We start from the raw sequence: 72,089 nt of genomic DNA, 5'->3' as shown, positions 1-72,089 counted from the left end.
GCTTAAGACTCCAGAGGTCGAGCAGCGGAGTGCGAATGTAACTGTTCAACTAAAAAACACAAAAACAAACAAAAACTAAAGAGCCGAACTACGGCGCTCTGATTCCTGAAAAGGATACGTAGGCATTGGGTCGCGGGGCCTAAGCGAGCACAACTATTTAAAAACCTTATTTTCCCCGTGTTTCTTTTCTTTCATTTGCATGCATTCCCTTAGTAATTAAGCTTTAGATTTATACACCCTTAGAATAGAACAAACATAAGTGGATCCTGTGGAGTACCACAGACGTGAGGGGTGCTAATACCTTCCCCTCGCGTAACCGACTCCCGTACCCTATCTCTGGTCGAAGGACCTCGTCCTTTCTTTATTCTAGGTTTTCTGATATTCCTTTCCCTCTTTGGGATAAATATATTGGTGGCGACTCTGTTCATTTTCGCGAGCGTGCGACAGCTGGCGACTCTGCTGGGGATGTGATAGACCTGTGCTGGTCCATTCTTAGCGAGTCGATCCTAGCTTGTGTTTGCTTTCTTTTCTTTGGGTGTTCATTTATTGATTTATTGCTTTATTGCTTTACTGCTTTATTGCTCTATTTCTTTATGCCTTGCATATCATGACTATTTATTGCTCGCATATCATGTTTATTTTCTCGCATTCTGGACTATATTATGGGTCCCCGTGGGGGCCGCATATTCTCTCTGTTTGCAGGTTGGGTGGGTTGTTTCTATGAGGTAAAAGGCCCAATACCCAGGCCAGAGTGACACATAGGATACCTAGGATAGAGTGGATAGTCATGACGCCGATGAGATGTCAGGTCTTGTCTAGTGCGATCATGAGACCCACGCCCAGTCGAGGTTCAAATGGGGTATCATCGTTGGCATGTAGATGCAACAATGGTGGTATCTCAGGAGAACTGATAACGCTGGTTGCCATTTTGACCTACCCTGACCTAGACTACACCCGTGAGTGGGGAGGGATATACATGACAGGTACCGTTGGTGACTCGGTTTTGTTGGTGACTATTCATGTCCTGTTGGTGACTATTGGTTCTCCTGGTATTTAAAAAGGCGTCGAACCTTTGATCCTGGGACATTTGACTTATACAGAAGCTATACATCAGTTATCTATCATAATCAACGTCGAACCTCTGAATCTGGAGGTTTGACCTTATGTGACTTACGCAAGGGTTATCTATCAGAATCAACGTCGAACCTCTGAATCTGGAGGGTTCGACCACCTTGGACTTATGCACAAGCTGTTTATCCAGAAAGCAACGTCGAACCTCTGAATCTGAAGGGTTCGGCCATATCTTTTTGACCATGAGAAGTTGTTATCCAGGAAGCCTTGATCCTGATACATTTGCATCTTCATTAACATTTTTGCATTCATGCATTTGCATCCATGGTTACCAAGACTCTTACCACCCTTCCTCTCCATCAGATCAGTCAAGACGATTCCTCCACACCGATATCTGACAAGAGCTCATAGAAGAAGAATCATGGAGAATTACGAACAAGATCAAGCTGCCATTAGAGAAGAGATGGACCAAATGAAAGGCAAGGTTGATGCTATTTTGGAAGCTATCCAAGCTTTAAGGGCTGAAAGAGTTCCTGTTGCGCAAGAGATTCCTGTTGTTGTTAATCAAGCTGCTGCTAGTCAACCTGATGTCATTCCACCTTCTTCTACTCCATTTGAGTTCCAAGCAAGGACTAATGCTACTCTTGGAATGCCATTTAGCTTCATGACTGCTGATACTCTTGGAGCTTCAAACCAAGGAGGGTCCATGCCCTTAACTTCTGGAGTGCCAACCACGAACGGGCCTGTTTTCCCATTTCCTACTCCACCTTCTCAAACAGAGATTCCTATTCCTGCTTTCTGTGGTACTCAGTTTGCTAATCCAGAAATGCAAACAATACCAACCGCTGAAAGAACTCGACCCGTTGAGAAATCTGCTGAGAAGTATAAGATTCTTGAGGAAAGAATTCGAGCCATTGAAGGATTCAGTGCATATGGGATGGATGCTGAGGATATGTGTCTAGTTCCTAATCTGGTTGTCCCTCCTAAGTTCAAGACTCCCGACTTCCAGAAGTACAAGGGTTTGAGCTGTCCGAAGAGCCATATCATCATGTATTGTCGTAAGATGGCTTCTCACATTCACAATGAACCTTTGCTCATCCACTGCTTCCAAGATAGCTTATCTGGGGCATCTCTGAACTGGTATATGAATCTGGAGCGTAATAGGATCCGATCTTGGAAGGATTTGTATGATGCCTTTCTCAAGCAATATCAGTATAACATTGACATGGCACCGACTAGGTTGCAACTTCAGAATCAAGTGCAAAGGACCAATGAGACATTCAAGGAGTATGCTCAAAGGTGGAGAGAAATGGCTGCTCAAGTTAATCCACCACTTTCTGAATCTGAATTGGTTGACATGTTCATGAACACTCTTCAAGGGCATTACTATGAGAGAATGGTTGGAAGTGTTTCTTCTGGTTTCTCCGATCTGGTCAGGATTGGTGAAAGAATCGAGAATGGATTGAAGATTGGTAAGATCCAGAATCCCGCCAATGCTGCTGTTGCAAACCAATATGGGTACAAGAAACCTCAGGGTAACTTTGTCAAGAAGAAAGAAGGCGAGACCAGTGCCACCTATGCTCAAGATCAAGCTCCTCGCTATCAAGTGGCCGCCACCGCTCCTCAAGCTTATGTGGCACCTGTTGGTCAACAACCTTGGGTTCCGTATCAACAATATGTCCAACAACAAGGTTATCAGCAGAGACAAGGTCAACAGAGGCAGAATAGGCCTAAAAGGGTGTATGATCGTGTACCAATGTCCTATAGCCAACTTCTCGCCGCTTTACTTGATCAAAAACTGATTCAATTAGCTGAAGCGAGGCCTCCTCCTGATCCTCTCCCTCCAAATTACAAGATTAATGCCAAGTGTGAATTCCACTCTGGAGGATCTGGTCACACCACTGAAGAGTGCAGAGTTCTCAAAGACAAGGTTCAGGATCTGCTTGATGCAAAGGAGATTACATTCACACCTGCGACACCTAATGTGGTCAACAATCCCATGCCACCTCACAATGGAGCTTCCACCAGTGGAACATGAAGACTTTTATGTTTGTCAGAGAACATTTCATTTGCATTAGAATAAGGCCAAGCTTGCCATTGTATAGATTTCTTTAGTATTTTCAATTGTATTACTTTTGTTGTTATCAAGTACTTCTCATTGTAAGAAACTCATTTTGTTTGAATAAATAAAAATAATGTAATATACATGTTTTTCTCAAATCATTTCATCTTTGTCATTATGTTCATTGATACTTCACTCGTTTGTCTTAAGCAACTAAAAAAGGAGAATGATGAAAATCAAAAACACATGAATCACTAATTGTGTGCTTTTGGAACAAGATCCTGCTGAGGATGTACAGGCATTGTTTCAATTCCTAAACACCGGAGTTATAAGGGAGTGAAACCTTCGTAAACCCCTTTGAGCCTATGGAGTAGTAGTTTCTTTTCAAAAAATGCAAAACCCTCGATCTTAACCAGGGGCAGGGTAGTCTTCAGTTAGTGTGACCGAGCGCTCAACTTTCAGGTATCTCCTCAGAGGATCAATCATATCTCATATCTCACAACAAGGCGAAAGAGCACAATCCACAATGGATGTCTCCCATTCACTAAGAAGAGGGCAGTCACAACCTTTTCGTCAAGTCAATCGCCAAAGTCATACAACTTGTTCCCGAACGAGACAGAAAGGAATGAAAAGAAAGTTATGAATCGTGAAAAAAAAAAAACAATAGCCCGCTAAGTCAAAAAAAAAAAAAAAAAAAGAAAAGCTTTGAAGCAATGGACTTAGGCAAAAATTGGGGCATATCCCGCTGGACAACAAAAGTCAAAGTCAAAAGAAACTTGTTGTCCAGGCAAAAGTTAGGGAAGGCAAAAAAAAAAAAAGACAAAACAAAAGAAGAAAATCCTCCAAGGGACAAGTTGTGACCATCAACAAAAGAACCAAAGGGTGACTGCCACCTCCATCGAAGCCATGAAAGATCCTCATCCATCATAATCCTTCCTGAAAGGCGAGTACTCGTGTCAAACTAACTGAACGTAGGACTGGAGAACATCACGAAGATGGGGTGGGTTAAGTAGAACTTGAGCCTTTATCCTTTGTTTCTCAAACCGTGAACCCGACCACGTTACAACCCTCGAAAGTCCTAATTGAAGCAGGATTCGTTCCGAAAGCGTACAAACTGTGAAATTATGTCAAAACTGACTCCTAATGTTGCTGTGTCATTTGTGTTAGTATCAGTACAACCTTTTGACAAATAAAACTCTTCTTTGAGATTAACATGTGCATTGCATTTCTCATTATCCTTTTTCGAAACAGAATTGTCTCTAACTTGAAAGTAAGTACTTGATACCAAGGAAAGTTCAACATTGAAATTCCATCGAGCAATCTTACAAAGGCAGAGGTTGGTCATCCACAAAGCAAATACCTGAAGCATTCATCTGGTGGAAGAGTTCCTTTCAATCTGGGGCATCCATTCCATGATCTACACTGGGGCAGACCATCGCAAATCTCCATGATTCAAGCATATCAAAGTTCTATCTCAAGAGATCTTACAAGCTGGGGCAAGCTAGTAACAATTCATCTCTTCATCTTCAATCAAGTGTCAGATATCGAGACAAGTGTCGAGGAGTCAAGCCAAACACCTCACCTTCACAAGGGCTATCCTTCAAGCAACAACCTTCCTGCAAGGGCACACTCCATTCACTCCCTGTATCCCGGAAGCAATCACTCCATTCATAATCATACATACATCATGCATAATCGTTGCATTTTCATTATCATCTCACCCGCATGATCCAATCATCAATAAAGCAGGGGCATCCACCTCACCTTGAATCTCAAGCAGAGTGTCAGTACTCCACTTAATCTATCCCCGCGCAAAGCAGAAACCCTGAACAATCCATCAATACACTGCATATAGAAATCATAGCATTGCATCTCCAGAAATGCACAAATAAATCAAACATTGCATATGAAGCATAAGCCAAGTTACTCATCAGATGAGGTCCCTACAAAGCATTCAATTGATATTCCACTAGATCACTCAGAGTTACCATTGTGGTGTCATCTTCCAAAGTCAATCATGTTCATCTTTCTTCAACCCAGAGTTGATGTTTTTGTGCTCAACCCAGAGTTGATTTTCCTTTCATCTTTTAACCCCGAGTTAATTATCTTTCCCCTCTCAACCCAAAGTTGACGGTTATCTTTTATTCAACCCAGAGTTGATCTTTTTCCCACTCAACCCAGAGTTGACGGTTATCTCCTTTCTTTTCCCGCTCAACCCAGAGTTGATCTTTTTCCCACTCAACCCAGAGTTGACGGTCATCTTTTAATTCAACCCAGAGTTGACGGTTACCTTTTATTCAACCCAGAGTTGATCCATTTCTTTTATTCAACCCAGAGTTGACGGTTACCCTTGTTCAATCCAGAATTGATTTCTCTTTCCCACTCAACCCAGAGTTGACGGTTACCTTTTACTCAATCCAGAATTGATTCCTTTTCCCACTCAACCCAGAGTTGACGGTTACCTTTTACTCAATCCAGAATTGATTCCTTTTCCCACTCAACCCAGAGTTGACGGTTACCTTTTACTCAATCCAGAATTGATTCCTTTTCCCACTCAACCCAGAGTTGACGGTTATCTTTTCCCTTTTCCCACTCAACCCAGAGTTGACGGTTATCTTTTGTAACTTCCCACTCAACCCAGAGTTGACGGTTATCTCTTATTTCTTTCCCACTCAACCCAGAGTTGATGGTTACCTCCTTTCTTTCCTACTCAACCCAGAGTTGACGGTTACCTCTTATCCTTTCCCTCTCAGCCCAGAGTTGATGGTTGCCCCTTGTTCAATCCAGAATTGATTTCTCTTTCCCGCTCAATCCAGAGTTGACGGCTATTTCTAATTGTTCATCCTTCCCCTTTCAACCCAGAGTTGAATTACTTTCTCTCAACCCAGAGTTGATGTCTATCTCTTGTTTTCAACCCAGAGTTGATGTTCTTACTTTCTATCTCAACCCAGAGCTGATGCCTATATCTTGTCCCATTAATACTGATTCCCCTTTCTATTCTCAACCCAGAGTTGATGTTTACATCTTGTCCAACCCAGAGTTGACTTCCCTTTAGTCTTCGACCCAGAGTCGACCCACTTTCCTTTTTAACCCAGAGTTGAGTTTTATTTCATTTTAACCCAGAGTTAATTTGTTCAACCCAGAGTTGATACAATCTTCCTTAGTGGATTTGACACCATTTCTACCCCAGTGAATTCAATCTTTCTTCAGGCAAATTTTCAGGTTCACTTGATATTTAATCTTCTTCTACCTTAAATGTTCGAAAGGCTAGCACCAATCTCACCTTCAAGTATAAGATGATTAAATAGGGGCAGCTGTTGCACCCCAAAATTTGCCCATCTAATTATTCTTAATTGGCTTACATATCTCATTCATATTTTTTGCATTTTTAGGTCATCTAACACATATTCATTCATTAATCAATAGCCGAGCATGGGATCAAAGGTCTTATGGTGAATTCATTGTCCTTTGCAAGTTTGCTTCAACTAAAGTTCTCCTGGAACATGGATTAGGGTTTATTTCCCTATTTCGTGTGATGATAAAAAGGTCAAGGGAATATCGGAATGAAGTTTGTTTATTCGTCTATTTATCGTGAAAAAAAGACGGTGTGGCACTTAATTAGATGGCTCTCATTGTTCATTAATTAAATAACCAAGTGAAATTTGTGGCTCCAAGCTTATTCCTCTAAATAATTGGCGAGCAATTGATTTATTGGATTTATCATGTGGTCGGATAATCAGATGTGCTCATTTTTATGGATCTAAGAGTTTATTCATTCTTTAAAGACTTAGATTCATTCATTTGATTGGATAATTCGTTGGTGTTCCGTTTAAAACCTCACGGAATACAGATTAGGAAAATAATTTCACTTGGATGATCACATTTTCAAGAATATAGAAATACATGCATGTTCAAGTCATATTACAAGGCCATGGCCACTACAAAGAATCACCACTGTAAACTATATCCACAAAGGCCCTGTTGTACTACATGAGTTAACTCAGCCAAAGTCAAGAATCCACTACAAGAAGTGAGATTACATTGAAGAGTACACAAAAAAAAAAAGATAAAACTATATGATCTACATGAGGTTAACTTTAATTAACAGCTGACTTTTTGGGCCAATGTCAATACTCTTCTTGCCATGTGATGCCTTTTGGCCCTGTCGCGTCTCCCGCCTTCATCAAACCGTTCATAACGTTGTGCATCCATCTTGTTCTGCATCAAAGATGTCAACCTGCTGCCTGTACTACTCTCTAACAGCCCTGTATAAAACCAAATTAACATACACTCGGCATTTAATCCACATCCCAAACAGTTACGCCAAATGTCATACAAATAACCTACAACTAATATTCATATATAACATAGCCAAACCAACACTCTGCATATTCAACTTCCAGCAAGCTGCATCTTTCAAATAACTAACCATTTCAACATCCAACACAAGTCTAAACTTGCTGCACAATTCAAAACCTGCCATATTCAGTACATCCATACACGATCATCCCTTTTACTAACCAATTAACCTTTTACTAGTTCCTAACTGTTTTTAAGTTCAAACCTTTCCTAACTTTTTCTAAATAATCAACTAACCACCAAACAATTTCATAACTACCTAACTGCCCAAAACAGAATTCCCAACAGCTTTTAACCAATTCATAACAACCTGTTAACAGATTTTTAACCGAATTCTAACCACTTGTAACCACATAACTGAACCAGTTGCAATCATAACCACCTATCCTAACAGAATTCTAACTGAATCATAACAGAAAAATCAGAGAGTGAACTAACCTCCACTTCCTATAAATCAGAACCTGGACTCTCTCTGCAAGCTGGACCATTTTTTCACCTCTCGATTCATTCTCCTCCAGAACCATCTCTCTCATTCATCACCACTCCACCATTTTCACACTCCAAACCATCTCCACTTCTTCACTCTCCTCCATGTCCATTCATCATCATCAATTCAAAACCGAATCAGCATAATCTTCTACACCTTCACACCGAAGCAATCATCTTCAGCTACTCCCTGTAACAACAACAACCAACACCATCTTCATCTCTCTTCAATCCTCATAACAATACTCACCTTCGCACACATCAATTACAACACTAATACAGAATCAGAGAAGTTGCAACAAGAAGGTAGAAGAAGGAGAAACCGAAGAAGAATCAAGAAGAAGAAAAAGCAAAGAGTCAAATACAAACAAGAATCAAAGTTACCTGAGACTGAGATCCTCTCCTTATTCGCCACGTTTACTTCACAAGAGTCATTACCTCCAAAGAGTTGTGATCTCACCGCGAGACTTCCTTCTTTTCAACGCCGGTATTCGCCTCAGGGTGCGTAACCATGTCTAAGGATGAATCAAGATGGAGATTGGGATCGAGAGACAGAGAGGTAATGATTGAAGCAAGGAGGTTCACGGCGGCGCTATAATTCTTGATCGGAGAGCTCAACATTCGACCATCGCCGAAGGAGAAAAAGGAAATCTCGCACGCAGGAAGCTCAATCGGTACACAGCTAAACCCTAATTTCCCAATTCCATTTATTCTTTTCTTTTATTAATTATTTTCTTTTTTATTTTGGTAATAATTGAAAATTGGATCAAAGAGATCTCCTGGGCCAGCGAAATTGTTGTTGTTGACACCCCCTGGCCCATGGGTTCCTTTCAAAAAAGCTGTATAACAGAAAAACCCTTCTGGGCCAATCATTGGGCCCTACGCCCCTGCTATTCACAGCACCATTTTTCAATTCGCACCCCCTGATTCCATTTTGTTTAATTAACAATTTAGGGTTTAATTAGTTTTTTTGTTACTTCCTTTTAGACAATAAAATCACTAATCTTCACTATCATTTTTAGACTTTGATACAAACTTTGACATATAAAAAATGATCATAAAAATATTAGTTTAGGCTAATTCTTTTAATTCTTTTTTGCTTAATTAGAATTCTTTTTCATATAAAAATCATAAAAATAAATAGTACCTTTTAATTCAATTTCACACTATATTTTGAATCATTCATTTTCATGCTTTGTACTATATTTCAAGTCATCTTTAAATCATTTTGTGCTATTTTGTATCATTTGTTTACATTGATTCTTTTGACTTATAATTTTGTAATTTCACTTGTACATTCCCATAGATTTAGGACCTATAATCTTCATAACTTTTAGGTTAGTCTTCCCTTTGAAATCCTATAATTTAGGTAGACTTTAACTTGACAATTTAGGACTTAGAATCATCTTTTAGTTCATATTAGATTAGGTTCTTTTCCTTTTTCTTTTCAACTTCAAAACATTAATAAAGGACGACGCGAATCATGCTAATACTTTTTTTAGTGTGAAAGAAATGATTGGGGCGTAGGCCCCGATGTATGTTCTTTCCCATTTAGCGGAAGAGAAATGATTGAGGCGTAGGCCTCGGTGTATTTCTTAACCGTTATTTAGAGAAACGATTGTGGCATAGGCCTCGATGTGCATTCTCTAAATATTCAAAAACTGTATTTCATTTAGAGAAACGATTGTGGCGTAGGCCTCGATGTGCATTCTCTAAATATTCAAAAAAAAACTCTTTTTTAGGCATGATTCAAGTCACGAATTAATTTCCCTTAAAAGACACTTAACCAAAAACATTCCAAAATATTTAATAAAGGCTCAGACTTAAACAAAGTAAGGAAGTGATGCGAAGCCTTGTAGTGGGTTTTCGTCCATCATGGAATTACACCTAAAAGACACAAACCAATTTTCTCTCTTCTCTCTCTTGCCTCCGAGGCATTCTTTCTCTTGCCTTCAGGGCATTCTTTCTCCTAATCGGACACGTTATTTCCGCTCCATTCCCAGCTTAAGACTCCAGAGGTCGAGCAGCGGAGTGCGAATGTAACTGTTCAACTAAAAAACACAAAAACAAACAAAAACTAAAGAGCCGAACTACGGCGCTCTGATTCCTGAAAAGGATACGTAGGCATTGGGTCGCGGGGCCTAAGCGAGCACAACTATTTAAAAACCTTATTTTCCCCGTGTTTCTTTTCTTTCATTTGCATGCATTCCCTTAGTAATTAAGCTTTAGATTTATACACCCTTAGAATAGAACAAACATAAGTGGATCCTGTGGAGTACCACAGACGTGAGGGGTGCTAATACCTTCCCCTCGCGTAACCGACTCCCGTACCCTATCTCTGGTCGAAGGACCTCGTCCTTTCTTTATTCTAGGTTTTCTGATATTCCTTTCCCTCTTTGGGATAAATATATTGGTGGCGACTCTGTTCATTTTCGCGAGCGTGCGACAGCTGGCGACTCTGCTGGGGATGTGATAGACCTGTGCTGGTCCATTCTTAGCGAGTCGATCCTAGCTTGTGTTTGCTTTCTTTTCTTTGGGTGTTCATTTATTGATTTATTGCTTTATTGCTTTACTGCTTTATTGCTCTATTTCTTTATGCCTTGCATATCATGACTATTTATTGCTCGCATATCATGTTTATTTTCTCGCATTCTGGACTATATTATGGGTCCCCGTGGGGGCCGCATATTCTCTCTGTTTGCAGGTTGGGTGGGTTGTTTCTATGAGGTAAAAGGCCCAATACCCAGGCCAGAGTGACACATAGGATACCTAGGATAGAGTGGATAGTCATGACGCCGATGAGATGTCAGGTCTTGTCTAGTGCGATCATGAGACCCACGCCCAGTCGAGGTTCAAATGGGGTATCATCGTTGGCATGTAGATGCAACAATGGTGGTATCTCAGGAGAACTGATAACGCTGGTTGCCATTTTGACCTACCCTGACCTAGACTACACCCGTGAGTGGGGAGGGATATACATGACAGGTACCGTTGGTGACTCGGTTTTGTTGGTGACTATTCATGTCCTGTTGGTGACTATTGGTTCTCCTGGTATTTAAAAAGGCGTCGAACCTTTGATCCTGGGACATTTGACTTATACAGAAGCTATACATCAGTTATCTATCATAATCAACGTCGAACCTCTGAATCTGGAGGTTTGACCTTATGTGACTTACGCAAGGGTTATCTATCAGAATCAACGTCGAACCTCTGAATCTGGAGGGTTCGACCACCTTGGACTTATGCACAAGCTGTTTATCCAGAAAGCAACGTCGAACCTCTGAATCTGAAGGGTTCGGCCATATCTTTTTGACCATGAGAAGTTGTTATCCAGGAAGCCTTGATCCTGATACATTTGCATCTTCATTAACATTTTTGCATTCATGCATTTGCATCCATGGTTACCAAGACTCTTACCACCCTTCCTCTCCATCAGATCAGTCAAGACGATTCCTCCACACCGATATCTGACAAGAGCTCATAGAAGAAGAATCATGGAGAATTACGAACAAGATCAAGCTGCCATTAGAGAAGAGATGGACCAAATGAAAGGCAAGGTTGATGCTATTTTGGAAGCTATCCAAGCTTTAAGGGCTGAAAGAGTTCCTGTTGCGCAAGAGATTCCTGTTGTTGTTAATCAAGCTGCTGCTAGTCAACCTGATGTCATTCCACCTTCTTCTACTCCATTTGAGTTCCAAGCAAGGACTAATGCTACTCTTGGAATGCCATTTAGCTTCATGACTGCTGATACTCTTGGAGCTTCAAACCAAGGAGGGTCCATGCCCTTAACTTCTGGAGTGCCAACCACGAACGGGCCTGTTTTCCCATTTCCTACTCCACCTTCTCAAACAGAGATTCCTATTCCTGCTTTCTGTGGTACTCAGTTTGCTAATCCAGAAATGCAAACAATACCAACCGCTGAAAGAACTCGACCCGTTGAGAAATCTGCTGAGAAGTATAAGATTCTTGAGGAAAGAATTCGAGCCATTGAAGGATTCAGTGCATATGGGATGGATGCTGAGGATATGTGTCTAGTTCCTAATCTGGTTGTCCCTCCTAAGTTCAAGACTCCCGACTTCCAGAAGTACAAGGGTTTGAGCTGTCCGAAGAGCCATATCATCATGTATTGTCGTAAGATGGCTTCTCACATTCACAATGAACCTTTGCTCATCCACTGCTTCCAAGATAGCTTATCTGGGGCATCTCTGAACTGGTATATGAATCTGGAGCGTAATAGGATCCGATCTTGGAAGGATTTGTATGATGCCTTTCTCAAGCAATATCAGTATAACATTGACATGGCACCGACTAGGTTGCAACTTCAGAATCAAGTGCAAAGGACCAATGAGACATTCAAGGAGTATGCTCAAAGGTGGAGAGAAATGGCTGCTCAAGTTAATCCACCACTTTCTGAATCTGAATTGGTTGACATGTTCATGAACACTCTTCAAGGGCATTACTATGAGAGAATGGTTGGAAGTGTTTCTTCTGGTTTCTCCGATCTGGTCAGGATTGGTGAAAGAATCGAGAATGGATTGAAGATTGGTAAGATCCAGAATCCCGCCAATGCTGCTGTTGCAAACCAATATGGGTACAAGAAACCTCAGGGTAACTTTGTCAAGAAGAAAGAAGGCGAGACCAGTGCCACCTATGCTCAAGATCAAGCTCCTCGCTATCAAGTGGCCGCCACCGCTCCTCAAGCTTATGTGGCACCTGTTGGTCAACAACCTTGGGTTCCGTATCAACAATATGTCCAACAACAAGGTTATCAGCAGAGACAAGGTCAACAGAGGCAGAATAGGCCTAAAAGGGTGTATGATCGTGTACCAATGTCCTATAGCCAACTTCTCGCCGCTTTACTTGATCAAAAACTGATTCAATTAGCTGAAGCGAGGCCTCCTCCTGATCCTCTCCCTCCAAATTACAAGATTAATGCCAAGTGTGAATTCCACTCTGGAGGATCTGGTCACACCACTGAAGAGTGCAGAGTTCTCAAAGACAAGGTTCAGGATCTGCTTGATGCAAAGGAGATTACATTCACACCTGCGACACCTAATGTGGTCAACAATCCCATGCCACCTCACAATGGAGCTTCCACCAGTGGAACATGAAGACTTTTATGTTTGTCAGAGAACATTTCATTTGCATTAGAATAAGGCCAAGCTTGCCATTGTATAGATTTCTTTAGTATTTTCAATTGTATTACTTTTGTTGTTATCAAGTACTTCTCATTGTAAGAAACTCATTTTGTTTGAATAAATAAAAATAATGTAATATACATGTTTTTCTCAAATCATTTCATCTTTGTCATTATGTTCATTGATACTTCACTCGTTTGTCTTAAGCAACTAAAAAAGGAGAATGATGAAAATCAAAAACACATGAATCACTAATTGTGTGCTTTTGGAACAAGATCCTGCTGAGGATGTACAGGCATTGTTTCAATTCCTAAACACCGGAGTTATAAGGGAGTGAAACCTTCGTAAACCCCTTTGAGCCTATGGAGTAGTAGTTTCTTTTCAAAAAATGCAAAACCCTCGATCTTAACCAGGGGCAGGGTAGTCTTCAGTTAGTGTGACCGAGCGCTCAACTTTCAGGTATCTCCTCAGAGGATCAATCATATCTCATATCTCACAACAAGGCGAAAGAGCACAATCCACAATGGATGTCTCCCATTCACTAAGAAGAGGGCAGTCACAACCTTTTCGTCAAGTCAATCGCCAAAGTCATACAACTTGTTCCCGAACGAGACAGAAAGGAATGAAAAGAAAGTTATGAATCGTGAAAAAAAAAAAACAATAGCCCGCTAAGTCAAAAAAAAAAAAAAAAAAAAGAAAAGCTTTGAAGCAATGGACTTAGGCAAAAATTGGGGCATATCCCGCTGGACAACAAAAGTCAAAGTCAAAAGAAACTTGTTGTCCAGGCAAAAGTTAGGGAAGGCAAAAAAAAAAAAAGACAAAACAAAAGAAGAAAATCCTCCAAGGGACAAGTTGTGACCATCAACAAAAGAACCAAAGGGTGACTGCCACCTCCATCGAAGCCATGAAAGATCCTCATCCATCATAATCCTTCCTGAAAGGCGAGTACTCGTGTCAAACTAACTGAACGTAGGACTGGAGAACATCACGAAGATGGGGTGGGTTAAGTAGAACTTGAGCCTTTATCCTTTGTTTCTCAAACCGTGAACCCGACCACGTTACAACCCTCGAAAGTCCTAATTGAAGCAGGATTCGTTCCGAAAGCGTACAAACTGTGAAATTATGTCAAAACTGACTCCTAATGTTGCTGTGTCATTTGTGTTAGTATCAGTACAACCTTTTGACAAATAAAACTCTTCTTTGAGATTAACATGTGCATTGCATTTCTCATTATCCTTTTTCGAAACAGAATTGTCTCTAACTTGAAAGTAAGTACTTGATACCAAGGAAAGTTCAACATTGAAATTCCATCGAGCAATCTTACAAAGGCAGAGGTTGGTCATCCACAAAGCAAATACCTGAAGCATTCATCTGGTGGAAGAGTTCCTTTCAATCTGGGGCATCCATTCCATGATCTACACTGGGGCAGACCATCGCAAATCTCCATGATTCAAGCATATCAAAGTTCTATCTCAAGAGATCTTACAAGCTGGGGCAAGCTAGTAACAATTCATCTCTTCATCTTCAATCAAGTGTCAGATATCGAGACAAGTGTCGAGGAGTCAAGCCAAACACCTCACCTTCACAAGGGCTATCCTTCAAGCAACAACCTTCCTGCAAGGGCACACTCCATTCACTCCCTGTATCCCGGAAGCAATCACTCCATTCATAATCATACATACATCATGCATAATCGTTGCATTTTCATTATCATCTCACCCGCATGATCCAATCATCAATAAAGCAGGGGCATCCACCTCACCTTGAATCTCAAGCAGAGTGTCAGTACTCCACTTAATCTATCCCCGCGCAAAGCAGAAACCCTGAACAATCCATCAATACACTGCATATAGAAATCATAGCATTGCATCTCCAGAAATGCACAAATAAATCAAACATTGCATATGAAGCATAAGCCAAGTTACTCATCAGATGAGGTCCCTACAAAGCATTCAATTGATATTCCACTAGATCACTCAGAGTTACCATTGTGGTGTCATCTTCCAAAGTCAATCATGTTCATCTTTCTTCAACCCAGAGTTGATGTTTTTGTGCTCAACCCAGAGTTGATTTTCCTTTCATCTTTTAACCCCGAGTTAATTATCTTTCCCCTCTCAACCCAAAGTTGACGGTTATCTTTTATTCAACCCAGAGTTGATCTTTTTCCCACTCAACCCAGAGTTGACGGTTATCTCCTTTCTTTTCCCGCTCAACCCAGAGTTGATCTTTTTCCCACTCAACCCAGAGTTGACGGTCATCTTTTAATTCAACCCAGAGTTGACGGTTACCTTTTATTCAACCCAGAGTTGATCCATTTCTTTTATTCAACCCAGAGTTGACGGTTACCCTTGTTCAATCCAGAATTGATTTCTCTTTCCCACTCAACCCAGAGTTGACGGTTACCTTTTACTCAATCCAGAATTGATTCCTTTTCCCACTCAACCCAGAGTTGACGGTTACCTTTTACTCAATCCAGAATTGATTCCTTTTCCCACTCAACCCAGAGTTGACGGTTACCTTTTACTCAATCCAGAATTGATTCCTTTTCCCACTCAACCCAGAGTTGACGGTTATCTTTTCCCTTTTCCCACTCAACCCAGAGTTGACGGTTATCTTTTGTAACTTCCCACTCAACCCAGAGTTGACGGTTATCTCTTATTTCTTTCCCACTCAACCCAGAGTTGATGGTTACCTCCTTTCTTTCCTACTCAACCCAGAGTTGACGGTTACCTCTTATCCTTTCCCTCTCAGCCCAGAGTTGATGGTTGCCCCTTGTTCAATCCAGAATTGATTTCTCTTTCCCGCTCAATCCAGAGTTGACGGCTATTTCTAATTGTTCATCCTTCCCCTTTCAACCCAGAGTTGAATTACTTTCTCTCAACCCAGAGTTGATGTCTATCTCTTGTTTTCAACCCAGAGTTGATGTTCTTACTTTCTATCTCAACCCAGAGCTGATGCCTATATCTTGTCCCATTAATACTGATTCCCCTTTCTATTCTCAACCCAGAGTTGATGTTTACATCTTGTCCAACCCAGAGTTGACTTCCCTTTAGTCTTCGACCCAGAGTCGACCCACTTTCCTTTTTAACCCAGAGTTGAGTTTTATTTCATTTTAACCCAGAGTTAATTTGTTCAACCCAGAGTTGATACAATCTTCCTTAGTGGATTTGACACCATTTCTACCCCAGTGAATTCAATCTTTCTTCAGGCAAATTTTCAGGTTCACTTGATATTTAATCTTCTTCTACCTTAAATGTTCGAAAGGCTAGCACCAATCTCACCTTCAAGTATAAGATGATTAAATAGGGGCAGCTGTTGCACCCCAAAATTTGCCCATCTAATTATTCTTAATTGGCTTACATATCTCATTCATATTTTTTGCATTTTTAGGTCATCTAACACATATTCATTCATTAATCAATAGCCGAGCATGGGATCAAAGGTCTTATGGTGAATTCATTGTCCTTTGCAAGTTTGCTTCAACTAAAGTTCTCCTGGAACATGGATTAGGGTTTATTTCCCTATTTCGTGTGATGATAAAAAGGTCAAGGGAATATCGGAATGAAGTTTGTTTATTCGTCTATTTATCGTGAAAAAAAGACGGTGTGGCACTTAATTAGATGGCTCTCATTGTTCATTAATTAAATAACCAAGTGAAATTTGTGGCTCCAAGCTTATTCCTCTAAATAATTGGCGAGCAATTGATTTATTGGATTTATCATGTGGTCGGATAATCAGATGTGCTCATTTTTATGGATCTAAGAGTTTATTCATTCTTTAAAGACTTAGATTCATTCATTTGATTGGATAATTCGTTGGTGTTCCGTTTAAAACCTCACGGAATACAGATTAGGAAAATAATTTCACTTGGATGATCACATTTTCAAGAATATAGAAATACATGCATGTTCAAGTCATATTACAAGGCCATGGCCACTACAAAGAATCACCACTGTAAACTATATCCACAAAGGCCCTGTTGTACTACATGAGTTAACTCAGCCAAAGTCAAGAATCCACTACAAGAAGTGAGATTACATTGAAGAGTACACAAAAAAAAAAGATAAAACTATATGATCTACATGAGGTTAACTTTAATTAACAGCTGACTTTTTGGGCCAATGTCAATACTCTTCTTGCCATGTGATGCCTTTTGGCCCTGTCGCGTCTCCCGCCTTCATCAAACCGTTCATAACGTTGTGCATCCATCTTGTTCTGCATCAAAGATGTCAACCTGCTGCCTGTACTACTCTCTAACAGCCCTGTATAAAACCAAATTAACATACACTCGGCATTTAATCCACATCCCAAACAGTTACGCCAAATGTCATACAAATAACCTACAACTAATATTCATATATAACATAGCCAAACCAACACTCTGCATATTCAACTTCCAGCAAGCTGCATCTTTCAAATAACTAACCATTTCAACATCCAACACAAGTCTAAACTTGCTGCACAATTCAAAACCTGCCATATTCAGTACATCCATACACGATCATCCCTTTTACTAACCAATTAACCTTTTACTAGTTCCTAACTGTTTTTAAGTTCAAACCTTTCCTAACTTTTTCTAAATAATCAACTAACCACCAAACAATTTCATAACTACCTAACTGCCCAAAACAGAATTCCCAACAGCTTTTAACCAATTCATAACAACCTGTTAACAGATTTTTAACCGAATTCTAACCACTTGTAACCACATAACTGAACCAGTTGCAATCATAACCACCTATCCTAACAGAATTCTAACTGAATCATAATAGAAAAATCAGAGAGTGAACTAACCTCCACTTCCTATAAATCAGAACCTGGACTCTCTCTGCAAGCTGGACCATTTTTTCACCTCTCGATTCATTCTCCTCCAGAACCATCTCTCTCATTCATCACCACTCCACCATTTTCACACTCCAAACCATCTCCACTTCTTCACTCTCCTCCATGTCCATTCATCATCATCAATTCAAAACCGAATCAGCATAATCTTCTACACCTTCACACCGAAGCAATCATCTTCAGCTACTCCCTGTAACAACAACAACCAACACCATCTTCATCTCTCTTCAATCCTCATAACAATACTCACCTTCGCACACATCAATTACAACACTAATACAGAATCAGAGAAGTTGCAACAAGAAGGTAGAAGAAGGAGAAACCGAAGAAGAATCAAGAAGAAGAAAAAGCAAAGAGTCAAATACAAACAAGAATCAAAGTTACCTGAGACTGAGATCCTCTCCTTATTCGCCACGTTTACTTCACAAGAGTCATTACCTCCAAAGAGTTGTGATCTCACCGCGAGACTTCCTTCTTTTCAACGCCGGTATTCGCCTCAGGGTGCGTAACCATGTCTAAGGATGAATCAAGATGGAGATTGGGATCGAGAGACAGAGAGGTAATGATTGAAGCAAGGAGGTTCACGGCGGCGCTATAATTCTTGATCGGAGAGCTCAACATTCGACCATCGCCGAAGGAGAAAAAGGAAATCTCGCACGCAGGAAGCTCAATCGGTACACAGCTAAACCCTAATTTCCCAATTCCATTTATTCTTTTCTTTTATTAATTATTTTCTTTTTTATTTTGGTAATAATTGAAAATTGGATCAAAGAGATCTCCTGGGCCAGCGAAATTGTTGTTGTTGACACCCCCTGGCCCATGGGTTCCTTTCAAAAAAGCTGTATAACAGAAAAACCCTTCTGGGCCAATCATTGGGCCCTACGCCCCTGCTATTCACAGCACCATTTTTCAATTCGCACCCCCTGATTCCATTTTGTTTAATTAACAATTTAGGGTTTAATTAGTTTTTTTGTTACTTCCTTTTAGACAATAAAATCACTAATCTTCACTATCATTTTTAGACTTTGATACAAACTTTGACATATAAAAAATGATCATAAAAATATTAGTTTAGGCTAATTCTTTTAATTCTTTTTTGCTTAATTAGAATTCTTTTTCATATAAAAATCATAAAAATAAATAGTACCTTTTAATTCAATTTCACACTATATTTTGAATCATTCATTTTCATGCTTTGTACTATATTTCAAGTCATCTTTAAATCATTTTGTGCTATTTTGTATCATTTGTTTACATTGATTCTTTTGACTTATAATTTTGTAATTTCACTTGTACATTCCCATAGATTTAGGACCTATAATCTTCATAACTTTTAGGTTAGTCTTCCCTTTGAAATCCTATAATTTAGGTAGACTTTAACTTGACAATTTAGGACTTAGAATCATCTTTTAGTTCATATTAGATTAGGTTCTTTTCCTTTTTCTTTTCAACTTCAAAACATTAATAAAGGACGACGCGAATCATGCTAATACTTTTTTTAGTGTGAAAGAAATGATTGGGGCGTAGGCCCCGATGTATGTTCTTTCCCATTTAGCGGAAGAGAAATGATTGAGGCGTAGGCCTCGGTGTATTTCTTAACCGTTATTTAGAGAAACGATTGTGGCATAGGCCTCGATGTGCATTCTCTAAATATTCAAAAACTGTATTTCATTTAGAGAAACGATTGTGGCGTAGGCCTCGATGTGCATTCTCTAAATATTCAAAAAAAAACTCTTTTTTAGGCATGATTCAAGTCACGAATTAATTTCCCTTAAAAGACACTTAACCAAAAACATTCCAAAATATTTAATAAAGGCTCAGACTTAAACAAAGTAAGGAAGTGATGCGAAGCCTTGTAGTGGGTTTTCGTCCATCATGGAATTACACCTAAAAGACACAAACCAATTTTCTCTCTTCTCTCTCTTGCCTCCGAGGCATTCTTTCTCTTGCCTTCAGGGCATTCTTTCTCCTAATCGGACACGTTATTTCCGCTCCATTCCCAGCTTAAGACTCCAGAGGTCGAGCAGCGGAGTGCGAATGTAACTGTTCAACTAAAAAACACAAAAACAAACAAAAACTAAAGAGCCGAACTACGGCGCTCTGATTCCTGAAAAGGATACGTAGGCATTGGGTCGCGGGGCCTAAGCGAGCACAACTATTTAAAAACCTTATTTTCCCCGTGTTTCTTTTCTTTCATTTGCATGCATTCCCTTAGTAATTAAGCTTTAGATTTATACACCCTTAGAATAGAACAAACATAAGTGGATCCTGTGGAGTACCACAGACGTGAGGGGTGCTAATACCTTCCCCTCGCGTAACCGACTCCCGTACCCTATCTCTGGTCGAAGGACCTCGTCCTTTCTTTATTCTAGGTTTTCTGATATTCCTTTCCCTCTTTGGGATAAATATATTGGTGGCGACTCTGTTCATTTTCGCGAGCGTGCGACAAGCCTGCATAGACTTAGCAAACTCCTTTCCAAGTGAAGCATTAGATGTTCCAAAAATAATATCATCAACATAAATTTGACAAATTAAAATGTCCTTCTTAGACGTTTTACAGAAAAGGATCGTATCCACCCGTCCTCTAGTGAAACCATTGTCCAGAAGGAAAGAACTTAATCTTCCGTACCAAGCTTTAGGAGCTTGCTTCAATCCATACAATTATTTCTTAAGTTTGAAAACATGTTCTGGAGACTTAAAGTCTTCAAAGCCAGGAGGTTGGTGGACATAGACTTCCTCATCTATATAACCATTTAAGAAGGCACTCTTAACATCCATCTGACACAGAGTGATGTTATGCTGAGTGGCAAAAGAAATTAATGAGCGAATAGATTCTAACCTGGCCACTGGTGCAAAGGTTTCTGTATAGTCAATCCCTTCTTGCTGACTATATCCCTGAGCCACCAGTCTGGCTTTGTTTCTTACCACTTCTCCCTTCTCACTAAGCTTGTTTCTGAACACCCACTTAGTACCAATGATGTTGAATCCTTTTGGTCTAGGAACCAAATCCTATACATCATTCCTTGTAAACTGATTTAGTTCTTCTTGCATGGCAATTATCCAGTCTGGATCTTCAAGAGCTTGATCAACAGAAGTTGGCTCGATCAAAGAAACAAGACCTAATTGACATTCTGCATTGTTCTTAAGGAATGCCCTTGTTCTAATAGGATCGTCATTCTTTCCAAGGATCACATCTTCTGAATGAGCTGAGGTGAGTCTAGAAGATCTTCTGACTGTTGGCTCTTCAGAAATTCTGAGATTCTCTAAAGATGCAGCAACTTGATCTTCTAATTCTTTGCTTCTGAGATTTTTCAGCTTCTGGAGCTTTGCTTCTTGGTTCTACAGCTTTTGATATGTTAATATCTATATCTGCATAATTCTCAAATTGCTTTGGCTTTTCAAGACCAAGCTTATCATCAAATCTGATATTGATTGATTCTTCTACAACCAATGTTTCAGTATTGTATACTCTGTAGCCTTTAGAGCGTTCAGAATATCCAAGAAGAAAACATTTTTGTGCCTTAGAATCAAACTTACCAAGATGATCTTTAGTATTCAGAATGAAACACACACATCCAAAAGGATGAAAATATGAAATGTTGGGCTTTCTGTTCTTCCACAATTCATAAGGAGTCTTATTTAGAATAGGTCTTATAGAGATTCTATTATGAATATAACATGCAGTGTTTATTGCTTCTGCCCAGAAGTGCTTAGCCATATTGGTCTCATTGATCATGGTTCTGGCCATTTCTTGCAGAGTCCTATTCTTTCGCTCTACAACTCTATTTTGCTGTGGAGTTCTAGGGCAAGAGAAATCATGGGCAATACCATTTTCTTTGAAGAACTCCTCAAAGAATCTGTTCTCAAATTCGCCACCATGATCACTTCTGACCTTTATGATTTTGCACTCCTTTTCAGATTAGATCTGAGTGCAGAATTCAAAGAACACTGAATGAGACTCATCCTTGTGTTTTAAGAACTTTACCCATGTACAGCGGCTATAATCATTTACGATGACTAATCCATATTTCTTCCCTCTGATAGATGTTGTTTTGATTAGTCCAAACAGATCAATATGCAGAAGTTCTAACAGCCTTGAGGAAGAGACAACATTCTTAGATTTGAATGCAGGTTTAGAGAACTTGCCCTTCTGACATGCTTCACAAAGAGCATCTGATTTGTATTTCAGATTTGGGAGTCCTCTGATCAGATTTAGTTTGTTAATCTAAGAAATCTTTCTCAAACTAGCATGTCCTAATCTTCTGTGCCAGACCCATTGCTCTTCAGAAACAGACATAAGGCAAGTCACCTTCTGATTCTCAAGATCTGAAAGATCAATCTTATAAATGTTGTTCTTTTTCTTGCCTATAAATAGGATTGAGCCATCCTTCTGACTTACAGTATTGCAAGATTTTTGATTGAAGATTATATCATAACCATTGTCATTTAATTGACTTATGGACAATAAGTTATGCGTTAATCCTTCTACAAGAAGTACATTAGTTATGGAGGGAGAGTTACCAATACTTATGTTTCCAGAGCCAATAATCTTGCCCTTCTGATCTCCTCTAAACTTGACTTCTCCACCAGATTTAAGCACCAGATCTTGGAACATAGACCTTCTTCCCGTCATGTGTCGCGAGCACCCAGAGTCCAGGTACCATGACATTTTGTACTTTGCCTTCTTTGCTGCTAAGGATATTTGCAACAGAAATTATCTTCTCCTTAGGTACCCACAGTTTCTTGGGTCCTTTCTTGTTAGTCTTCCTCAAGTTCTGATTGAACTTGGGTTTAGCATAATAGTTAACAGGAGGAACAACATGATATTCTTTAGGTTTGGCAGCATGATATTTTTTAGGTTGTGTCACATGCTTCTTGGTGTGTGTAGTGTTAAAACTCTGTGCATGTGAGGTGAGCCTAATATCATGTGAGTGGCCATATTTGAACTGATCATACAATGGCTTGTATGTGATTTTCAAATCATCAACAGGTTCAAATTTATGTGAGGTATCACCCTCATAGCCAAAACCAAACCTTTTGTTTCCAGAAACACCATATATCATAGAAGCAAGATGACTTCTGCCAATACTTCTAGATAGGAACTTTCTGAAGCTCGAGTCATATTCTTTCAGAATATGATTGAGACTAGGGATGGATTTTGGTGATTCGGAAGGAGTTCCACTATCTTTGGATAATTTTAAAACTTTTTCCTTCAGTTCAGAATTTTCCAATTCCAGCTTCTTAGTTTCAAATTCAAATTGCTTTTTCAGCTTTTTGTATTTGATACTAAGATGAGCCTTGAATTCCAGAAGTTCAGTTAAACTGGAAACTAACTCATCTCTAGATAGTTCAGAAAATACCTCTTCAGAATCTGATTCTGATGTAGATTCTGATCCATCATCCACGGTGGCCATCAGTGCAAAGTTAGCTTGTTCGCCTTCAGAGTCTGATTTTGATTCTGATTCAGAATCATCCCATGTTTCCATAAGACCTTTCTTCTTATGAAACTTCTTCTTGGGATTATCCTTCTGAAGTTTTGGACATTCACTCTTGAAGTATCAAGGCTCATTGCACTTATAGCAGACGACTTTCTTCTTGTCAGATCTTCTGCCACCAGAAGATTCACCTCGTTCAAACTTCTTTGAACTTCTGAAGCTCTTGAACTTCCTTTGCTTGCTCTTCCAGAGTTGGTTTACCCTTCTGGAGATCATGGACAATTCATCTTCTTCTTCTGATTCTGATTCTTCAGAATCTACTTCTTCAGCCTGAAAAGCATTAGTGCATTTTTTAAAATTAGATTTTAATGCAATAGACTTACCTTTCTTCTGAGGCTCATTTGCATCCAGCTCTTTCTCATGGCTTCTCAAGGCAATGATTAGCTCTTCCAAAGAAACCTCATTCAGATTCTTTGCAATCTTGAAAGCAGTCACCATTGGACCCCATCTTCTGGGCAAGCTTCTGATGATCTTCTTTACATGATCAGCCTTGGTGTAGCCTTTGTCCAGAACTCTTAATCTAGCAGTTAGCGTTTGAAATCTTGAGAACATTTTCTCAATGTTTTCATCGTCCTCCATCTTGAAGGCTTCATTTTTCTGGATTATAGCAAGAGCTTTAGTCTCCTTGACTTGAGCATTTCCTTCATGGGTCATGTGGTGTCGTTTTTTTTACCTCCCCGTTTCACTTGGGAGGACGGAACGCTAGACCCTTCACGCGAAATTTGGAAGGAGAATGCGCCCGTGGTGGGATGAATTTTATTTCAGTTCTTCCTACGATATCACACGAACTTTCTTATTGTCCTACGAGTAGGAAAGGGAAAAAAGATCTCAATTAAACCCTAGGAGTTTGCTAAGTGTGGGGATTTCACCTAGACTAGAAATTCTGGAGTCCAGGGGGTCAGTTATACATAGGGAAGAGTTTAAGCACCCTACATATCCGTAGTACTCTACGGGAACCTTCTTTGTGTCATTGTGATTGTGTTTATTGCTAATGATTGGGAAAGTTTCTCCTTTGTGTTAGGAGAGAGAATTGAATTGATTTAAAAAAGACAGACAGACAGACAGATAGACAAACTGACTATTTTTGGTATTTTATTAGCTCGCTGAGATTCCTTGTGAACCTCATGCCTACATATCCCTAATGGAAGTCAGAGCTTAATGTAGTTCGGGGAACTAATTAGTTATTAATTATTTTTGGGTGCCTTGCTTGAAGCTCAAGGTTGAAGCTTGAATTAAATCTCTGTTTACAGTAAAGAGACATGAAGTCATCTTTATAGAGAGGTACTTCTACTATTCCACCACAAACATTTAAAAGAGTGACAGAATAACTGAATTCATTTCATTCAAGAGGGGGATCTTACTTGTGTATGTGCAAGTATACCAGTCAAATGCCTCTTAAATGAAAGAAAAATGCTCATCCAAATTAGGGAAAGTCACCACATGTCTGGGTTTTACTGCCAGCTCATGCCTTTCAAAATCCTAAATGGGAGACTTGATTAAAATGAAATGTAATGTTCGTTTGTTTGAATGTGGTGAGATAGAGGAAAGATTTCTCTATAGAGATAAGCTATGTCTATCTACTGTGTAAAAGATTTGATTTTTTAACTGGCTTGTATGAGGCCCAAGCATGAGGCTTTTTTATTGATGTATTATTAAAAGACTGATTTTATGGAAGCTAACCCTTTCCAGGGGTTTTGACTCAGCTGGAGAAATTGACTATTAAAAGACTAAATTTTTATCATGTTTTTTGGAGGCTGACCCTTTCCAGGGGTTTTGACTCTTTTGGGGAATTTATCTCTTAAAGGAATAAATCTTTGGATTTGAAGGAGTGATTTTGGAGGCTGACCCTTTCCAGAGGTTTTTGTTAAAATGATAGAATGATTTGGAGGCTAACCCTTTCCAGGGATTTTTGTTAAAATGATAGAATGATTTGGAGACTAACCCTTTCCAAGGATTTTTGTTAAAATGATAGAATGATTTGGAGGCTAACCCTTTCCAGGGATTTTTGTTGAAATGAAAGAATGATTTGGAGGCTAACCCTTTCCAGGGATTTTTGTTAAAATGAATGGCAGAAAGATTATCTAGTGGAGACCTCTTGTTTTAAAGCCCAAGATTAAGGCTGACTCTTGCTGGTGATGAGCAAATATGGATCCTAGACTCTGTTAAGGAAAAATGATGAAGATAAGGGTGACATAGACTGCCCATGTCTCTCATTCCAAAAAGTGTACTCAATATGAAATTGAGACAATCTTAGTTTGTTTAAAGTCTGGCTCAAAGAATGGAAGAAACTCACCAGGATATGTTAAAAGGTGACTAAAGACCTGTTCCTATGTTTATAAGAAACCTGATGGGTCCTTGTATACAAGCTCAAGAGGAAGCTAGAAATGCTTTTAAGAAGCCTGTGGGTCCTTGTACAAAGCCCAAGAGGAGGCTAATCGAGGGTCATCGAGGGTCCTTGTTATAGCACAAGAGAAAGCTATGTAGTTTTGAACTTATTTTGGCTCTAAGCAAATGGGTAAGAGGTTTCACCGGGAATAATTCCTCTTTGGGTGGATGTGTCCTATTTTGGGTTCTAAGGCTCTTGCCAAGATGTTTCACCGGGAATAATTCATCTTGGGGGGTTTGAACTACAGATCTCTAATTAGGAAAGAGCCTTCACCTGGAAGACATTCTCAATCCTAGGTCATATTCCTATAATATATATATAGTTTTAACTGTCCTAAGGTTTATACTCAGGCGTAGTTCTAAACAAATATATGTACAATTTATATTTAACAGTAATTTAAACAAAGACTGTAAATTGAAAGCTTGTAAAGCCTAACCTGGATGGAGTGGAGGCCTTTGAAGAAGTATGTACAAAGCCTTACCAGTAATTTTTTGTTGTTTTGTTGATAACAGTTGAATATTTATTATAAACATTTAAGGGTTTTGAAAACAGAAGAAGTGAAGATGGACAAAGGTCACATAGGTATCTGAAGAGTTTCACCGGGAATAATGCCCGTCAAATACCAGAAGAATGTTTTGAAAACAGAAAGAAGATTTTGAAAATACAGTTTTTGAAAACAAACTATGAAAAGAAAGAAGGTGTTGGGTCTTACACTCTAATAGAGGCCCAAATAAAAATGATTTACTGTTTATGAAAACAGTTGGAAAAAAAATACTTGAAATGATATAAGGCTTTGTTGTTTGAAAACCTTAATCATCTGTTTAATCGGAGACTGAAAACAGTTTTGAACATTGACAAAAGTCAACTTAATTAAGGCAAAGATGAAATCCATACCTAATTAAGACCTAAATAATTTAGGGTTTTATCATAAAATTATTCACAAAATAATTAGGTTAAAACAAAATGAAGATATATATATATATATATATATATATATATATATATATATATATATATATATATATATATATATATATATATATATATATATATATATATATATATATATATATATATATATATATATATATATATATATATATATTTAAAGTAGTTAAGAAAACACTTAAAACATACTATTTTAAACCTAATAAAAATATATTAAATAAATAATATTTTTATGATTTTTTTGATTATTCACAAAATAGATATATTAAATAACAAGTGTGTAAAAAATGAGGTGAAAATGGATTTATTTGATAGGTTAAATAATTGTGTGAAGTTTGTGAATAAAACAAAGAAAAATAGTGGTAAAAAATTGGGTTTGTCTCCTCCAAGGTTTGAACACATGCCCTCTAAGTCACCAGCTCAAAATAACACCACTGAGCCAACGCGCGCTTGGTGATTATAACACTCACCCATTTGGTTATGTTTCAAAACAAGTGATAAATCATTGAAAAATAAAAGAATCAAAAAGTCTGGGGCGACGGGGATTCGAACCCCAGACTCGAGGCATGAGGAGACTAAGAGCGCATGTGAGGCCACTAGGGCAAGTTATTCATTCGTTTAGAAAACGCCTACCATTGAAAATAAAATAAACTTTGCCCAGAGATTTGAAATTTGCGCGCCATGGCCATGGTCGTCTTCTTCCTCAAGCTCTCAAATTTTGAATTTGTGAACTTGCTCATTTCTCAACCATTTGCAAAGATGTAAAGACCAAACTTGCTCTAAATTCACTCACGATTCTAAATATGTAACTAATATGAATTTATATTAACTACATCTACTGAATTATCTAAAATACGTGAAGAACCCTAAAATTTGAAATTTAAATTAAATGGCTATACTGAAGCATAAATGACTGATGATAGAGGGTTTTTAATCCTCTTATGATGCTGAATGAAATGGTGTTGAGTTTTAACCAAAAAGATACACAAATTAAAGAGGTGGAGTTGAGAAACTTACCTCTGAAAATGGAGATCGTGAGGATGTTAGAGAGCACCTGGGCTTGTATGAATGATCCTAAAAGCTTCCTTGGGACTCAGTGATGCTAACTAGATGCTTGTTGTGACCTCAAACCTTCTGAATTGCTCTATGGACCTCCCTCGACTTGAGCTTCAAGTGGACATGGAGGGTGATGAATCTTGAGTTACAGATGAGCTGCAGCCATCTGAACAGCTTCACTATGACCTAAGGAACGTGTCTGGATGCTTGGCTTTGTTGGAAACCTTTTGAATTGCTCTATGGACCTCCAACTGCAACAGCTCCAAAGTGAGAGCAACAATGGTGTTCCTCCACTTACAGAAGTGATCCAGGTGCTTGGATAACCTCAAATGAACCCTCTTGAGATGTTAGAATGCTTACTTTCCAAAGATAAGCTCTGGTTTGAAGAAAACGATTCTTCTTGCCAAAGAACTTTGAAAAACCATAAGCATGAGAAGAGAAAGAGAAAGCAAGGAATATGGTTGCTTTGGTGTGTTTTCTGAATGAGAAAGAGCCCTCTATTTATAGGCAATTGGTTCAGAGTAATTGTGTATAGTGAGCTTGCTTAGTGAAGTGAGTTTGGTTTCTTAGCCATGAAGAAAATCTGAAAAGATCCCAAATGCAATGATGCATTTTCGGGCTAGCTTCCCCAACCATTGATCTTGTATGATCTTAGGGAACATTTCTGATTCAGAGGAGAGTTCTAATTGGCTTAGAGCAAGATTCCTTGATGATTCACCATTTGCCATAAATTCAAAAATGCAATCATTACATAATCACATGCCTTTGTTTTTGGGAATCTTCTCTAATCCTTATGCAATGATGAATTTGGATGTATGGCATGTTTTCAGATGCATTAGAGGTCGGGTAGCATCATTTAGAGAAGTCACTTGCACAAAATTGCAAAGTTTCAAATTGTACATGACCTATAATTTTCACTTCAAGTGCCTAACTTTGATGAACCATATCTCTTAGCTCAAAATGAATTTGGGAGAGGTTGAGCACAATTTGGAAAGCCCTTAATATGTACTTTGATTCATTAGTTTAGTGTTTTCCCAAATTCTTTAGGGAAATTAGTGAAAAAGTCCCATGAAGTTTGAAGAAAACTAGGGTTTTCTTGCATGTTTTGTGAAGGCAGCCACTTTGAAGCTCCATAACTCTTCAATGGTTGATTTTTAGCCAAAACATCAGATGTGTCAAAGTTGTTTATTGGATCAAAATCTACAACTTTCATGTTGGAAGTTTTTTTCAGTTTGTAGGTGAAATTTTGAGAAAATCCCTTCCAATGTTTGGCAAAAATCACTTGAAAACACTTAGAAAATTTTCTAAGTATGAAAAGTCAAACTTTTGACTTTTGATTTTTGATTGATTTTCTTGATTTTCTTTGATCAAATGACTTTAAATATCATATATTGATGATTTAAAACTCCAAAAGTCATGGTTGACCAAAATTTCCAAAAAGTCAAAGATGATCCTGTGCAGTTGACTTTTTTCAGATGAAGTGAATTCTTGGACTTTTGTGATGAATCAAAATCTCCTCTTCAAATGAGTGATGTGTATGGATTATATTGAGGGAATAGGAGCTCTTGAGTCATGCTTTGAGTCTTGGATCCATGTCCTGATTAAAAGTCAACTATCCTGGTGAATTAGGTCAAAAACCCTAATTGTCGATCAGATGAAAATGATGACTGTAGGCCTTGAATTGAGGTGTGATGTCCAGTGGATCTTGTCATATGAGCTTTTTGAAGATGATTGATGTCTTTGAATGGTCCCCTGGGGCTTTTTAGGGTTTCCAAAAGGTGATCCCTCATTTCAGTCCTTGATAGGCTCAAAAACCCTGGTCTGGTGACCTGAGTAAACCTGTACTCAGATGACTGGGTGTCTAATCAATCATAGGTGAAAAAATGAAGCTTTTGAGTCCTATGATTGTGTTAGAGACCAATCCTTCTATTGATTGATCCTTTGCCTGAGTTTTCTTGTCTTTGAACATCCTTGATTAAATGCCAGATGAAGAAGTGACTGCTCTGGGTACTTGTTTTGACCTGATGAAAATCCTGAAGATATGTCATCTCAGGGGGGTCAAAAATTAGGGTATGACACCGTTGTACTAAAATCTTCTTGAGAAAGATTCTTGATCTTATCTTCAAATGATGTACTTTTGATCCGAAGTAATAAGCTTGGAAGAGATCAACTTCTTTATCTTTATTTTCCTGATGATTTTTTCTGATGAGTAGTTCAGAAACTACTTTGTTATGATAGCATGAAAAACATCAGAGCCATTAGGAGCAGAACTTTGTCTTTCATAAATGATAGCAACAACTTTTCTGAAATATGATGCGGGACTTCTTATATGAGATCAAATCTGTATTTGAAGTATAAGATAACTTATTTTAGGAATGAGAAAGAATCCTTGTAACATTACGTGCAATAGTGTCACAGTCTTTTAGAAATAGAAAAATGTTTTCAGATACATAAAGGAGCAATGTTTTTGAAGACAAGTCATAATATCTGAACTTTGAGTCATGACAACTAACCCTTATTTTTCATCTTTATCAACTGATCTTGACTAGTCATCAGAGTTAGAAGCAACAACTCTTCTGAAGAACACATCTTGACTTCTGATCTTTTAAAGCAAAAGCTTGTATCTGATGCCAACTTGTTTTCTGATCTTGAAGCAACAAATTCTGAAGCACCATCTTATTGAGAAGAACACATGAGATCCTCTTTCTGGTTACCATTCAGCTTTCTTCAGAACAACTGACGTTTCTTCAAGAAGGATGTGAATAGTCTTTCTGACATGCCAAGCATAATTCTGATGATTCTTTAGACAACAGTCTTGAATCAATAAGCATTTCTAATCTGCACACTCAAGAAAATTCTAAAACAAAATTGTTTACATATAAAATATATGTGTTGTTATCATCAATAATTAGAGATAAAGTGCATTCATCAATGTTGTATCTGTGAATTTTTAGGAAACAACATTACTTTAATTTATGTGTCCTAACTGACTCCCTAAGCAGATAGAAGTTCATAATATCGACTTCTTTAAGTCTATGTTTTCATATTCATGCCAAATTTTTTTAACTTGATGTGTTAATGAGAATGTATGATAAGAACCTGGCTTGTGGCCCTCGGTCTCTATCATCGCAACGACTATTGGAGTCTTTCTCCGTCGTCCGATTGTGTTTGGGTTTCCCTTTCTCCTTCTAAGACTACTATTTCTTCCTTATAATAAATATTAAGGTTAAGCCCTTTCCAACGTGTCATTTAAGCTAGAGGCTCCCTCCAGCCCAAAATTTTCACATAACATGCCCTATGGCCTTAATCCCTTCATAGATATTCAACATTTCTAGGAGTGGTTTGTTCATCCTACTTCTATTGCTACCTTTGTGAATCGCCCAATATATTATCACAAGGTTTCCGTATTTTTATGTTGGATTCCACTAAGCACAACTATGGTGGTGGGTTTCCTCTTTAGTGCTCATAGGGCCTTGAACCACATCATGGGAGCTCCCTTAAGGGTTAACATGAACAACTTACATTTTACAGCTCCCTAATTATGATAATAGTCCATCATGGTATCTATATCTTAAATATGCCTATCTCAATCCACAGTTCAATCATAATTATCTAGCTTTAAGGGCTTTTTAATAGATTTGTGGATCTTGTTATCGAGGATTCGTCTTTGAGAGTGGGTTGCTCTTTCGATTATTAATTTGTCTGTTAATGCCATATCGCTCATCCCTTCAGTGATCAATGATGATGATGGTTGTTCGATTAATTGTAGCTCCTGCTAAAGGTGCAAGAAACACAAAAAAGGGGGTTTGAATTGGGTTACACCAAATATATTTTTTTTTGCAACTCAGAACACAAAGCTAACAAGTCAATAAAAATAAATTAACACGATTATTTTTATCCTGGTTCACTGTTAACGAATTTACTCCAGTCGACCCACCAAGGTGATTTGCCTTATCAACAAGGACTTATTCCATTATAATCCATCTGATTACAGACAACCAAAATAAGCTTCTGATTAACCTTGTTGACAACCTCGACAAGTTCAGTTGAACTTTATCGTGAAACCACAATGACCGCAACCACTATCTTCTTGAGAATTCTGACTATCACTTAGTTCCTCAAGGCGTCTATCAACCACCGTTTATTGCAAAGATCTTGAGGTCATTGGCTCCAAAATTCGATCACGTGGTAGTAGCCATAGAAAAATCAAAATATTTTTCAACATTGACAAAAGAAGAGCTTCAAGGGAAGCTAGAATCTTATGAACAAAGAATGGCTGAAAGAGCTTCAGTCAAGTCGAAGAGTGATGCGACTTTGCAGGCGCAATCAGCAAGAAAAAAGAAAGTAAAAGGAAAATGGTTCGACAACAAAGGTAGATGTGGCCACAAAAATTCAAATGGTAGAGGATGTCGTACCCTAATTTTTACCCTTAAGATTCCATCTATCATTTATTTGCATCTAACCGATCACAAGCATGACATCCTCCTAACTTTTACCCCTTTGGTTTAACCTTTGTGGGAGATCACCAAGCATCTTTTGTGTTTCTTTTTTCCTTTATGATTGTTTATATGATGTCAATTAACTTTGCTAACCTTATTCGAAATACAAAAATATGTGTTGCTCTCTTTTCTTATTGTACAAGGTAGGGGCTTGCAATTAAAGGATCAAAGAGTGTTTAATGCCTAAGAATGTATTAATCAATGATCAATAATGATTTGAGATTCAAGGTTACTTGGTTCGTGGTTGGAGATATCAAAAGATCAAGCTTGGTTTTTAAATTAGGGTTTTGGTTCACAAAGTCAAAGTTTGGTCAACAAATAGTCCAAGAAGTTTTCATCTCAAGGCATAACCTATAATCTTAGGTCATATTCATATCAAACTTCATCCAACATCATTTGATCAAGAGAAGTTCAAGTTTGGTGCATGATTGCAAAGGTTATTCAAGTTTGGTTCATGTGTTTATTTACATGCCATCACCATCAAAATCTCAAGCCATTATCAAAATATTTCAAGGGACAATCAAGATTACTTCATTTGGAATTCAAGTGTTCATCATTGGGCCATTGGATGCAAGAAAATAGCAAAAAATACAAGTTGGTGCATGTTTGTGAAGGATAGAAAAACACTTAGAAAGGGGGGGGGGGTTGAATAAGTGTACTTTAAAAACTCTTAAGATAAAAACAATTGCACAATGATTTTTATCCTGGTTCGGTGTTAACGAAACTACTCCAGTCCACCCCCTTAGAGTGATTTACCTCACATGAGGATTTAATCCACTAATCACACAAGATTACAATGGTTTTCCACTTAGATACCCTATAAGTCTTCTAGAGTATTCTGATCACAACCTGATCACTCTAGGAACACAATGCTTAGATACCCTCTAAGACTTTCTAGAAAATCCGATCACAACTTGATCTCCTCTAGTTCTTTACAAATGAATGTAAACAACTTCTTACAAGAGTTATACAATGCTTCTTAAAAAGCTATAATCACAACTGTGATATTTCTCTTAAAGTTTAAGCTTAATCTCACTAAGATATTACAACAGTAATGAAGTGAGGTTGAAGATGAAGTTTGAGAGCTTTTCAATTTAACAACATTTATGTATGTTTGCGCAAAGTGTTATATTCAGCTTCTCATCAGAACTTCTATTTATAGGCGTTTGAGAAGATGACCGTTGGGAGCATTTAATATGTTGCGTGATCCGTACAGAATTGCATTTAATGTTTCACTCTTTTGTCAACTACCTCGAGCCTTTCTTTTCCTACTTTAACTGACGTTGCCTTTAATAGCTTCTAACGTTCCTTTTGTCAGTCAGCCTAGCCTGCCATCTTGTACTTGCTTCTGATATGATCTTTGTAGATACAACGTTAGAATATATCGGAGCCATAGCAGCTTGGTGCAGAGCATCTTCTTATCTTCTGACCTTGAAGTGCTTCTAGCGTGATACCATGGGAACTTCAGTGCTTCTGCTTCTGATCTCAAGTTCTTCTGATGCTTCAATAGACCATGTTCTGATTCTGCTTGACCATCTTCTGATGTCTTGCGAGAGCATGTTCTGATGTTGCATACTTGAACCCTCTGAGTCAGTGCTTCTTGCGCTGATTTTGTGCATACTCTTTATATATTTCATGAAATGGAAATTGCATAGGATTATAGTACCACATTGTCTCAAGCAAAGTTCATATACATTGTTATCATCAAAACTAAGAATATTGATCAGAACAATTCTTTTTCTAACAATCTCCCCCTTTTTGATGTTGACAAAAACATATATAAATGATATGAATTTGCAATCAGAATATCAGATGGCTAAAGACAATTACACAGTTATAGCATAAGCATATAAACATAGTGTGTGAATATGTCTCCCCCTGAGATTGACAATCTCCCCCTGAGATGAATAATCTCCCCCTGAAATAAATACTGGAAGAAATTTATAAATAAAGGACTTCCCTGAGTATTTTACATTTCAGTTGAGACTTTCACAAATTCTTAAACATTCAGAGCTTCTGCTTCTTTCTTCCATAGGACAGCTTCAGAGCTTTGAATTTCTTCTTGAATCATTGCATGATAGATTGTATCAGAACATTGTTGAATGTACCAGAGCATCATCAGAGCATCTCTACATCCTAAAATGTTTCAGAACAAACTAAACGACAAAAGTCAGAGCATGAATGAATCAAAACATAAGATATGTAACAGAGCATATAGTATGTGTCAGAATCACATAAAATGCATCAGAACATATAAGGAATAAGAATGTGTTAGATCATATTCTGCCACGAGAATATCAGAACATTCTTCCTTCTTGATTTTGATCTTGAAGCTTCACAGCGCTAAGCTTGCTTAAGATTCTATGAGCATGTTTCTATATAGAATTGTTTTTCCCCATGTCTTTGCTTTTATGTTGAGCTTTTTCAGAATGTCTTCAATCCTGCAAAAATCTCAAAGACATAGAACTTGCAAATGCTGTTAGAAATCTAGAGACTTACTCCCAGGAACTGATAAAATAAATCAAATCATTTATCACATTTTCTCCCCCTTTTTTCCAAAACATCAAAAAGCATAAAAGATTCAGGTAAAAAACAAACAATATGAGAGATTGAAGAATCTGATCTCAGAAGGATGATTCTCAGTAGGTTGAAGCACCAGATTGAATCATTCCTGATCTCAGAAGGATGATTCTCAGCATCTTCCATCTCAACATCAGAATCTGATTCAGAAGCATCTTCAGCATATTCTGGATCAGGAATCACAGTATCTTCATTCTCCAGAGCTTGAAGAATCTCAGCCAGATTCTTTGGAGGAATGGGAGCAACAACTTCTGAAGGGTAGACAACTTCAGGAATGATCATATCTGTTGCTTCCTTAGAAGGATTCACCCTTAGCCAGTTGAATAGCCATTGAAAATCTCCAGTCAGAACCGGATATTGAGACTTCCATACAACCATTGTTAGGCATGGTTCATCTTCCAACTCATCAATGAAATTCTTCTCCTCAAGAGATCTCCAATTTATGATTGGATGATAGTACTTGCCATCATCAAGATCCAAGCATTAACCAGAAGATCCAGATGCTTCAGCAACACATCTCCTCTGGATGTTCAGTGCATCATTCTGAAATTCCTTTCTGAAGCGATTCCATAAGCCTCGAGTAGCAACATGATCCAGCTTGGAGTCATGAGCAGCTTTCAGAATTTCCATCCTATTTTTGAACTTTAAATTGAACAAAGCAAAGTCAATAGGAATGGTGGGTTCAGGAGGGTTAAAGGTGAAGCAATAGTCAGGGTAAAGAAGAGAATAAGGGTTGGATTTTCTGGATGGTAAAGAATGAGTTAAAGAATGTGGAGATTTTGTGGTGAGGGTAGATGAAGAAGGAATATCAGAAGGTGTTGGGGGACAAACATTTAGTGGTTGGGGATTAAGGATAATAGTAGAAAGAGGTGGTTGGATACTATTTGGGATGGTGAGGGGATTTTGAGATTCAAAAGGAGGAGGCTTTTTCTGAGAGGAACTAGCAGCTCTTAAAGCACGGAAAGAATCCCTGATGCGCTTCTGTTGAAATTCCTTGGAATTTACTTTGTAAGGATCATAAAAGATCTTCTGCTTCTTAGCTTGCTTGGCTTCTTCTTCTGAAGCTTTTCTCTTCAATCTTGCTTCTTTCTTCTTCTGTTCCTTCTTCTGCAACTCGGCCAGAGAAGGAAGAACTCTTCCTCGAATCCATGCAGGATCAACAAAAGATTGAGCTTTTACAGAAGCCTTCAAATAACCTTTAACAGCTTGGTCAAGCTTTTCTTTGAACAAGGAAGCAAAACCTTCAACAGGAATTCTTCTGGTCAAAATATCTGGAAATATTCTTGGAACAGAAGTTACCTTCTCAATCAGACACATCCTTTGTAGGTCAAAGGCATTCAGAACGTGTCCTTGAATGACACCAAAGAACCTGGGCGTTCCAACAGTCCTCAGAGGTTCCAACATGTCACTTTCTATCAGAATGTCTGAAATCATTCTGGCAAAAGGAATAGCATTCTTCTTGAAGTCTGGAAACTTCTTGCATTCTTCATCTCGTGATTCTTCAATATTTGTTTTCAAATGTTGAAATAGAATGCTTGAGATATTAACTTCAATCCCTTTTCCAATGCAGAATAGAACATACTTCTCATCCTGATTGATGTATGTTGATGTAAAGGATTGATTTCTATGATAGAGAGATCCTAGAATAATCTCAGCCCAAACTTTATAGAACGGTTTCAACGAACCAGTTTGATGAGATGCAACACCAGAAGCAGTGGATATTTCTTTATCAATTGTTTCCTAATCAACTCTACCAGGAAGAGCACCTGTGCTTCCGTCTTGATCCTCTAGATTGTAAAGCTTTCTGATAAGTTTCTCAGTAATCACAACCTCATGCCCTAATATGAAAGAGATAATAGATGTTGGAGTAACCGTTGCATGAACCCAGAAATCCTTTACTAAATCAGGATATATTGGTCCAACCAGTCTACTAAGGTAGTTTGACCAACCCTGTTCCATCGTTTCAGCATTAGTATTGAAACCATGTATCCTTAGGTTTTCAAAATCTACCGATGATTCACAAAGAACTTCCAGTTCTGTTGACAGAATATAACATGTCTTCAAAGGAGTGTAACCGTATTTGAGACGAACAAGATGAGCAGATGACACTTCTTTTCTTAAAGAACTTGATGAAGAAAGCATGAAGATTCAGTGAGATTCGGTTACGAACTAGGGTTTATGCAAACAATGAATAAAAGAGAAAGAGAGAGATGAGTGAAGAGAGAGAATGTAAAAAGATGAAATGAATGTGGAGATGAGTATATAAAGGGACGAATTTGAAATGAAATGCAATACGTGTTTGAATGAATATGATTACAGAAAACATGGAATCAAATGCATTTAATGAGAGATGACGTTAGGAGAGATAATGTGAAATTTGAAATGATTTGCACAGTTACCTAGGGCGGCGTCTCCTCAATTGTATGCATGCTTGTCCAAAAAGAGTGAGCACGTGTTCATCTTCTGGAACAACTAGTGACAGCTGTTTTACTTTAAAAGAGATTCTGAATCAACTTAGATAATAAAGCTTTAGTAATAACAGAATCATAACTTCTAAATGATCACAATCAGAACTTCTTATAAAAAGGTAACCAAATACATTTCAGAACTTATCCATACGTCAGAATTTCCCATCTTCTCATTCTGGACATAAATCCATACTGATATTCTTCATAATGAACTTAAACCTATCTTCATCCAGGGGTTTTTAAAGATATCAGCCCATTGATGGTCTGTATCCACAAAGTTTAAAGAAAGAACACCCTTATGAACATAATCCCTAATGAAATGATGTTTAATCTCAATATGTTTAGCTTTGGAATGTAAGATTGGATTCTTAGATAAACATATAGCAGAAGTATTATCACAGAAGATATGAATGTTACTCTCATATATTTGATAATCTTCTAACTGACTCTTCATCTAGAGCATCTGTGTGCTACAGCCAGCAGCAGCAACATATTCTGCTTCTGTTGTTGAGAGGAAAATGGTAGCTTGCTTCTTGCTGTACCAAGAGATTAGATGACTTCCTAGAAATTGACAACTTTCAGAAGTACTTTTCCTTTCAACTCTATCTCCAGCATAGTCAGCATCACAATATCCTACTAAGTTGTAATCTTCAGATCTTCTGTAGACTAAACCAACATTATTAGTACCTAAAAAGATACCTCAGAATTCTCTTAACACCTGTTAAGTGAGATTCTCTAGGATCTGATTGGAATATTGCACACAAACAAACACTAAATAGAATGTCAGGTCTAGAAGCAGTAAGATATATAAGAGATCCAATCATACCTCTGTAGAGCTTCTGATCTACCTTCTTACTTACCTCATCCTTACCTAGGACACACGTTGGATGCATAGGAGTTTTGGCTTCTTTGCTTTTAGAAAGATTAAACTTCTTCATAAGTTCTTTCACATACTTTGTTTGATGGACATATGTTCCATCAGAAGTTTGATTGATTTGAATCCCAAGGAAGTACTTGAGTTCTCCCATCATACTCATCTCGAACTCAGCCTGCATAGACTTAGCAAACTCCTTTCCAAGTGTAGCATTAGATGTTCCAAAGATAGTATCATCAACATAAATTTTACAAATTAAAATATCTTTCTTAAACGTTTTACAGTAGAGAGTCGTATCCACTTGTCCTCTAGTGAAACCATTGTTCAGAAGGAAAGAACTTAATCTTTAATACCAAGCTCTAGGAGCTTGCTTCAAATCATACAATGATTTCTTCAATTTGAAAACATGTTATGGAGACTTAGAGTCTTCAAAACCGGGAGGTTGGTGGACATAGACTTCCTCATCTATATAACCATTTAAGAAGGCACTCTTAACATCCATATGATATAGAGTGATGTTATGTTGAGTGGAAAAAGAAATCAATAAGCGAATAGATTCTAACCTGGCCACTGGTGCAAAGGTTTCTGTATAGTCAATCCCTTCTTGCTGACTATAGCCCTGAGCAACCAGTCTGGCTTTGTTTCTTACAACTTCTTCTTTTTCGCTTAACTTGTTTCTGAAGACCCACTTGGTTCCTGTTGCACCCCAAAATTTGCCCACCCAATTTTTCTACTAACTGGCTTATTACTTCATGATCATTCGCATTTTTAGGTCATAAATAAAGGCATGCATTTATCAACCATTAATCTATTATGGGATCAAAGAGCCTGAGTTAGGGTTTTCACTCCTTTATGCTCTAGTTTGGCAGAAATGCCTCAAATGAGTTTGATTTGTGTACAAGTCACTTACTTTTATCATCACCTCAAGAGCTCCATCGTTACTAGGCATTTCCAATAAAGAAGACAGGGTTACTTATCCATATTGTTGGGTTATAATTCATCAGTTAAGATTCATTTAATTTCATAATTAAAATATCCTGAGGTGCTATAGCATGAGTGGTCAATGTGAGTCCTATCATTATGGAAGTATGAAGAATGGTACAAGTATTAATTCAAGGCATGTGGACAAGCTCTTTGGCTTTGGTCAAAGTCGACTGAGAAAGTTGACTTTTCAACAAAATTTCACCCGATGTCAAAATATTCAAAGCTTAATCCAATGGAAAATGGCATGGAAAGCATGGGATGCGCGCATGGATATGGTGGTGTCATTTGAAACTGTAAAGGAATGCAAACTGAAAAAGGAGATTCAAATTTTATCCATTAGAAAAGAAGTTATGTTATTACAAAGGCCACAGCATGCCACAAGTATTCAAGTCCATTTATTACCAAAAAATCCAATCTATCTTCCATCAAAAATTACACAAGTTTACAAGAAATGTTACTATTCATTCTTCATCATTACAGAACTATTTATTATAATTCATTCTTCATGCCTCCGCCGAATTTCTGCACAACGGCTCTGCACACAATCAATGCAGCTGCGACATCTTCTACTCCACGCCCAAACCAGCTGCCAAACCTGCATAGTCAAGTGCAAACAACATCATTATTTCATTCATGAAATTATCCAAAAAGAGAGGATTTGCTCAGCATTTTCAGGGCAGCCATACACAGTTACAAAAAATCAATTTCATGAGCTACAACATAACCCAAAATGGTCCCTGCATCCTACTTTCAACCAACAACCACGAGTTCTAAACCATTCACACATAAACACGCAGAAATCTGCACAACAAGTCCACAAACAGCCCCTGCATAATACATTCAGAAAACCTGTCCAAACACTAACAACTTTATAAAAAATCTGCAAACCATATTTCAGAATTTCGAGTCTCCTCACTAACCATCATAGTTGATTCTCTCAATAACCAATTCTCTTCTAATTATCAAAAATCAGTTTTATAACTTCTAAAATCACTTTCAAACCTTTACAGCATCCACATCCACAGCTTTTCAACCAATTCATATAACTAACTCACTTAACTATATAACAGATTCTAACCAATTTCCAACAGAATTCAATTTCCATTCAAAACTAACCTAACAGATTTGTAACCAACTATCCTAGCTATCAATAACAGAAAAAACAGTTTGTTACAAATTGTAACTAACCTTTCAATCAGACTCAATCTCCTCCATCCATTGAACATAACTAACTTTTGATCCCACGGTTGAGAAGGCTTCAAGTTGTAACTGAGTTCTCCATCTTCAACCTATATAACAGAATCCAACCACACGTAACTAACTTCCCAAACTGACTCAAACTACCTGAAATCAATCTTCAATCTCCACCCTCGATTTTGTAACTAACCCCCTCCAATCTAACAGCAAAAACTCACTCTGTAACTAACTTCTCTTCCCTCCACTTCTATAAATTCAAAGCTCCCTTCATCATTCGGTTCCTTCCATTCCTCTCCACCATTTTTCTTCATTGATCTTCACCACTTTCCCTCCACCTCCATCACTTCTCCACAAATCTTCTCCACCTCCTACTTCATTCACCATTTCAATCTCTTCCATTCTTCAGCTTCTTCTCTGCACTCTTCATTCATCATCTTCAAAACCACCTCTGCAACCATCATTCACTCTCTTCACTTCCACGATTCATTCATCATCACCATCTCCACAACACACTCCAATCTCTCTCCTTCAATTCAACCTTCTCTCAATCCACACCATATTCACATTCTTTCATCTTCTCCAATCACCTTCAGCATCATATCTTCGATAATCTTCAAGAACGAAAATCCAACCTCATCATCACAAATAACACCGTGTCGACAATGAGATCACAGAGAGAATTTGAAGAAGAGAAGTGAAAAGATCAGAAGCAAATTAACAGAATGGTGCATACCTAGATCGGAGGATTTCCGGATTCCGCTTCGCAGCTCCAAATCGCCACCAGAGCGTATCCACTCGGCAAGCTTCTGTGCTTACGTCTTCTTTATCTCTTCCGATAATCAAGTCTTGTCAAAGGTTGAAGCAGACCGTGAGCCGCGATATCGAGAAGACGTCAAAGGCGATTCAAACGGAGGCAGACGAAATGGACGATGAGAGTTGAAGGCGGGGGTTGAGGCGTTGACGGTGATGAATCGTTGACGAGTTCTCGCCGAAGAAGAAAGAGGCTCGCGCCGTCGTGTTCGTGAGAGGGAGGAGAATTCCAATCGCCACAATTCATGTAACCCTAAACCCCTTTTTCGTTTTAACTATTTTTTAATTTTCATTATTTATTTAATTCATTTCTGTTTAATTGGTAAAAGTCCTAATAAAATTTAGAAATGGATAAAGAATACTCCTGGGCCGGATTGCATTTAGTTCTTTAGTCCGTGGCTTTGCGTTTTTGGCATAAAAGACTGTACAAAAATCACCCTTCTGGGCCAGTACCAGTGAGCCTACGCCCTAATTGCTATCAATACCATAAATCCAGTTCACACCCCCCTGTTTCCATTATTAGAATTTAAGTTTTAATTAGAGTTTTATCATTTTCTTTTGTACAATAAAAATCACTAATTTTTCCACTATCTTCTTAGACTTTAATACATATTTTGTCATATAAAAAATGTTCACAAATATATAGTTTAGGCTATTATTGTATTTTTTTGCTTAATTAGAATTCGATTTCCTTCATAAAATCAACATAAAAATAATAGTATTTTAAATTCGATTTTTGTACTATTTTGCATTGTTCACTTTCATGTCTTGTACCATATTCTCAAGTGTTTATGTTAGCCATTTTACACTAATTTTTGTATCGTTGTTTACTTGTATTTTTACTTGTAATTTCGGTCTCCGCTTATGCTTATATTCTCATGTCGCTTTTTACTCCTAACCATTAGGTAGAAACCATGACAACTTTAGGAATTAGAGGTTCCCATCATATTAGGCTAGTTTTCATCTTAGGCTAGTTTTGTTTATTTTCCTTTTCAACTTTAAAACACTTAACAAAGGAAGAGGCGAATCACATTAAAAGTGGGAGAGAAACGAGTGGGATTTATTCCCTAATCTGTTTCTCGAACACTTAGTGAGAGAGAAATGAGTGGGATCCATTCCCTAATCTGTTTCTCGACCACTACAAAGAGAAATGAGTGGGATTCATTCCCTAATCTGTTTCTCGATTATTAGAGAAATGAGTGGGATTCATTCCCTAATCTGTTTCTCTATCCATGTAGAGAAATGAGTGGGATTCATTCCCTAATCTGTTTCTTTGACATCATACATTCTATGTGATTCAACTCGCAGATTAATTCCCCTTAAAAATCACCAACCAAAAACGTCTAAAATACCTAATAAAGGCTCAGAGCTAATCAAAGTGAGGAAGTGATGCGATGCCTTGTAGTAGGTTTTCGTCCATCATGGAATCACATATAAAAGACACAAACCAATCTCTTTTCTCTCCTGCCTCTGAGGCATTCTTTCTCTTGCCTTCAGGGCATTCTTTCCCTTAATCGGACACGTTATTTCCGCTCCATTCCCAGCTTAAGACTCCAGAGGTCGAGCAGCGGAGTGCGAATGTAACTGTTCAACTAAAAAACACAAAAACAAACTAAAACTAAAGAGCCGAACTACGGCGCTCTGATTCCTGAAAAGGATACGTAGGCATCAAGTCGCGGGGCTTGAACGAGCACAACTATTTATAAACCTTATTTTCCCCGTGTTTCTTTTCTTTCATTTGCATGCATTCCCTTAGTAATTAAGCTTTAGATTTATACACCCTTAGAATAGAACAAACATAGGTGGATACCATCGAGTACGATGGGCGTGAGGGGTGCTAGTACCTTCCCCTCGCGTAACCGACTCCCGTACCCTATCTCTGGTCGCAAGACCTTCTCTTATCCTTATTCTAGGTTTTCTGATATTCCTTTCCCTCTTTGGGATAAATATATTGGTGGCGACTCTGTTCATTTTCGCGAGCGTGCGACAGCTGGCGACTCTGCTGGGGACTCTGCTGGGGACCTAGCTTAGTCGATCCTAGCTTGTGTTTGCTTTTCTTTGGGTGTTTATTTATTGATTTATTGCTTTATTGCTTTACCGCTTTATTGCTTTATTTCTTTATGCCTTGCATATCATGACTATTTATTGCTCGCATATCATGTTTATTTTCTCGCATCCTGGACTATATTATGGGTCCCCGTGGGGGCCACATATTTTCTCTGTTTGCAGGTTGGGTGGGTTGTTTCTATGAGGTAAAAGGCCCAATACCCAGGCCAGAGTGATACTTAGGCTACCTAGGATAGAGTGGATAGTCATGACGCCAACAGAATGTCAGGTTCTGTTGATTGCGATCATGAGACCCACGACCAGTTGAGGTTCAAATGGGATACCATCGTTGGCATGTATTTGCAACGATGATGGTGTCTCAGGAGAACTGTTAACGCTGGCAACCTTTTGACCTACCTTGTATTAGATCCTACCTGTGAGAGGGGTTGGGAAATTTTGTTTTGCAGGAAAACATGCCTCCATCCCACCCTATGCCCATTCAGACTATCTATCATAATCAACGTCGAACCTCTGAATCTAGAAGGTTCGACCTTATGTGACTTATGCAAAGGTTATCTATCCTGAATCAACGTCGAACCTCTGAATCTGGAGGGTTCGACCATCTTTGACTTATACAGAAGTTCTACATCAGTTATCTATCAAAATCAACGTCGAACCTCTGAATCTGGAGGGTTCGACCATCTTTGACTTATGCACAAGCTATTTATCCAGAAAGCAACGTCGAACCTCTGAATCTGGAGGATTCGGCCATATCTTATGACCATGAGAAGTTATTATCACAAGAGGCCTTGATCCTTGATCCTGATTTATGATACATTTGCATCTTCATTAACATTTTTGCATTCATGCATGTGCATCCATGGTTACCAAGACTCTTACCACTCTTCCTCTCCATCAGATCAGACAAGACGATTCCTCGACACCGATACATGACAAGAAACAATAAACAAAGAATCATGGGGAATTACAAACAAGATCAAGTTGTTATGGCACATTCCACCACTGAAGCCTAAAGACTTTATGTTTGTCAGAGAACATTTCATATAAGGCCAAGCTTGCCATTGTATAGATTTCTTTAGTATTTTCAATTGTATTACTTTTGTTGTTATCAAGTACAATTCATTGTAGGAAACTCGTTCTGTTTGAATAAATAAAAATAATGTAATATACATGTTTTTCTCAAATCATTTCATCTTTGTCATTATGTTCATTGATACTTCAACTCATTTGTCTTAAGCAATTAAAAAAGGAGAATGATGAAAAATCAAAACACATGAACTACTAATTGTATGCTTTTGGAACAAAGATCCTGCTGACGATGTACAGGCATTGTTTTAATTCCTAAACACCGGAGTTATAAGGGAGTGAAACCTTCGTAAACCCTTTTGAGCCAAAGGAGTAGTAGTTTCTTTTTCAAATACAAAAAACCCTCAATCTTAACCAATGGGCAGGGTAGTCTTCAGTTAGTGCGACCGAGCGCTCAACTTTCAGGTATTCCATCAGAGGATCAATCAATCATATCTCATATCTCACAACAAAAGAGCACAATCCACAAGGGATGTCTCTCATTCACTAAGAAGAGGGCAGTCACAACCTTTTCATCAAGTCAATCACAAAAGTCATGCAACTTGTTCCCGAACGAGGCAAAAAGAGAATGAAAAGAAAAGTATTGAATCATGATCAAAAAAGCAAGACACAAAAGCCCGCTAAGTCAAAAAGAAGAAAAACTTTGAAGCAAATGACTTAGGAAAAATTGGGGCATATCCCGCTGGACAACAAAACCCAAAATCAAAAGAAACTCTTTGTCCAGGCAAAAGTTAGGGAAAGCAAAAGACAATAGCAAAAGAACAAAAATCCTCCGAGGAACAAGTTGTTGTGATCATCAATGAAAGCATCAAAGGGTGACCGCCTCTTCCATCAAATTCATAAAGGATCCTCATCCATCATCATCCTTCCAGAAAGGCGAACACTCATGTCAAACTAACTGAACGTAGGACTGAAGAACATCACGAAGAGGGGTGGGTTAAGTAGAACTTGAGCCTTTATCCTTTGTTTCTTAAACCGTGAACCCGACCACGTTACAACCCTAAAAAGTCCTAATTGAAGTAGGGTTCGTTCCAAAAGCATACAAACTGTAAAATCATGTCAAACTGACTCCTAATGTTGCTGTGTCATTTGTGTTAGTATCAGTACAACATTTTGACAAATAAAACTTTTCTTTTGAGATTAACATGTGCATTGCATTCTCATTATCTTTTTCAAAACAGAATTGTCTCTAATCAGAAAGTAAGTGCTTGATACCAAGGAAAGTTCAACATTGAAATCCCACCGAGTAGTCTTACAAAGGCAAAGGTTGGTCATTCACTAAGCAAATCTCTGAAGCACCCATCTGGTGGAAGAGTTCCTTTCAATCTGGGGCATTCATCCCTTCATCTACACTGGGGCAGACCATTGCACATCTCCATGATTCAAGCATATCAAAGTCTTATCTCAAAAGGGTCATACAAGTTGGGGCAAGCTAGTGACAATTCATGTTTCATCCCCAAGCAAGCGTCAGATATCGAGACAAGTGTCGAGGAGTCAAGCCAAACACCTCACCTTCACAAGTTCTATCCTTCAAGCAACAACCTTCTACAAAGGCATACTCCATCCACTCCTGGTATCTTGGAGACTATCATCCCATTCATAATCATACAATCATCATGCATATCATTGCATTTTCATTATCATTTCACCCGCATGATCCGATCATCAACAAAGCAGGGCCATCCACCCCATCTTGAATCAAGCAGAGTTCAGAACTCCACCTAATCTATTCCACATCAAAGCAGAAACCCTGAACAATGCATATAGAATCCCTTGCATTGCATTTCCAAAAGCGCACAAATAAATTAAGCATTTGCATGTGAAGCATAAGCCAAGTTACTCACCAGATGGGGTCCCTACAAAGCATTCAATTGATATTCCACTAGATCACTCAGAGTTACCATTGCGGTGTCATCTCCTAAAGTCAATCATGTTCATCTTCTTTCAACCCAGAGTTGATATTTTTGTGTTCAACCCAGAGTTGACTTTCCTTTCATCTTTTGACCCCGAGTTAATTATATTTTTCCCACTCAACCCAGAGTTGACGGTTGTCCCTTGTTCAATCCAGAATTGATTTCTCTTTCCCATTCAACCTAGAGTTGACAGTTATTTCTAATTGTTCACTCTTCCCCACTCACCCAGAGTTGACGGTCATCTTTTATTCAACCCAGAGTTGATCCTTGCCTTCTTTCCCACTCAACCCAGAGTTGACGGTTATCTTTTATTCAACCCAGAGTTGATCCTTGCCTTTTTTCCCACTCAACCCAGAGTTGATGGTTGTCTTTTGTTCTGTCCCACTCAACCCAGAGTTGATGATTGTCTTTCCTTATTTTCTTCTCAACCCAGAGTTGACGGTTATCTTATGTTTTTCCCACTCACCCAGAGTTGACGGTTATCTTTTATTCAACCCAGAGTTGACCCTTATCTTTTCCCACTCACCCAGAGTTGACGGTTGTCTTCTATTCAACCCAGAGTTGACCCTTATCTTTTTTCACTCAACCCAGAGTTGATGGTTGTCTTCTTACCCTTTTTCCACTCAACCCAGAGTTGACGGTTATCTTTCTTTCTTTCCCACTCAACCCAGAGTTGACGGTTATTTCTGATTGTTCATCCTTCTCCTTTCAACCCAGAGTTGAATTATTTTCTCTCGACCCAGGGTTGATGTCTATCTCTTGTTTTCAACCCAGAGTTGATATTCTTGCTTTCTCTCTCAACCCAGAGTTGATGCCTATATCTTGTCCTATTAATACTGATTTCCCCTTTCCGTTCTCAACCCAGAGTTGATGTTTACCTCTTGTCCAACCCAGAGTTGACCCACCATTCTTCTTCAACCCAGAGTTGAGTTCTATTTCATTTCTAACCCAGAGTCAATTTGATCAATCCAGAATTGATACACTTTTCCTCAGTGGAGTTGACACCATTTCTTCCCCAGTGGATCTTATCTTTCTTCAGGCAAATTTTCAGGTTCACTTGGTATTTAATCTTCTTCTACCTTGAATGTTCGAAAGGCTAGCGCCAATCTCACCTTCAGGTTTAAGACGATTAAATAGGGGCAGCTGTTGCACCCCAAAATTTGCCCACCCAATTTTTCTACTAACTGGCTTATTACTTCATGATCATTCGCATTTTTAGGTCATAAATAAAGGCATGCATTTATCAACCATTAATCTATTATGGGATCAAAGAGCCTGAGTTAGGGTTTTCACTCCTTTATGCTCTAGTTTGGCAGAAATGCCTCAAATGAGTTTGATTTGTGTACAAGTCACTTACTTTTATCATCACCTCAAGAGCTCCATCGTTACTAGGCATTTCCAATAAAGAAGACAGGGTTACTTATCCATATTGTTGGGTTATAATTCATCAGTTAAGATTCATTTAATTTCATAATTAAAATATCCTGAGGTGCTATAGCATGAGTGGTCAATGTGAGTCCTATCATTATGGAAGTATGAAGAATGGTACAAGTATTAATTCAAGGCATGTGGACAAGCTCTTTGGCTTTGGTCAAAGTCGACTGAGAAAGTTGACTTTTCAACAAAATTTCACCCGATGTCAAAATATTCAAAGCTTAATCCAATGGAAAATGGCATGGAAAGCATGGGATGCGCGCATGGATATGGTGGTGTCATTTGAAACTGTAAAGGAATGCAAACTGAAAAAGGAGATTCAAATTTTATCCATTAGAAAAGAAGTTATGTTATTACAAAGGCCACAGCATGCCACAAGTATTCAAGTCCATTTATTACCAAAAAATCCAATCTATCTTCCATCAAAAATTACACAAGTTTACAAGAAATGTTACTATTCATTCTTCATCATTACAGAACTATTTATTATAATTCATTCTTCATGCCTCCGCCGAATTTCTGCACAACGGCTCTGCACACAATCAATGCAGCTGCGACATCTTCTACTCCACGCCCAAACCAGCTGCCAAACCTGCATAGTCAAGTGCAAACAACATCATTATTTCATTCATGAAATTATCCAAAAAGAGAGGATTTGCTCAGCATTTTCAGGGCAGCCATACACAGTTACAAAAAATCAATTTCATGAGCTACAACATAACCCAAAATGGTCCCTGCATCCTACTTTCAACCAACAACCACGAGTTCTAAACCATTCACACATAAACACGCAGAAATCTGCACAACAAGTCCACAAACAGCCCCTGCATAATACATTCAGAAAACCTGTCCAAACACTAACAACTTTATAAAAAATCTGCAAACCATATTTCAGAATTTCGAGTCTCCTCACTAACCATCATAGTTGATTCTCTCAATAACCAATTCTCTTCTAATTATCAAAAATCAGTTTTATAACTTCTAAAATCACTTTCAAACCTTTACAGCATCCACATCCACAGCTTTTCAACCAATTCATATAACTAACTCACTTAACTATATAACAGATTCTAACCAATTTCCAACAGAATTCAATTTCCATTCAAAACTAACCTAACAGATTTGTAACCAACTATCCTAGCTATCAATAACAGAAAAAACAGTTTGTTACAAATTGTAACTAACCTTTCAATCAGACTCAATCTCCTCCATCCATTGAACATAACTAACTTTTGATCCCACGGTTGAGAAGGCTTCAAGTTGTAACTGAGTTCTCCATCTTCAACCTATATAACAGAATCCAACCACACGTAACTAACTTCCCAAACTGACTCAAACTACCTGAAATCAATCTTCAATCTCCACCCTCGATTTTGTAACTAACCCCCTCCAATCTAACAGCAAAAACTCACTCTGTAACTAACTTCTCTTCCCTCCACTTCTATAAATTCAAAGCTCCCTTCATCATTCGGTTCCTTCCATTCCTCTCCACCATTTTTCTTCATTGATCTTCACCACTTTCCCTCCACCTCCATCACTTCTCCACAAATCTTCTCCACCTCCTACTTCATTCACCATTTCAATCTCTTCCATTCTTCAGCTTCTTCTCTGCACTCTTCATTCATCATCTTCAAAACCACCTCTGCAACCATCATTCACTCTCTTCACTTCCACGATTCATTCATCATCACCATCTCCACAACACACTCCAATCTCTCTCCTTCAATTCAACCTTCTCTCAATCCACACCATATTCACATTCTTTCATCTTCTCCAATCACCTTCAGCATCATATCTTCGATAATCTTCAAGAACGAAAATCCAACCTCATCATCACAAATAACACCGTGTCGACAATGAGATCACAGAGAGAATTTGAAGAAGAGAAGTGAAAAGATCAGAAGCAAATTAACAGAATGGTGCATACCTAGATCGGAGGATTTCCGGATTCCGCTTCGCAGCTCCAAATCGCCACCAGAGCGTATCCACTCGGCAAGCTTCTGTGCTTACGTCTTCTTTATCTCTTCCGATAATCAAGTCTTGTCAAAGGTTGAAGCAGACCGTGAGCCGCGATATCGAGAAGACGTCAAAGGCGATTCAAACGGAGGCAGACGAAATGGACGATGAGAGTTGAAGGCGGGGGTTGAGGCGTTGACGGTGATGAATCGTTGACGAGTTCTCGCCGAAGAAGAAAGAGGCTCGCGCCGTCGTGTTCGTGAGAGGGAGGAGAATTCCAATCGCCACAATTCATGTAACCCTAAACCCCTTTTTCGTTTTAACTATTTTTTAATTTTCATTATTTATTTAATTCATTTCTGTTTAATTGGTAAAAGTCCTAATAAAATTTAGAAATGGATAAAGAATACTCCTGGGCCGGATTGCATTTAGTTCTTTAGTCCGTGGCTTTGCGTTTTTGGCATAAAAGACTGTACAAAAATCACCCTTCTGGGCCAGTACCAGTGAGCCTACGCCCTAATTGCTATCAATACCATAAATCCAGTTCACACCCCCCTGTTTCCATTATTAGAATTTAAGTTTTAATTAGAGTTTTATCATTTTCTTTTGTACAATAAAAATCACTAATTTTTCCACTATCTTCTTAGACTTTAATACATATTTTGTCATATAAAAAATGTTCACAAATATATAGTTTAGGCTATTATTGTATTTTTTTGCTTAATTAGAATTCGATTTCCTTCATAAAATCAACATAAAAATAATAGTATTTTAAATTCGATTTTTGTACTATTTTGCATTGTTCACTTTCATGTCTTGTACCATATTCTCAAGTGTTTATGTTAGCCATTTTACACTAATTTTTGTATCGTTGTTTACTTGTATTTTTACTTGTAATTTCGGTCTCCGCTTATGCTTATATTCTCATGTCGCTTTTTACTCCTAACCATTAGGTAGAAACCATGACAACTTTAGGAATTAGAGGTTCCCATCATATTAGGCTAGTTTTCATCTTAGGCTAGTTTTGTTTATTTTCCTTTTCAACTTTAAAACACTTAACAAAGGAAGAGGCGAATCACATTAAAAGTGGGAGAGAAACGAGTGGGATTTATTCCCTAATCTGTTTCTCGAACACTTAGTGAGAGAGAAATGAGTGGGATCCATTCCCTAATCTGTTTCTCGACCACTACAAAGAGAAATGAGTGGGATTCATTCCCTAATCTGTTTCTCGATTATTAGAGAAATGAGTGGGATTCATTCCCTAATCTGTTTCTCTATCCATGTAGAGAAATGAGTGGGATTCATTCCCTAATCTGTTTCTTTGACATCATACATTCTATGTGATTCAACTCGCAGATTAATTCCCCTTAAAAATCACCAACCAAAAACGTCTAAAATACCTAATAAAGGCTCAGAGCTAATCAAAGTGAGGAAGTGATGCGATGCCTTGTAGTAGGTTTTCGTCCATCATGGAATCACATATAAAAGACACAAACCAATCTCTTTTCTCTCCTGCCTCTGAGGCATTCTTTCTCTTGCCTTCAGGGCATTCTTTCCCTTAATCGGACACGTTATTTCCGCTCCATTCCCAGCTTAAGACTCCAGAGGTCGAGCAGCGGAGTGCGAATGTAACTGTTCAACTAAAAAACACAAAAACAAACTAAAACTAAAGAGCCGAACTACGGCGCTCTGATTCCTGAAAAGGATACGTAGGCATCAAGTCGCGGGGCTTGAACGAGCACAACTATTTATAAACCTTATTTTCCCCGTGTTTCTTTTCTTTCATTTGCATGCATTCCCTTAGTAATTAAGCTTTAGATTTATACACCCTTAGAATAGAACAAACATAGGTGGATACCATCGAGTACGATGGGCGTGAGGGGTGCTAGTACCTTCCCCTCGCGTAACCGACTCCCGTACCCTATCTCTGGTCGCAAGACCTTCTCTTATCCTTATTCTAGGTTTTCTGATATTCCTTTCCCTCTTTGGGATAAATATATTGGTGGCGACTCTGTTCATCATTTCGCGAGCGTGCGACAGTTCCAATGATATTGAATCCTTTTGGTCTAGGAACAAGATCCCATACATCATTCCTTGTAAACTGATTTAGTTCTTCTTGCATGGCAATTATCTAGTCTGGATCTTCTAGAGCTTGATCAACAGAAGTTGGCTCAATCAAAGAAATAAGACCTAATTGACCTTCTACATTGGTCTTCAGGAATGATCTGGTTCTAATAGGATCATCCGTCTTTCCAAGAATGACATCTTCTGAGTGAGCAGATGTGAGTCTAGAAGATCTTCTGACTGTTGGCTCTTCAGAAATTCTGAGATTCTCTAAGGATGCAGCAACTTGATCTTCTGATCCTTTGCTTCTGACATCTTCAGCTTTTGATACTTTGCTTCTTGGTTCTTCAGCTTCTGATATATCAATATCTAAATCTGCAAAATTCTCAAACTGCTTTGGCTTTTCAAGAGCAAGCTTATCATCAAATCGGATATTGATTTATTCTTCTACAACCAATGTTTCAGTACTGTATACTCTATACCCTTTAGAGCGTTCAAAATATCCAAGAAGGAAACATTTTTGTGCCTTAGAATCAAACTTACAAGATGATCTTTAGTATTCAGAATGAAACAAACACGTCCAAAAGGATGAAAATATGAAATGTTAGGCTTTTTGTTCTTGCACAATTCATAAGGAGTCGTATTAAGAATAGGTCTTATAGAGATTCTATTCTGAATATAACATGCAGTATTTATTGCTTCTACCTAGAAGTGCTTAGCCATATTGGTTTCATTGATCATGGTTCTGGCCATTTCTCGTAGAGTCCTATTCTTTCGCTCTATAACTCCATTTTGCTGTGGAGTTCTAGGGCAAGAGAAATCATGGGCAATACCATTTTCTTTGAAGAACTCCTCAGATAATCTATTCTCAAATTCGCCACCATGATCACTTCTGACCTTTATGATTATGCACTCCTTCTTAGATTGAATCTGAGTGTAGAATTCAAAGAACACGGAATGAGAATCATCCTTTTGTTTTAAGAACTTTACCCATGTCCAGCGGCTATAATCATCTATGATGATTAATCCATATTTCTTCCCTCTGACAGATGCTGATTTGACTGGGCCAAACAGATCAATGTGCAGAAGTTCTAGCGGCCTAGAGGAAGAGACAACATTCTTAGATTTTAATGCAGGTTTGGAGAACTTGCCCTTCTAACATGCTTCACAAAGAGCATCTAATTTGTATTTCAGATTTGGGAGTCCTCTGACCAGATTTAGTTTGTTAATCTGAAAATATTTCTCAAAAAAGCATGGCCTAATCTTCTGTGCCAGACCCATTGCGCTTCACTAACAGACATAAGGCAAGTCACCTTTTGCTTCTCAAGATTAGAAAGATCAATCTTATAAATGTTTTTCTTTCTCTTGCCATTAAATAGGATTGAGCCATCCTTCTGACTTACAGCCTTGCAAGACTTTTGATTGAAGATTATGTCATAACCATTGTCACTTAATTGACTTATGGACAATAAGTTATGCGCTAATACTTCTACAAGAAGTATATTAGTTATGGAGGGAGAGTTACCAGTACTTATGGTTCCAGAGCCAATTATCTTGCCCTTCTGATCTCCTCCAAACTTGACTTCTGCACCAGACTTAAGCACCTGGTCTTGGAACATAGACCTTTTTCCCGTCATGTGTCGCGAGCACCCAGAGTCCAGGTACCATGACATGATGTGCTTTGTCTTCTTTGCTACCAAGGATATCTGCAACATAAATTATCTTCTCCTTAGGTACCCACAACTTCTTGGGTCCTTTCTTGTTAGTTTTCCTCAAGTTCTGATTGAACTTGGGTTTAGCATAATAAACAACATGAGGTACAACATGATATTCCTTAGATTTAACAGCGTGATATTTTCTAGGTTGTGTCACATGCTTCTTAGTGTGTGTAGCATGAAAGCTTTTGGCATGTGAAGTGAGCCGAATATCATGTGAGTGGCCATATTTGAACTGATTCTGATTCTGAATCTGAATCATCCCACGTTGCCATAAGACCTTTCTTCTTATGAAACTTCTTCTAGGGATTCTCCTTCTGAATTTTTGGACACTTATTCTTGTAGTGACCAGGCTCATTGCATTCTTAGCATGTGACCTTCTTCTTGTCAGGTCTTCTGCTTCTAGAAGATTCTCCTTTTTGAAGCTTCTTAGAACTTCTGAAGTTCTTAAACTTCCTATGCTTGATTTTCCAGAGTTGGTTTACCCTTCTAGAGATCATGGACAGTTCATCTTCTTCTTCTGATTCTGATTCTTCAGAATCTTGTTCTTTTGCCTGAAAAGCGTTAGTGCATTTTTTATAATTATATTTTAATGCAATAGACTTACCTTTCTGCTGAGGTTCATTAGCATTCAGCTCTATTTCATGACTCCTCATAGCAATGATCAATTCTTCAAGAGAGACTTCATTCAGATTCTTGGCAATTTTGAAAGCAGTCACCATAGGACCCCAACTTCTTGGCAAGCTTCTGATGATCTTCTTGACATGATCAGCCTTGGTGTATCCCTTGTCAAGAACTCTTAATCCAGTAGTTAGCATTTGAAATCTTGAGAACATTTACTCAATGTTTTCATCATCCTCCATCTTAAAGGCTTCATATTTCTGGATCAAGGCAAGAGCTTTGGTCTCCTTGACTTGGGCATTTCCTTCATGAGTCATTTTCAATGATTCATATATATCATAGGCAGTTTCCCTGTTAGATATCTTCTCATATTCAGCATGAGAGATAGCATTCAGCAAAACAGTCCTACACTTGTGATGATTTTTGAATAGCTTCTTTTGATCATCACTCATCTCTTGTCTTGAGAGCCTTACACCACTAGCTTTCACTGGATGTTTGTAACCATCCACCAGAAGATCCCATAAGTCACCATCTAAACCAAGAAAGTAACTTTCGAGCTTATCTTTCCAATATTCAAAGTTTTCACCATCGAATATTGGTGCTCTAGTGTAGCCATTGTTACCATTTCCATTGTATTGCTCAGCAGAGCCAGATGTAGATGTAGGTGTTGGAGTTTCAACCATCTTGACTTAGCGTTTTTCTCTTCCTGAATCTTTTCTAAACACGGTTAAGTGCTTGCACCTTAGAACCGGCGCTCTGATACCAATTGAAGGATAGAAAAACACTTAGAAAGGGGGGGTTTGAATAAGTGTACTTTAAAAACTCTTAAGATAAAAACAATTGCACAATGATTTTTATCCTGGTTCGTTGTTAACGAAACTACTCCAGTCCACCCCCTTAGAGTGATTTACCTCAACTGAGGATTTAATCCACTAATCACACAAGATTACAATGGTTTTCCACTTAGATACCCTCTAAGTCTTCTAGAGTATTCTGATCACAACCTGATCACTCTAGGAACACAATGCTTAGATACCCTCTAAGACTTTCTAGAGAATCCGATCACAACTTGATCTTGTTAGAACAAGATTTGTTCTGATCAATATTCTTATTTTTGATGATAACAATGTATATGAATTTTTTATGAGATAATGTGGTACTCTAATCCTATGCAATTTCCATTTCAGGAATCACATAAAGAGTATGCACAAAATCAGCGCAAGAAGCACTGACTCAGAAGGTTCAACATGCAACATCAGAACATGCTCTGGAAAGATATCAGAAGATGGTCAAGCAGAATCAGAACATGGTCTATGGAAGCATCAGAAGAACTTGAGATCAGAAGCAGAAGCACTGAAGTTCTCATGGTATCACGCTAAGAAGTACTTCAAGGTCAGAAGACAAGAAGATGCTCTGCACCAAGCTGTTTGACTCTGATGATATTCAAACGTTGTTTACACAAACATCATATCAGAAGCAAGTACAAGATGGCAAGCTACGATGACTGACAAAAGGAACGTTAGAAGCTATTAAAGGCAGCGTCAGTAGACACAGCGAAAGCAAGGCTCGAGGTAGTTGACAAAAGAGTGAAACATTAAATGCAATGTTGTACGGATCACGCAACACATTAAATGCTCCCAACGGTCATCTTCTCAAACGCCTATAAATAGAAGTTCTGATGAGAATATGAATATAACACTTCGCGCAAACTTACAAAAATGCTGTTAAATTCAAAAGCTCTCAAACTTCATCTTCAACCTTATTACATTGATGTTGTAATATCTTAGTGAGATTAAGCTTAAACTTAAGAGAAAAATCACAGTTGTGATAATAGCTTATTAAGAAGCATTGTAACTCTTATAAGAATTTGTTTACATTAATTTGTAAGAACTAGAGGAGATCAAGTTGTGATCGGATTCTCTAGAAAGTCTTAGAGGGTATCTAAGCAGTATGTTCCTAGAATGATCAGGTTGTGATCAGAATACTCTAGAAGACTTAGAAGTTATCTAAGTGGAAAACCATTGTAATCTTGTGTGATTAGTGGATTAAATCCTCAGGTGAGGTAAATCACTCCAAGGGGATAGATTGGAGTAGTTTAGTTAACAACGAACTAGGATAAAAATCATTGTGCAAATTGTTTTTATCTTACATGTTTTAAAGCTACACTTATTCAACCCCCCCCCCCCCCATTTCTAAGTGTTTTTCAATCCTTCAATTGGCATCAGAGCGTCGGTTCTAAGGTGCAAGCACTTAACCGTGTTTAGAAAAGATCCAGGAAGAGAAAAAATGCTTAAGTCAAGATGGTTGGTGAAGATCCAACACATACATCTACATCTGGCTCTGCTGATCAACATAATGGAAATGGTAACAATGGTTATACTATACCACCAGTATTTGATGGTGAAAACTTTGAATATTGGAAAGATAAACTTGAAAGTTACTTTCTTGGTCTAGATGGTGACTTATTGGATCTTCTGATGGATGGTTACAAACATCCAGTGAAAACTAGTGGTGTGAAGCTTACAAGACAAGAGATGAATGATGATCAAAAGAAGCAATTCAAAAATCATCATAAGTGTAGGACTGTTTTGCTGAATGCTATCTCTCATGCTGAATATGAGAAGATATATAATAGGGAAAGTGCATATGACATATATGAATCATTGAAAATGACTCATGAGGGAAATGCCCAAGTCAAGGAGGCTAAAGCTCTTGCCTTGGTCTAGAAATATGAAGCCTTCAACATGGAGGATGATTAAAATATTGAGAAGATGTTCTAAAGATTTCAAACGCTAACTGCAGGATTAAGAGTTCTTGACAAGGGATATACAAGGGCTGATCATGTCAAGAAGATCATTAGAAGTTTTCCAAGAAGATGGGGTCCTATGGTGACTGCTTTCAAAATTGCCAAGAATCTGAATGAAGTCTCTCTTGAAGAATTGATCAGTGCTATGAGGAGTCATGAAATAGAGCTGGATGCTAATGAACCTCAGAAGAAAGGTAAGTCTATTGCATTAAAATCTAATTATAAAAAATGCACTAACGCTTTTCAGGCTGAAGAAAAAGATTCTGAAGAATCAGAATCAGAAGAAGAAGATAAACTATCCATTATCTCCAGAAGGGTGAACCAACTCTGGAAGAGCAAGAAAAGGAAGTTCAGGAACTTCAGAAGCTCAAAGAAGCCTGAGAGAGGAGAATCTTCTGGAAGCAGAAGATCTGACAAGAAGAAGGTCATTTGTTATGAGTGCAATGAGCCTGGACACTTCAAGAATGAATGTCCAAAACTTCATAAGGAGAATCCCAAGAAGAAGTTTCATAAGAAGAAAGGTCTTATGGCAAAATGGGATGATTCAAAATCAGAATCAGACTCTGAAGGCGAGTAGGCAAACCTTGCACTGATGTCCACAGTGGATGATGGATCAGAATCTACATAAGAATCAGATTCTCAAGAGGTATTTTCTGAACTATCTAGAGAAGAGTTAGTTTCCAGTTTAACTGAACTTCTGGAACTCAAGGCTCATCTTAGCATCAAATATAAAAAGCTGAAAAAGCTATTTGAATCTGAAACTAAGAAGCTGGAAGTGGAAAATTCTGAACTTAAGGAAAAAGTTTTAAAATTATCCAAGGATATTGGATCTCCTTCTGAATCAGAAAAATCCATTCCTAGTCTCAACCATATTCTGAAAGAATATGACTCAAGCTTCAGAAAGTTTTTATCTAGAAGTATTGGTAGAAGTCATCTTGCTTCTATGATATATGGAGTTTCTGGAAACTAAAGGATTGGTGTTGGCTATGAGGGTGATACCCCACATAAATTTGAACCTGTAGATGATATGAAAATCACATACAAGCCATTGTATGAGCAGTTCAAATATGGCCACTCACATGATATTAGGCTCACTTCACATGCCAAAAGCTTTCATGTTACACACACCAAGAAGCATGTGACACAACCTAGGAAATATCATGCTGCCAAATCTAAAGAATATCATGTTGTTCCTCCTGTTGTTTATTATGCTAAACTCAAGTTCAATCAGAACTTGAGGAAAACTAATAAGAAAGGACCCAAGAAGTTGTGGGTACCTAAGGAGAAGATAATTTCTGTTGCAGATATCCTTGGCAGCAAAGAAGACAAAGCACAAAATGTCATGGTACCTAGACTCTGGGTGCTCGCGACATATAACGGGAAGAATGTCTATGTTCCAAGACCTGGTGCTTAAGTCTGGTGGAGAAGTCTAGTTTGGAGGACATCAGAAGGGCAAGATAATTGGCTCTGGAACCATAAGTATTGGTAACTCTCCTTCCATAACTAATGTTCTTCTTGTAGAAGGATTAGCGCATAACTTATTATCCATAAGTCAATTAAGTGACAATGGTTATGACATAATCTTCAATCAAAAGTCTTGAAAGGCTGTAAGTCAGAAGGATGGCTCAATCCTATTTACAGGCAAGAGAAAGAACAACGTTTATAAGATTGATCTTTCTGATCTTAAGAAGCAGAAGGTGACTTGCCTTATGTCTGTTTCTGAAGAGAAATGGGTCTGGCACAGAAGATTAGGACATGCTAGTTTGAGAAAGATTTCTCATATTAACAAACTAAATCTGGTCAGAGGACTCCCAAATCTGAAATACAAATCATATGCTCTTTGTGAAGCATCTCAGAAGGGCAAGTTCTCCAAACCTGCATTCAAGTCTAAGAATGTTGTCTCTTCCTCTAGGCCGTTAGAACTTCTGAACATTGATCTTTTTGGCCAAGTCAAAACAGCATCTGTCAGAGGGAAGAAATATGGATTAGTCATCGTAGATGATTATAGCCGCTGGACATGGGTAAAGTTCTTAAAACATAAGGAGGAGTCTCATTCAGTGTTCTTTAAATTCTGCACTCAGATTCAATCTGAGAAGGAGTGCAAAATCATAAAGGTCAGAAGTGATCATGGTCGTGAATTTGAGAACAGGTTCTTTGAGGAGTTCTTCAAAGAAAATGGTATTACCCATTATTTCTCTTTCCCTAGAACTCCACAGCAAAATGGAGTTGTAGAGCGAAGGAATAGGACTCTACAAGAAATGGCCAGAACCATGATCAATGAAACCAATATGGCTAAACACTTCTGGGCAGAAGCAATTAATACTGCATGTTATATTCAGAATAGAATCTCCATAAGACCTATTCTAAATAAGACTCCTTATGAATTGTGGAAGAACAGAAAGCCCAACATTTCATATTTTCATCCTTTTGGATGTGTTTGTTTTATTCTGAATACTAAAGATCATCTTGGTAAGTTTGATTCTAAGGCACGTAAATGTTTCCTTCTTGGATATTCTGAACGCTCTAAAGGCTACAGAGTATACAATACTGAAACATTGGTTGTAGAAGAATCAATCAATATCAGATTTGATGATAAGCTTGGTCTTGAAAAGCCAACGCAGTTTGAGAATTTTGCAGATATAGATATTGATATATCAGAAGCTGAAGAACCAAGGAACGAAGTTTCAAAAGTTGAAAGTCTCAGAAGCAAAGGATCAGAAGATCAAGTTGCTGCATCTTTAGAGAATCTCAGAATTTCTGAAGAGCTAATAGTCAGAAGATCTTCTAGACTCACCTCAGCTCATTCACAAGATGTGATTCTTGGAAAGAAAGATGATCCTATCAGAACAAGAGCATTCCTTAAGAACAATGCAGAATGTCAATTAGGTCTTGTTTCCTTGATCGAGCCAACTTCTGTTGATCAAGCTCTAGAGGATCCAGACTGGATAATTGCCATGCAAGAAGAACTAAATCAGTTTACAAGGAATGATATATGGGATCTTGTTCCTAGACCAAAAGGATTCAACATCATTGGTACAAAGTGGGTTTTCAGAAACAAGCTAATTGAGAAGGGAGAAGTGGTAAGTGTTGAGGAAAAATCCTTTTTGATGTTTTGAAGATAACAAACTCTTGTGTAAATATAATTAAGATTGTGATCTTATTTGTTATTTGACGTGTGCTCTTTAGTGGAAATAAATAAGACAGGTTCATTCATTCTCACTCAAGATATTATACTATGATCCTTAAAAGAATAACATTATGAAAAGTCAAGAGTTACTCTTAACATTACCAAGAATAAATCTCAGAATAAGTAAAGAGTTACTCTCAGCATTACCAAGAATAAATCTCAGAACAAGTCAAGAGTTACTCTCTCAGAGTTACTAAGAGTAATTCTCAGCATCTGTCCAGAGTTACTATCACAGAGTTATTGTCCCAAAGTTTCTGTCCCAGAGTTACTCTCCCAGAGTTACCGTCCCAGAGTTACCGTCCCAGAGTTACTCTCTCAGAATTACTGTCCCAGAGTTTCTGTCCCAGAGTTACTCTTTCAGAGTTTCCGTCCCAGAGTTACTCTCCCAGAGTTACCGTCCCAGAGTTACTCTCTCAGAATTACTGTCCCAGAGTTTCTTCCCCAGAGTTACTCTCCCAGAATTACTTTCTCAGAATTAGTCCTTGAAGAATGGGTCAAAGGTTAGAATTACCAGATGCCAGCATTACTCAGAATAAAGACCAAGTCTTGCCAGCATTACTCAGAATAAAGACCAAGTCTTGCCAGCATAAGACTAAGTCCTGCCAGAATAAGACAAAGCTCCCAGCATTACTCAAGTAATTCTCAGTACTTCTCATACAAATATTTCAAGGGTTATTATGGTACTTGCACTCAAGCTTTGGCTCTATAAATAGAAGACACATTTTATGCTCACACTACCGATTTGTAAAAGCACACAAAGAAAGCCAAAATCATAAAGCCAACATTATCATTCACTCTACAAATTACTTTCAATACTCACTACCAAATAGTGAACACATAAATTTTAGAGTTATCATTCTAAATCTCAGTTCATATACTCACTGCCATATAGAGAGTATCTAGAAACTTATTGTAAACATCCTGAGATCACAAAGTATATCACAACAAAGATATACAAAACCAATTATTGTGTAAGCTGTCTGTAAGCTATACCATTCAGAAGTGTAAGCCTGGTGAGGCTAAGAATACATAGAAGAAAAAGTTATTGTAAGAAGATTCAATAAAGGATAATCTCACAAGGTGTGGGGACTGGACTAACCACATTGGTGAACCAGGATAAATCTCTTGTGTGATCTCTCTTAAACTCTGATCTATTTATTTATTATATATTGTTAATCACATTGTTACACACACCACACTAAATATTATATGAGATTTACTCTAACCATTCTTCTCCAAGGATTCCTTGAGAGGTTGTGTTTTTTAAGGTAAAGCTATATTTTAAAAGGGTCACAATTCAACCCCCCCTTCTCGTGACATTTCTATTTACTTCAGTAAGAAACAAAGCCAGACTGGTGGCTCAGGGTCATAGTCAGCAAGAACGTATTGACTATACAGAAACCTTTGCACCAGTGGCCAGGTTAGAATCTATTCGCTTATTAATTTCTTTTGCCACTCAACATAACATCACTCTGTATCAGATGGATGTTAAGAGTGCCTTCTTAAATGGCTATAAAGATGAGGAAGTCTATGTTCACCAACCTCCTGGTTTTGAAGACTCCAAATCTCTGGAACATGTTTTCAAACTAAAGAAATCATTGTATGGGTTGAAGCAAGCTCCTAGAGCTTGGTATGAAAGATTAAGTTCTTTCCTTCTGAACAATGGTTTCACTAGAGGACAAGTGGATACGACTCTGTTCTGTAAAACATCTCAGAAGGACATTTTAATTTGTCAAATTTATGTTGATGATATTATTTTTGGAACATCTAATGCTACACTTGGGAAGGAGTTTGCTAAGGATATGCAGGCTGAATTTGAAATGAGTATGATGGGAGAACTCAAGTATTTTCTTGGGATTCAAATCAATCAAACTTCTGATGGAACATATGTTCATCAAACGAAGTATGTGAAAGAACTTCTGAAGAAGTTTAATCTTTCTGAAAGCAAAGAAGCCAAAACTCCTATGCATCCAACGTGTGTCCTAGGTAAGGATGAGGTAAGTAAGAAGGTAGATCAGAAGTTGTACAGAGGTATGATTGGATCTTTTCTATATTTAACTGCTTCTAGACCTGACATTTTATTCAGTGTTTGTTTGTTCACTAGATTCCAATCAGATCCTAGAGAATCTCACTTAACTGCTGTTAAGAGAATTCTGAGGTATCTGAAAGGTTCTACTAATGTTGGTTTAGTCTACAGAAGATCTAAAGAATACAACTTAGTAGGATTTTGTGATGCTGACTATGCTGGAGATAGAATTGAAAGAAAGAGTACTTCTGGAAGTTGTAAATTTCTTGGAAGTCACCTGATCTCCTGGTACAGCAAGAAGCAAGCTACCATTGCCCTCTCAACAACAGAAGCAGAATATGTTGCTGCTGCTGGTTGTAGCACACAAATGCTTTGGATGAAGAGTCAGCTAGAAGATTATCAAATATAAGAGAGTAACATTCCTATTTTCTGTGATAATACTTCTGCCATATGTTTATCTAAGAATCCTATCTTACATTCCAAAGCTAAACATATTGAGATTAAACATCATTTCATTAGGGACTATGTTCAGAAGGGTGTTCTCTCTTTAAACTTTGTTGATACAGACCATCAATGGGCTGATATCTTTAAAAAAACCCTTGCTGAAGATAGGTTTAAGTTCATTCTGAAGAATATCAGTATGGATTTATGCCCAGAATGAGAAGATGAGAAGTTCTTACGTATGGTTAAGTTCTGAGATGTGTTGGGATTATGTTTTTATAAGAAGTTCTGATAGTGATCAATTAGAAGTTCTGATTCTATTATTAGTAACGTTTCATTATCTAAGTTGATTCACAATCTCTTTTAAAGTAAAACAGCTGTCACCAGTTTTCCAGAAAATGAACACGTGTTCACAATTTTTGGACAAGCATGCGTGCAGTTGAGGAGACGCCGCCCTAGGTAACTGTGCAAATCATGTCAATTTCTCACTTTATCTCTCCTAACGTCATATCTCATTAAATGCAAATTGATGTCATGTTTTTCCGTAATCATTTCATTTAAAACATATTGCATTTTTTTTAATCCAACCTTTTATATACCCATTTTCACTTTCATTTCATCTTTTTACTCTCTCTCTCTTCATTCATCCCTCTCTTTCTTTTCTCATTCATTGCATAAACCCTAGTTCCGAATCCCGGTATACCACCATGAATCCTTCTTCAAGTTCCTCAAGTCAAGCAGAAATGTCTTCTACTCATCTTGTTTTTCACAAGCATGGTTATGCTCCATTGAAGACCTGTTCCATTCCTTCATCAGAAATGGAAGTTCTATATGAATCTTTGGTAGATTTTGAAAATCTAAGATTACATGGTTTCAACCCTGATGCTAAAACAATTGCACAAGGCTGGTCAAACTACCTTGATAGATTGGTTGGACCAATTTATCCTGCATTAGTGAAAGATTTATGGGCTCATGCAACGGTTACCCCAACTGCAATCATCTCCTTTGTGTTAGGGCATGAAGTTGTGATAACTGAAAAGTTGATCAGGAAGTTATACAATTTGGATGATGAAGAAGGAAGCACTGGTCCTCTTCCTGGCAGAGTTTGTTGGTCATCAGTTGAGAGAAAAATATCTAATGCTACTGGTATTTCATCTCATCAAACTGGTGTGTTGAAGTCGCTCTACCAAGTTTGGGCTGAGATTATTCTAGGATCTCTCCATCATAGAAGGAGATTTTTTTCCTCAACATACATTAATCCGGATCAGAAGTTTGCTCTCTTCTGCATTGGAAGAGGAATTGAAGTCAACATCTCCAATATTCTTTTTCAGAATTTGAAGACTTATATTGAAGAGTCAAGAGATGAAGAACGCGAGAAGTCTCCTCACCTCCCAAGAAATGTTGTTCCTTTCGCCAGAATGATTTCAGACATTCTGATAGAAAGTAACTTGCTGGATTTCCTAAGAACTATTGGAACATCCAAGTTCTTTGGTGTCATTCAAGGGCATGTTATTAATGGTTTTGATCTACAAAGGATGGAACTTATTGAGAAGGAAATTTATGTTCCAGTAATATTTCCAGATATTGTGACCAGAAGGGTTCCAGTTGAAGGCTTCACTTCCTTGTTCAAAGAAGAGCTTAACAAGGTTGTTAAGCGTTATTTGGAAGCTTCTGTAAAAGCTCAATCTTCTATTGATCCTGCATGGATTCGTGGAAGAGTTCTTCCTTCTCTAGCTGACTTACAAAAGAAGGATCAGAAGAAGAAAGAAGTAAGGCTGAAGAGAAAGGCTCAAGAAGAAGAAGTCAAGCAAGCCAAGAAGTAGAGGATCACCTATGATCCTGACAAAGTCAATACCCCAGAATATCAACAGAAGCGCTTCAGGGATTCTTTCCGTGTTGAAAGAACTAGTAATTCCTCCAAGAAAATTTACTCGCCTCCTTCTAAACCTCAAACTTCTCTCCCCATTCCAAACAGTATTCAACTCATCAACATACATCTTCTCCTCAAGAGGTTGTTTGACTTTTTAAGGGAGAATCCTTCTAAGAAGGCCCCCCACTATGGTCATTCCAGAAGTTGTTGATCCTCCAGAAGTTGATACTCCTACTGCTCCTAGGAATCTTGCTGCCATTCTTCAAGCACTTGAGAATGGAGATTCTGATCTTCCTGCTCCTGAGTATGAAGAAGATGCTTCTAGGGAAGAAGCTGATGCTGAGATTCATCCTGTTGGGACTATTCCTGCTAAGGAAAATCATGATGATGATCTCACGATGGATGCTGCTGTTGAGAATGTTGTCCCTCTGAACAGAAGTTGTGAAGCTTCTTCTAGTGAACCCTCTCTTCCGGTGAAGACTCTAGAGGTTATTTAGAAGAACCAAGTTGATCTAGCTTCTCGCATGGACAAGCAAGATGATATCAACGATGAGTTTCGCTCATTCATGGTGAAGCAGGCTGAGAGCAATTCTGGGATTCATGACATGCTGGCCAAGATCATGTCTAAGCTAGGATCGTCGTAGTCTTTTGTGTCTTAGTTGTTTCCTTTGTTCTTGCATCCGTTTTCTATGCATCTCCCTTGTATCTTCTGATAATCTTCTTTTGGAAATCAATGAAAATTATCTTCTTTTCTCTCATATTGTTTGTTTTTCATCTGAATCTTTTATGTTTTTTGATGTTATGACAAAAAGGGGGAGAAACTGTGATAAATGATCTGATTTATATTATCAGTTGCTGGGAGTAAGTCTCCACATTTATAACAGAATTTGCAAGAATTTGCGAGTTCTATGTCTTTGAGTGTTTTGCAGGATTGAAGACATTCTAAAAAGCTCAACATGAGAAGCAAAGACATGGGGAAAACAATTTTGTATAGAAACAAGCTCATGGAAATTTGAAGCAAGCTGAGTGCTATGAAGCTTCAAGATCAGAAGCAAAAAGGAAGAATGTTATGATATTCTGATGATAGAATATGCTCTAACACATTCTTATTCCTTATATGTTCTGGTGCATGTTTTTGTTCTTAATATGCTCTGAAACATTATTGTTTATGCCCTGATACATATTATATGTTCTGATACATATTTTATGTTCTGATACATATTTTATGTTCTGATTCATTCATGCTCTGACTTTTGTCGTTTAGTTTGTTCTGTAACATTTCAGGATGTAGAGATGCTCTGATGATGTTGTGGTACATTCAACAATGTTCCGATACAATCTAGCATGCAATGATTAAAGAAGAAGATTTGTTCTGATCAATATTCTTAGTTTATAACTGTGTAATTGTCTTTAGCCGTCTGACATTCTGATTGCAAATTCATATCATTTATATATGTTTTTGTCATCATCAAAAAGGGGGGAGATTGTTAGAACAAGATTTGTTCTGATCAATATTCTTAGTTTTGATGATAACAATGTATATGAATTTTGTATGAGATAATGTGGTACTCTAATCCTATGCAATATCCATTTCAGGAATCACATAAAGAGTATGCACAAAATCAGCGCAATAAGCACTGACTCAGAAGGTTCAGCATACAACATCAGAACATGCTCTGGCAAGACATCAGAAGATGGTCAAGCAGAATCAGAACATGGTCTATGGAAGCATCAGAAGAACTTGAGATCAGAAGCAGAAGCACTGAAGTTCTCATGGTATCACGCTAAGAAGCACTTCAAGGTCAGAAGACAAGAAGATGCTCTACACCAAGCTGTTTGACTCTGATGATATTCAAACGTTGTTTACGCAAACATCAGATCAGAAGCAAGTACAAGATGGAAGGATACACTGACTGACAAAAGGAACGTTAGAAGCTATTAAAGGCAACGTCAGTAGACACAACGAAAGCAAGGCTCGAGGTAGTTGACAAAAGAGTGAAACATTAAATGCAATGCTGTACGGATCACGCAACGCATTAAATGCTCCCAACGGTCATCTTCTCAAACGCCTATAAATAGAAGTTCTGATGAGAAGAGGAATAGAACACTTCGCGCAAACTTACAGAAACGTTAAATTCAAAAGCTCTCAAACTTCATCTTCAACCTCACTACATTGCTGTTGTAATATCTTAGTGAGATTAAGCTTAAACTTAAGAGAAAAATCACAGTTATGATAATAGATTATTAAGAAGCATTGTAACTCTTATAAGAATTTGTTTACATTAATTTGTAAGAACTAGAGGAGATCAAGTTGTGATCGGGTTCTCTAGAAAGTCTTAGAGGGTATCTAAGCAGTGTGTTCCTAGAGTGATCAGGTTGTGATCAGAATACTCTAGAAGACTTAGAAGTTATCTAAGTGGAAAACCATTGTAATCTTGTGTGATTAGTGGATTAAATCCTCAGGTGAGGTAAATCACTCCAAGGGGTGGACTGAAGTAGTTTAGTTAACAACAAACCAAGATAAAAATCACTGTGCAAATTGTTTTTATCTTACAAGTTTTAAAGCTACACTTATTCAAACCCCCCCTTTCTAAGTGTTTTTATATCCTTCAGATCTCCTTTAGTTCTTTACAAATGAATGTAACCAACTTCTTACAAGAGTTATACAATGCTTCTTAAAAAGCTATAATCACAACTGTGATATTTCTCTTAAAGTTTAAGCTTAATCTCACTAAGATATTACAACAGTAATGAAGTGAGGTTGAAGATGAAGTTTGAGAGCTTTTGAATTTGACAGAGTTTCTGTATGTTTGCGCAAAGTGTTGTATTCATCTTCTCATCAGAACTTCTATTTATAGGCGTTTAAGAAGATGACCGTTGGGAGCATTTAATGCGTTGCGTGATCCGTACAGCATTGCATTTAATGTTTCACTCTTTTGTCAACTACCTCGAGCCTTGCTTTTCCTGCTTTAATTGAAGTTGCCTTTAATAGCTTATAACGTTCCTTTTGTCAGTTAGCGTAGCCTGCCATCTTGTACTTGCTTCTGATATGATCTTTGTAGATACAACATTTGAATATATCAGAGTCATAGCAGCTTTGTGCAGAGCTTCTTCTTGTCTTCTGACCTTGAAGTGCTTCTAGTGTGATACCATGAGAACTTCAGTGCTTCTGCTTCTGATCTCAAGTTCTTCTGATGCTTCAATAGACCATGTTCTGATTCTGCTTGACCATCTTCTGATGTCTTGCGAGAGCATGTTCTGATGTTGCATACTTGAACCTTCTGAGTCAGTGCTTCTTGCGCTGATTTTGTGCATACTCTTTATATATTTCCTGAAATGGAAATTGCATAGGATTAGAGTACCACATTGTCTCAAGCAAAATTCATATACATTATTATCATCAAAACTAAGAATATTGATCAGAACAATTTTTGTTCTAACAGTTTGGTTGGTCTAAAATCAAGTATGGTTTGTCACTTGGTCCAAACACCACAACTCTCTCATTTCTCAACATTTTTGGAATCTACTTTGAGCAAAATGTCACATTTGAACTCCTCTACAACTTTGTTTCAAGTATCAAACATCAATTTTGCCTCTAAGTCCCTCAATTTTGGAACTGGCTCAGATGCCCATGTCAGACCTAGAATTCAAGTCATGACCTGAACTTGTCATCCATGCCATTTTAACTCAAGCATCCTTTTGATTTTGTTCTTTTTGCATTTTATTCTTGATCACAAGGATATCATTTGGCACGAAGAGAATCCCAAAACGCACAAGAGAAATCCATTTGGCCTAAGCTCAAACATGGTGCCACGAACTATGTATTTCATGTGACCTGTAACCTAAAATCTTCCAAATCTTCACTTTGGGCCACCAACACGTGTGGAAACTCATTTGTCCTTGCAAAATGCGTAGAGTGGAGTGCAAAACGACCTAGTTTCGTGCTAAATTCACGCTTTTCATCCCCACTCTCACACAAGTTACCAAATGAGAAATTCCAACTTGGTTCACACGTTTTAGATCTGAATCTCACACATATCATGACCTTATTTCATTTCCTATAAATAGAGGATCATTTTTCCTTCATTTGCAAGTTTAGAGAGCCACTGAACCTCTGCCATTTTCACTCACAAAAAAGCTTCAAAAACCAGAAACCCTCTTTCCATTTTAAGCTTGTTTTAACTTCAAGTCTCTTCCCAGAATCACTCATTATCACCTTCTGAAGCTAACTGAACCATTATTGAAGCTTGAAACCACTTGCAACCTTCAACTCGATTCCACCATTGTTGATCTTCGAAGCTTCAACTAAAAAGGTAGATATGAGTTAAATTTATGAGCAAACAAGTTACCACGCTCTTCGTCTTGATTTACTTATTGAAAGCTCTCATTTACCTGAAATTTACTGTTCGTATTTGTCATTTAATTTTACTTTGAAGAACTAGGATTCTTCGTGTTCTTGAGCAATTTCTCTCTGCTTAGAGCCAATCAATGACTCTAATATAGAGAGACATGAACGGTGAAATTAGTAGAAGCACAAACGTGTGTTGTTTGAGCTTAAAACTCAGAGTTCATGGATTTGCATAAATTGAACCAAGGTTGAAGATGATGAAGGTTGTGTGCATTTTGGTAGGAAATTCAAAATCCATCCATTAGGAAAGCGCCATGCAGCCTGCCGTAAATCTTTTTTTATTTCTTTTTCTTATTCTCTTTTTATTTTCTGTAGCTCCTTTGATCTTTTTAACTCCATTTTTTTCATAAATCACTAAAAACATTTTCTACCACATTTAATTTTTTCCAAAATTTAAAAATAATGATGATACTTCAAATAATAATTAATTTTCACACATTTTCAAATATTTTTTCTCAAACTTTTGAGATCCATTTACTTAGAATATTTCTCACTTTCTCAATTTTTTTCCCATTTATTTGGTGTTTTGATACCTCTTTAAAAAAACATTCATTAGCCAAATTTTGGGTGTAATTCCAACAAAACTAACTTAATTTTAAAAAAATCAAGTTTAACAATAATTTTAAAATTATTAATTTCAAGAATTGGTTAAATTGATAATGCTTAATAATGTCATAAACTAAATTTGTGATTAAGTTATTGTTAGCTTGCCTATGTTGTTTGCAGGGGTTGAAGCCACTAAAATTACACTAGAAATACTTAGAAAAAAAATATTGTTTAAACTTATAAAACAAATCTATAAATCATATGAGGGATATGAGGGTTGGTATATAGTCAGAGCTGGTTAAATTTTTTTTTTTTTTTTGGAGATCCTGTGTATGGTAATTATGGTTCTACCATAAAAGGGCTCTATTTAAACACATTTTAATAGAGACAAAAATTTATGAGATCCTATTTAATTATTGTTTAACTTCATAAAAATTTTAAAGCTTTGCACGATAGCCCATCTCACACACCTTAAAAAAAAAGTCCTCTATATAATTGGTGTGTAAGACTTATCGAGTTGAACAATAACTCAACTCCAGTTTGATTTCTAACCGTAAGAATAGTTTGATCAATCAATATGAATATTACTTAAAATTTTATTAAATATTTTAATATACTTTTTCAATTCTACTATTTAATTAATATAAATTTCACCATTCTCAATACATAATAAATGTATTATTGTAAAAACAATATTTTCTCTCTTATTTTTATATTTTTTTTTTAATATGTGTAAAATAATATACGAGATCACTTATTGTAGGGCGGAGAGAATAATTCATATCTTAGCATTTTGTAACTAAGTCACACTTATTTTACTAAATTTTTTTCAGAAGTACACTTTCAAATAAATTCAAAAATAAACGTCAACCAACAGACGTTACTAATGGAACCAAAGAACACATAATGGAATAAGAGGGAAGACAATGAATAAAGATTTTGAAAGACAAACTTTGTTAATTGAGAGCTCTTGTTGACCTCGCCTCCTCTGTTTTAGTTTCCAAAAGCTACAAAATGAACAAACTTATTTTAGAACTTAGGTAAATAATAAATATGTTGCAGCTAAAAATACATGTATTAGAACAGCGAGCTAAAATTTATTAAAATTATAGGACTCTTATGGAAATATGTACTCTTTTTTTAATAAAATTTTAGTGGAAGTGTATTTTCAGATTTTATTAAGATTCTTCATTACTAAGGATGGAAGAGCATCTCTATTCTCTATTTCAATATGAAACTAATAAGAAACTCATAAGATAGTCGTTTTGTACCGGTAAATTTATTTAATATTTAATGAAATATATTTAGATGTATGTAAATTTAAAATAAATAATTTAATTATAAATAAACAATGATAATATAAATTCAATTGTATTAAATAATTATATAAAAAAAATTGTGAGATGGAGAAAAAAAATAAAATTTTAATATTTAAAAATAAAAATTGTCTCAAATAAAAGTAATTGTTGATTAAATTAAAATCGACATTGTGCTGATAATGACACGTGAGATAAAAAAATTATTTGATGTGGTATAAAATGATTTTAGATACAAATGCAAAATTTGAAAATTATTTACCTAATTGTAAAATGAAAAATAATTATATAAACTTAATTGTATTAAATAATCATAAAAAACGGAATCCTAGGATAAAGAAAAAAATTAATATTTAAAAATAAGGATTTTGCCTCTCAATTTAAATTATGATTGATTAAAATAAAATATATATTATCTTGATAGTTATCTATGAGAATAAATAAGTTTTTAATTTTATTAAAATTAAAAAATAGATTATGAATATTTTTTTAGTGATAATAAATAAATAAATAAAATTAAAATAAAAACTTAATACTTATTTTAGTACTTTAAAAATAAAATGTAATACATTCAAATATGCATCTCCGAATTCAGATGTAAAATTGGAATTTCGTTAAAGACACCTAAAAAAAATGGTTAAGGGAGTGTACAAAAAATTACTTACATAGAGAATTTCCTTGTACACCTTCTAATAAGTATAAGAATGACATCTCAATTCATTCTACTTTATTGCATCATATATGAGATATACCATAAACACAAGTATTCATGAAGACTATCGTGTTCCATAAACTGCTCTCTATGTTCACATGCAAAATGATTGAATAATATTTTTCTTGAACACTAATTTAACTAATAAATATAATAATAATAATAATAATAATAATAATAATAATAATAATAATAATAATAATAATAATAATAATAATAATAATAATAACAATAATAATACAAAAAGTCATTTGAAATCAAACATAAAAGATAAACAGACAAAAATAATAATGCATAATATAAATGGTATAGGTATCTTAAATTAATATTTTTAAGAACATGGGGATGGGCATGGCACACCATCACCATGTGCCTCCCCCTTCCCCCTTCATGTAGGGTCTTCAAATGATGGGTCCGGACGATTTATGTTTGTGTCTTACCCAACCTTACATTTATTTTTATCAAGACTCAAGTAGTAAATATGATATTGTAAGGATTCAACTAAGAACAAATCAAAGTCTAAGTTTTATTGGCCGAAACCGATATTGCTAGGTTGGACCGTTTAGTAGTTATTACCAATTCATCTTCAGACCCAAAAAACTTGAAGAAATAAGCGCTTAGATAAGTTTCTTTATTGTCTGTTTTACAAAACTACTCTATTTTGAT

At 37.4% G+C, this 72,089-nt stretch overlaps 2 long non-coding RNA genes across 2 annotated transcripts; both read right to left on the bottom strand.

Annotated features, from left to right (window-relative positions):
* Positions 1-39,557: 39,557 nt before the first annotated feature.
* LOC131624741 (uncharacterized) lies at positions 39,558-41,618 on the bottom strand. Its single transcript, XR_009290657.1, has 2 exons — positions 40,437-41,618; positions 39,558-39,843 (listed from the first exon to the last, which is right to left on the bottom strand). It is a non-coding gene; the product is annotated as an uncharacterized LOC131624741 (long non-coding RNA).
* A 6,443-nt stretch (positions 41,619-48,061) lies between these two features.
* On the bottom strand, positions 48,062-50,122 carry LOC131624740 (uncharacterized). The gene is made up of 2 exons (XR_009290656.1): positions 48,941-50,122; positions 48,062-48,347 (listed from the first exon to the last, which is right to left on the bottom strand). It is a non-coding gene; the product is annotated as an uncharacterized LOC131624740 (long non-coding RNA).
* Between the last annotated feature and the right edge of the window lie 21,967 nt (positions 50,123-72,089).

The sequence above is a fragment of the Vicia villosa genome, unplaced genomic scaffold (assembly GCF_029867415.1).
Source record: "Vicia villosa cultivar HV-30 ecotype Madison, WI unplaced genomic scaffold, Vvil1.0 ctg.000159F_1_1_3, whole genome shotgun sequence".
Taxonomy (NCBI): Eukaryota; Viridiplantae; Streptophyta; class Magnoliopsida; order Fabales; family Fabaceae; genus Vicia; species Vicia villosa.
This window is presented reverse-complemented; position numbering and strand designations above follow the sequence as displayed.